A 72,089-nucleotide genomic window follows, 5' to 3' on the forward strand; every position below is an offset into this window, starting at 1 on the left:
TTATAAAATATAAAATATCTGAATTATTTAGTTACGATAAACCGTTTATAAGTCAATAAGGTTAGGGCTCTGTAGGAGTTTTAATATCATAAATATACCGATACTTATTGAATCAATTTATTGGAGGAAACCCTTAAGTTACGCCATTCAAAACTTGGTAATTTAACATTACACGAGAACACATATACATAATATACATTAATAATTACTTTAGAGCATATTAAAATTTAATTTTATCATTTTAAGATGCTGAAAAATAATTATTTTTAAATTGTTATCAACTGTTTCAGAGAAGAAAATGTACATGTTTGATAAGTAATTTTAGTTGTATTCTAGTCCAGTTACCTGTTTGAAAACTTACAAAACATTTAAACTCCATTGTTTTGTTAATATAGCTATCATGTATCAGAGACTCAGGGTTGGTAATAATTTCCAAACCACTAAACTTTTTTTTAGTGAACTTTCCAAATTCCGTTCCAGACTATAAAATCCTATACTCACTTGACCGTCAATTCTTGGAAAATAAACAAAATTTAAACAGTTTTATGGAATAACGTAAATCAATTAAATAACCAAATATATTTTGGAATATTCTGAGAAATGATCAACCACATGGCCACGTGGGTATTAAATAAGAGCTCTAAGTAGGTACATCATATTATATTATACAATATTAGCCAACTTGTTGAAACACAAATAGTTACACAAACTATTATTATGATATGTAATAAATATTCAAATTTTATGAAGATTTTAGCATTTTTAACATACAATTTAGTTGTTGAAGAATCGTTTTAATTGAAAATTTTGCATATGATTACATAATAAGCTTAACCAAGTCATAGTTGATCAAATATATCCAACTATTGAAAAGTTATAGTTGTTATATTTTACAAAAAAAAAATTGCAATATTTTAATTTTAAGTATCCACTGTTCCATGAGTAAATTATTGTCATTTGCAATTTTCGTAACAGGTTTTTTTGCGATAAAACCGTCCTGCATCCATATTTAACTTACCCAAGTGAGAACGTTCGATTTTTCTTATATTTTCGTAGCTACTCAATGACCAACTCTCACTATAAATTGCACAAAACATTTGTAAATTACTTTTAAGTAGAAGTTAGGTATTTGTAAACATTTCAACACCTTAAAACTATATTAAAATAAATTGACTCCGTCAAACCCTTTTAAAATAATTGCACTGACATCATGTATTGTCATAAAAATATAAGTTTTTTATTATTTCACGATTTATGAACTTATTATTTTTAAATACACTAGTGCTTACAAAGTAAAATGTTTAAAGAGCTAATATTATTAAGTATTCGCAATCTATGGACCTCAGAAGATGGCATTCTCTTTTGTTAATATTTACTGTATTTACTTTATAAATATTATCATTTGTGTCTTTTTCAATCCAAGTCAAAAACCATTAAGGACGTCGGGGCTGACTTGTATTTTAGATTTATACATATTTTTTTTCAATTTTAAAGATAAAGACGATTTCATGGAAGTCAGATTGGAGTCCGATTGTAAAAATTACTATGTCAGAAGTAGTAATAAACGTCTATATATCACACCGTTTTGAATATTTCGAAATATTTTCATCAGATATTATTTTAAGTTGATTAAAAAATAAAACTTCAATACGATCTGAGTAAAGTTTTTCTCATCCAAATAATAAAAATAATAAAAATAAAAAAATGAACAAAATCCGATACTTCTACGTGCCATGATCGTTTTTCTAGTAAAGTCATTTTTTTTCGTTGAAATGGTTTGATTTTATTTTTTTCAGTACAGCCGTTGTAACACATACGTAACTAGAAATATTTTTTTCCCATCATAAAAACCTCAGACGTTCGTCATATTTTATTTTGTAACGTGGTTTTAAAATATTCAAAATTCAAATTACAAAAAAAATACTGGAAATACTGGAAACATTTGTTTTGGCTGGGTACAGTTTTATTTTTTAATTTTCACATCAATTGTGATCGATCAAATCGCCTGTAAAAATATTCAAGAGGAATAGGGGCATTTTCAATTCAAAAATTAAATCATAATAATAATTATTATTATTATTAAGGAAACCATTTATTGCTCATTCTTAGTATCACACTTTCCATTCATCAATTGTTGTTTGAATCGTTCATTATAATAGCATTATTTATTTTAATTTTCCTTATAATAACCAAATCGTTATAACACTCTTTATTTGATTCCATATTTTTTCGCCATTCATTGATTCATTGTCATTCATATGTAATATGTACCTACCTATTCTTTTCACCGATATTTTGTTTACTTTTTTTTATTATCCTCCATACGGAAATTGGCATTTCGCATTGTACGTAAAAATTGTAAGGGTTGTATACAAACAAAACTGCTTACCGTAAGTAAAAGTATTTATTTTGTGTTTCAATTCAGTATTTCAATGTTGCCAACAAAGTAAAAACAATTTTTGTTTACGTACGTACTTTAATGAAGATCGTCATATTATTTTCTTGCTTTGAACTTTTTTAAAATTTTAATTATTGTTTTTCTATGTTCATGTACAGCCTCGCTTATTAAGATTTGTTAGATGGAAAATAAAAGTTCCAATATCCATCACTTCAAACCTTTTGATATTTTATTACAAAAAGGTTAAAAAAAAAAAAAAAGAAAGTGATACCTACCTAAATTAAATTATAATATATTAAAATAAATTAAAAGTATAATAAACGTTCTTTGGGAAAAAAATTAATATGGTACTGTAGACTTATTAAACTTCAAATAAACTAATTCGATTATAATCAATACCTTATAGGCCATTTAATTTAAAAAAAATAAAAATTGTTTTAGAATACATGCCAATTTCTTTTAAAATAAACCAGAGATATAGACAGTTTAAGCTTACGAAAGAGCCATCAGATGCGTTCTCCGATATTGAAAAACGTTGCTTAGTATTCCGAATATTTTTTTAATTTTTAAAAAAAAAAAAAAAAATTAAAAATTTTTTTTATCATTTATAAAATAAAAATCTAGAAGATTAAGATTATTTTTTTTATTCGTATACCAACTATTGTATTATTGTATTTTCGTATTTTTTATGATAAATGTTTTATGTATTTGAACTATTATAATATAATATTAAAGACACATTTATTTTATATCTTTATACAGAAAACTATTTCTTGATAAAGAAAATACGTTATTTTAATTTTATTATCCATGGTGCATGGGTTATTGAAACCTCTGACTTACCTAAACTATAAGACTTAGAAAATATAATTAACTATGAATTCTTAACATTTTTTAGCAGTTTTATCAATATTATTAGAACACTGGCTCTACATATTATGCAATTGTGTTTGATATGTTATCCCAAAAAATCCCTTCTTTTCGTTCAGAGATGATCTCAAAAAATTAGTTCAGTGTACGGAAAATTCATTGCAACCACACACATCCAACCATTACGACTACTCTGTTATTGTTACAGTAATTATTACACTTAATAGGTATGTATTTTTATGATAAAAGATAAAACATTGATTTTTTAATACCAGTGGTTGCATTTGAAATATAAATTTGTGTACTGCTTGAACGTGATTAATATACAATTTATATAATTTATTTTAATATTTCAAATGTAATACTAATATTGCAGTTCATACGTCTTATTGATTAAACCTCTATAATATTATAATAATATAGCAAAAATATAAATCAACCATTTGGATATCTAACATTTTTTTTTTTTAAATATGAAAGGGATTGTAGTAGATATTTTTTTTAACATAGTTTCTCAGAAATTTCTAGACCTTCTCATCCGTTAAAATAGCAATACCTAACTTTTTATTTTCAAATGGTAACAATAATATATTGTTATTTGACGTTCACATAATAAATGTTTGAAAAAACTTATTACATCATGTATAAAAGTATATATTTTCGAATGACTTTTATGATAGTTAACGTAACCTTTTTTTACCCAAAGTCACATTGTGCATAGAAAAAACTAGATACATTAGAAATTAATAATCGATCGTTAGTTGAAAATGTATAATAGAAATTTTATTTCCATTCAGGTTAACTAAACCAAGGTCCCATGATATTAGGACGAGCCCAATATAATAAAAATTTAAATCGTTACTACTTGAGTTGTCTTTTTGAACCATTCTTCAGTCTAAACGTGCTCATCATAAAAATAAACTGTTAGTAAAACATGTCATATTTATTATTTAATTAATTTATTGATTATTATTGTAAATAATTTAAAATTACGAATCTTACTTTTATGCATAATGTATGAAGAAAATTAATCACTCTAGGACCGAACTGGACTGTGTTTTATAATATTTCCTGTCCGAATGTCCTGGTGAAAATGTGGGTAAATAAAAGAGTTGAGTAATAAAAAACTTATGTGAAAAATATATAATCAAAATGCAATATTAGTTTGTGGTATTATTATTCGATGGTATGCACTGTGTGTCACATATTATTATAATATGCTTGGATAGAATTGACTATTATTTATCATTATGTTCTTGACTGTTGGACATGCCATACCAGTTGATATCTTTGTAAAAAAAGAAACCATTTCTGGATTCAGAAATCATAAATAACTGCCTTGAATTTGTTGTTTACTTAGTAGGTCATTGTTTATTTTCAATGTACATACTTGGGACTTACTGCGTTTTTTATAACGATAAAGCTTTTGATTTCCTTAAAATAATTTTTTGCTAATAAAAGTAGTACGATTTATATAAAGTAATGTATTGTTTTTAATTATTATAATTTATATTTATAAGTTGGTAAATTATGGCTTGGAATTCAGGACAATGCGCGTTTTACGATCGGTTTAAAATAAAATAAAACATTCACAATAATTTAGTTGATATAACTCTAATCTACTATTTCAAAATCGATAAGTATATTTTTTTTCTTTTTTAAAAATAAATAATGAGTTATTTTATATTTATTATTGTTTAAGAAATATTATATACCAACAATTTTCGCATTTAGTCAAGCGATAAAATATATCTATGAAAACGATAAAGGTTTAAAATGTTTCATAATTTATTACGACTTTCCACCCTATCTCTTAACATTAAAGACTCCTTAAGTCCTTTAATATTTCAGTTTACAGAACACGAATTTTACATACAATTCAACAATTTAATAATAAAAATTGAAATATTTTACATTTTCATTTAAATGTAAGCACTTATAATCCAATTTTAACTCTGTTATTATAAATATTCGTTACTCTTTAAATATCGCATCTAATAATCTCGGATACTAAATAATATATATAATCGAAAACGTAATGCTATTAAATTTGATAGGTACCTATAAACAATTTAAAAAAAAAACATTTAAATATTCTATTGTTGGTACACAATTTTAAATTGTATTACTATCTATTATAAGAACAATTATTAATAAATAATATCGTAGCTGATATATTCACTACATTATCAGGATCAGTTTGGCGCGATAAACAATGGTGATTATTTTCAAATGTTTAGTAGGTACTTATATATATTATAACTAAAACAGAATTATCGGATCTATTTTGTTTATTAGGTACCTAGCTATAATAATGTAATATGTATCACTTTAAATATCACATTAAAACATCAAAGTTTAATATTTCCACTCATTTTGTAGTAAATACACGTAACTCCAACATACGTTATGATAATATCACTAGTCACTACTTTTAAAATGTTATTACCTACTTCTTGCTCGTTACTTGTAAAGTTACATATTATACCTACTTTATGACCTTATATCATTATAAATCATAAATATTACGAAGATTAAAGAGTAATTATTTGTTTTTGTTGTTTTTTTAAATTTTATATAATATTAAACGATGCATAATTATTCCGATTTAACAAAGCCAATTTTACCGAGTACTTTCGATGCATATCGAAAGTACATAAAACAGACGTAAACGGAGAGCTATTTAATTTTATTAGCGACATTATTAGGACATATTGAGTGGTAGCCAAAATGTGAAGGACACCAACATGTCTTCAGTGTTGTCTCCACCTTACACAAACATACAATTTAGCAAATTTGCGTTGAACAGAACGAATTTTATGTTGTTAGATTTATATAAGAATACATACTATATCTTATCAAAATCAAAGGCAAAACAATATTTGTATATGGACGTTGATTAGTTAAAAGATATCAATTATAAGAGAGATACAGACATTTTTGTTTTATAATATTTTACTTAGTCATAGCTCGTTTGATAATATTGATATATCATAAAAATCAAAGTACAGATACAAATAATGTGATAATCACTCTACTTTAATTAATAATACGAGTAATACGATACCAAAATACAGAAACAGAATAATTAATCAAAGGTATTACGAAGAACCCAATATTACGTAAATGTTCACACCAGCTAATCTGTATCCACAACATGAGGTACGATACATAAATTACGCATAATTTATCATACCCAAATCATATGTGCTATTTCTATGAAGCATTTTCATATATTCTGACGACGTATTTAGCGATAGCAGCGCAATGTACGTTCTTTCAAGAAACTAAAGAATATTTTACATAATCCCAAAAAGACTTCCACGCATTATCTGTGGAAAACCAACTAAAATACAACCATCCATGGATACAAATATGAGTTACATAGAAAAAATAGACAGGTAGCGCGTGAACTCCGTGTATTTAAGTGACATGGAGTGACCTTGATCCACTCACAATGTGCCAAACGCCTTTAAGTAGCTTAGTCAAATAACCTATTGGAAACGCTACTAAAACACAAAAGCTAAGGTTAACACGAAGAATCACTAAAAATACAATCACTAGTTCATAGAAACTAGACTACAGGCCTACGACCATATTAAACAATACATCTCTATACCTACTCAGCTATTAGGTGGTGGCTGTCCAGCATGGAAATCATCAGCACAAGCGAAGGAGATTGACGAGCTCTACCGGATAAACGACGGTATCAGAAGTGATTGAAGATAGAAAGAAATGCTATTCCGATTAAAGAAACCCACTATACTCTACTCTATGGGTAAGGTAAGTGTTACACGTAAGCGAAACCTCTTGAAAACTACTTAGGTGGAAAGAGTTGTACGCAGAGTGACTATAAACATTTGTGTATCGTTGTAAATACACATACAATATTAAGAGTTTCCCAATCGTTATTTTATCTATATGGTTATAGGGACATTTGGTCATTCAAATTGAGTAGACATTAAATTATGCCAGAGAGAGTATAAGGACTAAAGAGTTTCCGTAGGTATGATATGTTTTATTACAAATGCACATAATATAATTACACACTTTCTTAATGCAAAAAATATTTTTTACGTCTCTTCCTGTACAAAGTAATACATTACAATCACGTACGAGTGTTTGTTTAAGCTCGGTTTTCATAAATAAAATATGTACCTACCTAATACATTTGTATTATTATACCGTAATGTTATTATATCTTTTTTTATATATACAATCAAGTGAGTTATATCAGCAAGAGTTGCATAATACATTTTTCGTTTTACAAATACATTTATTATTATAGTATTTTTTTGTACACAAACATTTCTTAAAACATTGCTGAATTTAATATTTCTAATGTATTTCTAAGAAATGCTCTAGATATGAGTCTAAGTTGTGCTTTCTGGCCAAAAACCCAGTAAAATGGTTAATCACCATTACCTGAAGATAACTGTTTTTGTTTTAGTGAACTGGTCAATTCGAAGATGTTTACCCAATACATTAATTTATTAACTACTATCTACCATACATACTCTTAAAATATAATATCTTTATTTACTATTTCATCATTTCCTTAGCTAGCTCTAACATTAACAAATTTTTCCATGTAGAATGATTTAAGTTATGACCACACATTTTTTAGTTGATAAAATATTAAACAATATTAACGAACTCAATTGTCCGTTTGAATAATGAAAGGATCTCCAAAAATATAAACTATAAAAATTCGATTTTAATTACTTAAACCACGATTTTTTTCTCTGGAGCACTCAACGTTGACAAAAAGTTAGAATAGAAAAATAATTTTTTTATAGTTAATATAAATATATATTATGTATTTCCGGTGTAATTTCATGACTGGAAATTGAATAAATCGACATATGTATTGTGAACGTGCATTGATTTCATTCAACATCATAGCTAGGTTACACAACTTCACCTTTCTTAGCGATCATTTTTTTCAAACACTTTTCATGATAATTGAAAATGTATTGATAGTAACAAGACGTAATATATTACATAATAATTTTTAAAATTATAAATCATATTATAGCTAAGTGTGTATTAGGTATATTTATTTACGAAAATTGTGTTTTAATAAATACTCGCATCCAAAATGTCTTACCTATCTCAAATTATTCAATTGTTCAGCAGAAAGATTTTAAATTTCAAACGACCTATTGTCTATTGAAATAAATATCAAATTTAAAAATGATAATATTTGTTTTACGTTAAGTCACGAATTCACGATATTTGTTTTTTGTTCTAATCAAAACTATAATAATAACTGTATTATACTACATTTCAGCTACTAACTGTCAACCATTACCTACCATTTTCCTATCAAATTTGTATTCTTTTATCAATATAAAATTGGTTCTGCTTGACACAAGATTGATATGACATAGTTGACATTATTAGCGGATAGGCAGTTTTATTGAAATTCGATACCGATTGTTTTTGATTAGTTCAACGATAGACATTTTATAAGTATACGCTGTTTGAATGAAAAAAAATGGATAATTAGTATATTTCCAAACAAGGACCCAAATATTACCAATCTATGGTCGACAAATAATATTCATCACTAAAAAATGATGTACTGTTTGCAGCCATTGCTGAAAATGTGATGAGAAATCGGAAAAAATAACTAATGCTGGTCGTCAAAGAATTGATCACCTCTCGCACAAAAAATATAACATTGATTTGTAAACAACAAACAATGCGTCGACTTTACAGTGCCAACTATAATGCTTACTGGAACCGTATCTGTATGAACAGTACACTACACAACTCGTTAGATAGATGTCAATTCAAAAATTAAGAAAGGAAAGTAAATGGACCTCGAAAAACCATCAGGAAGAGAGGATGATCAATCTCATGTAAGATTCTTGTGAATTTAAGCATGATATATTCATATTTCTTATCACATTAATAGTCGTGTCTGTGTGATGGACGAAAAGAAGATAAAATACACGTTTTCGTCGAAAAACAAAACCGTCTGCATCCGATACGCATGTCTGGAGTTAAGTCCCCCCCCCCCGACTATAGTAATATTTGCTTGCGGGCACTCACCTCTTTGTCCTGGTTTCTCAGAGTCGTCGCCCGGCGGGAACAGGTAGTCTTCCGGCACCGCAGTCGCGGCTTCATCCGCGGTCACGTTCCGCAGCCCGTTTGGCAGAGAGTCCCACGTCCACTGGCAGTGCGGGTCCAACGTACACGTGTCGTCCACGTAAGACTTGATGCGCTGCATGGTCAACAGGCTCATGTCACCGGTGGCCGGAGACGGCGAGGCCGTGGGCACCGTGACGCAGGCCACCGCGGCCCACAGCGCCACGGCCGCGACCAATGGTGGCCCGCGACACCGACCGCGGCGGTGCAGTTGGTGCTGGTGGCGGTGGTGTCTGCGATGCTGGTCGGGCTTCATGGCAGTCGTCGCTGGTCTGTCACTGATTCGAGATGTCTCGTCGGTTTCAAGCGTCCGACGGTCGAAAGACTGACACCTGAAAAAACCACACGATAAGAGCTATATCCTAGAAAACGATGACGTTTCGTCTCTGGCGTATATTTTTTGCGCCGACGGTTTATTACAGGAGATTTCTGAGACATTTTAAGAAAAATTAAATTTGAATACAATATGAATGTACCAACACGAGTAATCATCACAAAATAAATCTTGCATATTGTTAAGTTTCTTGACTTATTAGAAAATTTTTTATTTCATTTTACGGTATTTTTTTTTCAATTAGCAGCATAATTAAATGGGGACGAGGGAATTAAATGTGAGAGTAGTCTTCAACGCATTTTAGGACGGCAATGTTTATTATTTTCCTAAACAATAAAAGAACAGAGATTTGGATACATTTGCGTGGTATGAAGATTATATCTACAAATGTGAAAAAAATATTAAAAACCTACATTTTCGTTTTTATATTGAGTCGTTTTTACTAATACAACTAAAGTCAATTGATTTTTTTAACGATAAATAGATTCATTGTAATGTTGTGTAAGTATTACGTACATTCGGTTTGCTATAAGTGAAAAAAAAATGTAAGCTGCATAAAAGTTTGTTAAGTCCATTTCAAATATATGCGGAGCTGTTGTTGGTTTACTATGCGTTGCAATACAACTTTTATTATTCGACGTACACCATCGCACATCATATTATAATAATATATTCTGTTAATAATTATTAAGTTCGCAATACGAGTTTATAGGTGGTTATATGTATATTATTATGCTGCCTGCAGATCAGCAGCTATAGCTATATAACAGCGACTATAGCAGCGGCGACAGCTGAAGTGCATCGAACCGTCAAATAAGATCGAACTATCGAAGTAAGGTAGTTTTTAAAAAGTCAGCTATGTGCTCTGTTTGAATTTATTTATTAAATAATACAACTATGTGACCTGAGTATCAACCGTATTTTTCCGAATCGGGTCAAATTATCGGCCACTCGTGTCATAAAATGTGTCGGCACCCCTCACCGAACGATCGATATGCACAATAATATTAGGCACATAAAATTCGATTCTAAAAGTTGAAAAATACCAAACGTATTGTGATTGTTACCTATGACATTTAAAAAGTTTATTTTTAAAGTCTGTCTCCTCGACCGCAAACATGACGACTAATGAAATTAAACGTTTTTCAGATTTATCACTCGAATAGAGCCACTGGCACGATAAGATTAAACTCATGTCGTCTGCTGGGACGGTCGACAGTTGCAACTGCAGTTTTGGCTTAGCGAAAATCACAGCTGTTCGAGCACGGGAGAATCTCACATTATAATATTATCAACGCGTCAGGTACTTTGCCAATCATTGTCGTCCACTGCACTTGATATATTGACAAGATCAAACTAAACACAAACCCGAGTCACACGAGAATGGGCATATTAAGTATGTGCATGACAATATTATTATAATATTGTATTTCTTACTTTTAGAGTGAGTTAAGAAGTTCTTTTATTTATCATCATCCACTTGAATATTAAAAATTCAAAATACTTTTCGTGATTACCTCCATGTATCAATACATCTTAGACTTAACTCATTAGTGGAAAAAAGTGTCACAGCTAACTTGTTGATCTTGAGAAAATTGATAAATGGACACGTTGATGAGCCTTATCTCTCTTATCATAAATTAGACTTTGGAGTTCCCGATCGTTCCACAAAATCTTACCAACTTTTCTTTTTCAATTATTCCTATTCATAACACTATTATTAAGGTATAAATAAGCTGACGCCAATGAGCACCCTGCATTATTGAGATTATAACACATCGTTTTTAAAAATTGTATTTTACAATTGATGTTTGTATTATTATTGTTGTAACTATTTCTTTTTTTCGTCTAGTTTATAAGAAGTTTAATTTCGGTAAACTATAATACTTATTTTTGTCAAATCGTAGTATTTGGCATAATGCCCGTTTAATAGTAATATATAAATAAACCACCGCGCACCAGTCCAACGCATATTCTTACCAGTAATTGTTTGGTAAACACTGATTACCCATTATTATTATTATTATTATAAGTACAATTTCAACTTAAGAAACGGGGAAAAAATGTATTTTATGCAAAGGCGTTAGCTCAGCCTTTGAGCGTTCTAGGCCGACATTTGTTACACAGGTCAGTACACACATTTTTAATGCATGAGTATAGTGAGTACTTTTAAATTTTTAGCACTTTGCTATGTTTTACAAAATATTTGTAAGACAGGATTTTTAAGTAAGTGTTTAAAACTGTACAATGACTATGAAATATGTATACACTTGTAATGGTAATATAATAAGGGTAACACCATTAAATTTTGAACTCGGACTACAAATTTGTCAACAAGACACTAAAACAATGTACATGCGTAGTTACAATGGTATATCTATTAATTTGTGTACCTATATGCGCATTCAATTTATTTCACTCTATCAACCATGTATTGACGACCTGTTGTTGTAGTGTATTTCTGGTATGCACTTATCACAAAATACACAACATATTATATTATTACACTTATAGCGACTAAAGTGCAACTATAATATTATATACCATAGTGGGTAGTAAACAATGTTTCATTGATATTTCGTAATATCGTTAATGTTCCTCCGCATCAGTGGCGTCAACAGGCCGATGTGGTCGATGAGCCTTGGAGCCATGGGAAAGCATCGGAAAATGATTTTTTTTCAGCGGAAACTCTACTTTTTTATGAAAACTCTACGTACTTTATAATCTGAGGAAATATTAATATCATTGACAGACACAGCAACTTTCCGAGGAAAAAAAAACATAAATATTGAAAACCATTTACTCGTTGATTTTAGGATCAGCTATCAGATCATAAGTTGCTCTTCGGCATAACTCACATAAAATGAACAAATTAAATATTGAAAGAAAATAAAGCATCCCTGTTCGATATTTGTACCAATTACGATATAAATTGCATTATCTCAACAGCCATGATAATCATACGATCGCGATGGGTAGAAGTTTTCCAGAAGAATGTTTCTCACTTATTATTTGTTTGGTAATTCAGATAACAGTGGCTTACCGCCACTTTCCAAATTGAAAATTAATAATTATCATAATAATATGAAACATTTTACAATAAGATGAGTGACATAATAACGAATTAATGTAACGTAGAAGCGGACGCATTGCCACCAATGAATGTCACGTAATTTGTTCTGTGATGACTTAAACTACTTGAAAGCTCGATGAATTAATCATCGTAACTTTTATGTAATTGTCTTAACAAGCCTATTAACCGAACGTTACAAGAAGTGCTTATTGTTAATATACTGAAACGTAAACCTTGGTTTATCGACAAAAAATCGTATTACCTATTTTATTTTATTCAGAATTCAGATTTTAAGAATAAAAATGAACAGTTCAAATTTTGCCAGTGTTTAAATTTTCCATTGAGGCCAAAATAATTGTAAGTGTCACCACATAATACTATGCTACTTTTACTGATAAATAAAAAGCATTACATAAAATACTTGAATAGTGTAATCGGATATTTTATACATTGATAAGTGAGAGGAAGATAGTGGTTTTATAGAAAGTTATTTTTAACACTTTTAGCAGTACAATGTATAGGTACTTTTAAGCTTTAATATTTATAAACGTGAAAATTGAAGATCAGAAAATATAATAAATAATATCATAAAAATGTTCAAGTAGGTTTAAGTTTGTTTTTAATTATTATAAAAACCGAAATGGATAATATGTTTTCGGTATTCAAATTTCAAAGTAATTGTAAATAACGAAAATAAGTGAATACCCAAATTGAAATGCTAACAGAACCGCATTACAATAATTAACAATAATTATTATTACTTTTGAAAAGTCATATTATTGTTATTAAATAATAATTTTATCAACTCGTTAAATCTGTTAACTTTTTTAATTATCTTAATATTTCATCATATTATAATATTATGAAAACAAATTTTAGAACTAAGAATTTAACTAATTTTATAAGCAAGTCGTATTTTCTTCGCGTAATCTAACAAGAAGATGTTTCTTTTTTTTTAATACATTTTTCAAAATGATTCATATCTTTTTCATTACACATGTTTCTGTATAGTGTTCCTACTCCCCTACCGGTATTCTGGTCGCAATATTATACCGCAGTATATTATCGTTGAATCGTTAACCTGATATTATACTGGAATCTACGAAATAGGGTCAAACGCTGACATGATACACATAGGGATGAGTGCTTTGTATGTTTAACCATTACTTTAGTAGTGCACTGATCCAATTGATATACATAGCTATTTTTTTCTATATCCTATTGAATGTACAAATATCTTAACAATAAAACCGTTCGATTACATAGACATGTATATAGTAACACTAATATTGAACGTATTAACTGTTAGTATGCCTTGTATTATACTAATATCATAACAAACAGAATAAATATGTTTGTCCTGAATCACCTCTCATCATAAATAATATTGTGCATGCACAATCCACCATCTCCCAAACACAACTTCAATCTCGAATTAAGAATTTAATCGTTACAGGAAATCCACAATAAACATAAACCTAACCACGTCGCAGTTAGTTGTTATTTCTGTTAACACCCTTTTTTTTCATATTATGAGTTAGAGACAGTTAAGAATTTAACTAGTTTTTAAGCAAGTTGTATTTTCATAGCAACAAGAAAATATTTTTTTTTTTTTAGATATAATTTTCAAATTTATTCATATCTTTTTCATTACTTATACATGTTTCTATGACGTCCTTACTCCTTACTGGTCTCAATATCATACCAGTATACTATCGTTAACTTAGGATTATATTGGTGCATACAAAATAGGGTCAAACACTGACACATAATGTAGGGTTATATGTTTTGTACGTTTACTGAAGTAACCTTTAGTAGTGCACCGATCCAATTTATATACATATAATGTGGTGTTGAATTTACAAATATCATAACAATATTACAGTTTGATTGCATATTTATGCACATTTTAATATAACTATTGAAGGTATTAGACATTAGTAAGGGTGTATTATACGAATATTATAACAAATAGAATGAATATGTTTATTCTGAATCACCTCTCCCCTACGTTACACGAAAATGCATAAGCACTCCTAAGCAACTCCCAAACACTTTTTTAATATCGAATTAATAACTACATCTTTACAGAAAATCTACAATTCACTAAAAACATAAACCAAATCGTTATTACTACCTATTTCTGTCATCATCTTTTTTTTTAAGGTTTAGTAAAATTAGAGAGATAGAGAGAACTCTTTTTTTATATATACTTATAATAAATTTACCAAACATATAAGACATACTATACATTATGATACACAAAGTATATTAGTAGGTATATTATAAATATATTTTTGATTTTTGTGCCAATAAATGCCTGATTTCTTGTTCAAATCGTCAACATAAAGTTGAAAATCTTCAACTAGATAATATGTTCATTTAATATAGTTGTTGGACGGAATGATTAAATGAAAAATACAACTTTCCATATGAATGACGAATGTGTTAATATTAATTTAACTAACCTAACATAAGCAGATCTATTGTAATGTATGGCTAGGTTACAAATAATAAATTACCCCTAACAACAAAAAAAAAAAAAAACAATATACATACAATAGAAACTTACAATAACGATTATTCGATTAACCATAATATAAATCAACAGTTTCATAATGTCAGTGTACATGGGTGTTTATTCTATCAAGTTGTATAATTACATGCTTGTCATATAGTCTACTGAAACTCAATTTATTCGATTTCATCGTTTATAAATATCGGGGATGGGCAACTCAAAGTTACTAGAGGGCCAATTTTTAGGAAATTAAAATCTAGCTGGCCAGAGCATAGAAAGCAAAAAAAAATGGCCATTCAAAATACACATTTTAAATAGTGTTCAATAAATTATAGAGTATATAGACGATAAACTTTAAAATTGTGTGATGTAATTTGAAAATGTAGATCTGGGAGGATAAAAAACGCTCGGATGCTATGATCAAATTGTATAACTACACGCTTGTCATATAGTCTACTGAAACTCAATTTATTATGTTTCGTCGTTCTTGTATATCGTGGTTGCATGATCTGATAGAGATATTTAAAAAACATTTAGAATATTATGTTGTATGTTATCGTCACTGTTCGCACAACCTCGCATTGCGGCCTGCAAGCGATAGTTTTAATCTTGAATATCTGAAAGTATATAAATATATTTTTTTTTTCAATTCAATAAAGCAATTATTTTTTAAGATTCTTTGAGCACTAATTAAATATACAATCGTAAAAAAAATAATAAAATTTAAAGTGTTCATCAAATATAGGCTAAAAAATATAATCGAATAAATGCAATTCTAAAAGTTTGAATTATAATATTTTTTTATTATCATTGTTTACATTGATATTTTAATTAATCAGTGCCGCTCAACAGCTTAATGCCGTCCTCTCCAAAATACAGCTATCGCTAATTTTCGAGGGGAGTGTATTTTATAAAAGTAATTTTTAAAGCTGATTAGTTGAACTCTGTTTAACTCAGCAGTTTTATTGCTGGTCGGCATTACACGTCAAAGTATCAAAAGAGGACAGGTCCTCCCTCATTCGCTTGCTCTCTGCTATAATATTTTCCAACAATTTTGATGTCTGAGAAAAATCGAGTCTCCAAAAATAATGAGCACTGCGATAAACGTTGATTTCCCTTGATTTTAGCTGTAAAACCAAGACATAACGTGGTCATACTGTAAACTATTTATTGTGTATTGAACTACCTACCTAATCTACACCATGGACGCCGCCCGGAATTGGACGTCATATTAGGGATTTAATAGAAATAATTACGAATTTATAAAGTCCACCATAAATGTGTAGACAAACTAACTGCTGATTTGATTCCAAAAACAATTGTACAGACCAATACGCAACGATTATATTCTGCAAGGAGAGCAAGAAAGTCTACCTTTTTTAGCAGATGATGTTTAAATAGGTCAAGTTGATCATTACGGTCCAAATACTTCGTCAACATAATATCACGAAGTCGATCATAAATCAAATGTAGTCACGTTAAATACATAATAAAAACATGAAACTTTTGCTGAAAGCTATATTATGTTTTCATTTTTTCATTTTTTTTTTTATAAAATGATAAAAATATAATGCTTAAAATTTTTAAATTATAACAAACTTAGCATATAATATGTTAAAAATAGAAACTAAAAATTTAAAAAGCATTATTGATCTATACACATAGATACCTAACTACCGAAAAAAATGTGGATATTTATTTGACAAATCACAAACAGAATGATAATGAGTTCACCAAGTATACAATAAAGACAATAAATAAAATACGATAAAACAAAACAACGATAAATTATTATAAGATGACTCCATTGAAGTATTACAATAACTTGGAAACTAAATAAATAACTAAGAACCACATAATATTTGGGCATAATAATATGCCTAATTAGTAAATACGTATTTTGTTGATGACAAAAAGCCTAATCTAAATGATGTATAATACGGAACTTATACTTCTATCAAGTACACAATTTTAAAATCCAATAAATTAAAACAAATTTTAAATGCAGCTGAGAAAACATGAATTCATACCCACAAAACTCAAAAAATAAACAACACTTGTCTACTTATGAAATTCGTTCTAAGCCCAATCATACAAATCATAATGACATATCATGTGGAAATAATACTTATTTTTACTAGGGCTCTAAATCTATGTAACTTATACAAGTTTAACAAAGTCGATGTAAACTAACTAGAAATTAGAATACAATTTATCAAAAATACTGATTTTAAAATAAGTCGCGTGTCCTTAATGTGTTGTTTTACTATCTGCGTTTAAATGATACATAAATAAATAATTTAGGTACACATTTACTTAACGTCTATTAATATGAACTGACTTTCATAAGACTACGTTTGATTTACTTTTTTGTTGCAAGTTGTGCTGAACTTAGTTTTTACTAGTAATAAAATCCAATATGTATATATTTTCTTAATCAATTGTGAAACTAATAAAGTAGTATTTAAGTAGTTTCAATTTCAGTTTGGTTAATGTAGATAACTATACTAGCGTTCCGATGTTTGTCTTTTTCTTTTTTTACAAACTTGAAGCCAAAATATATCAAATTTGTTTTTACAAAAATTTAGTTTCATTGTATCTATTAAAATACAAAATTATTTTATTATCTAAATTATCTCATAATATTTTAATTATATCAGCAAATTAATATTGGCCGAGAAACTTATTATTATTTTTATTGAATTGTTTTTACATACAGAAAATAAATTCTTAAAAACAATATTTGAACGGCATATTTCGTATTTACAAAACTTTTTTTTGCAGCATTAAGTGTTGAGAATATATGCTCAAAATAGTCTAAATTTATTAGATTAGGTTAGGTCAACGTGTTTTTCATTAATTTCTTAGATGGTTTAGTTTAAGGAGCACAGCATACGAATAAATTGCTATTGCTCATTAATAGAAAAATAACGTTGGCATAAGGTATAAGTCTGAATAATGATTTCCACGTCTATACGAGTATACGGCATTACTACTATACTCTATTGAGTCACTGTAGTAAATTTAAGTGCAGTTTTTGTTCATAATTTTTATTGGTTTTTGAGTTCAAAATAATAAATTTCAACGATTTTTAGCTTTCCATATTTTAAGTTGCATACATTGTAAGTAATATTATGTAAATTCAAATGCATGGTCGTCACTTAAAAAGTTTTACTATCAATTTTTTGTCACTGTGATATCTTGAGAAGTCTGAGGTGACTTTGTTGCCTCGAGAGTCGGGACCGTACAAACAATCCTTTTCAAATAAATAACTTACCAAAATATACAGTCTATCGAATGACATACGTGAGGAGATATACCAATTGAGGTATATACTTAAACAACAAAATTAAATTCAATAAGTTGGTACATACTTGTACAATATTATAATATTGTGTTTTATTGTAGAAAATCGTACCACAGAGTAGGTACTCAGAGCAGTAGTTATAAAATATGTACGTTAATGGAGTGTATAGTTACACTTCCCATTTACTTATATAATATATGTGTCAGTATGTCACATTCTCGTAATATTTTTTTCCTCTTATGGCTTTTCGTAATGAACACCGCTACTCGTCAACAATAGTCAGGTGATTATATTTTTATAATAGGTGCAATGCAAAGAGCATGAAATATTACAAGACAGCGAATAATAAATGAATTGATTAAATCTAAAACAGATCCATCGTAATTTAGTTTCCCTAAATGTTTAAGTTTAATGCTGTACTGGTTAATCTATAGTTTACAGGTGAGTCATTAATAACAATGTACAAATAATCCTTGCTAATGGTTGTTGTAATTAAAAAACAGTATATAATATTTTAAGCGTTAAAATAAAATCAGAAAGAAATCCAAGATCAGTCATAAATGGGATATTACCTGAACAGAATATTCATGAACAATAAATAACATTAATGTCTAGTACTTATATAATTTTGTAACAATACTTTTTTTAACACAATAAACTTGGGTGCATTGAACGTGACTGGCGCACTGTCTTTATTGGACTTTTTAATAAATCTATTATTTATTTAATTCGGAAGTGCGCACGTTATGTACACAGTGTACATAGACAAGGTCACTACATACATTATTTAATGTATTATTTTTTTATTGTTTTATGAATTACACTTAAACTATCAATATTTAACAACTAACCACTTAGTAGAACCACCCTCGTAAAAGGGGGAATACTAAAATGGAATAGTGTTGACAACGAGATAAATCAAAATGTGTGTATAACTTATGAATTATTCGAAATTATTATCGTACACCAGTGGGCCTATGTAGTTCAGTATTAGCAAAAGTGAAAATATGAAATGTAACGCCAATGAATACAGTAATTTTAGCTAATAGGCATAGGTAGGTAATAAATTATGTAAACAAGGCTGGGCAAGTTGACTCATTTTTCCGCGGTTAGTTAAGTAATTATCGAAAAATGTACATCGGTTTAACTTGCGACTTTCACAAGTATTAAATATAAAAAAAAAATAGTTAAAATATATTTTTAACGGGATTTATGTTAGGAAAAAAATGATCTTAACGTGACTATACTCGTACAATTAATTAACTGATTATATGGTAACTACATATCATTGAAAACAATTTAAGTCGTTAAGTTATAGAAGTTACTTTAGAAAAAAAAAGTAATCCGTTATGTAACTTAGTTAAATGTTACTTGAATTAAACTTTTTAACTCTCTAATTCCCAGCCTTGAATATCTACGTACCTATGGTTTTATAGACATTATCTAAAAATCAAGACTAAAAATATCATCTCATGGCTGTACACTTTTAGGATGAAAACGTCGGTGACTAGAAGTCGTTGGGTAGCCGAAGAATAATATTGTGTAGGTACTATTTTTTGATATTATACGATTATATCACGGGACATAACTAATATATTATATAAGCTCGATTTGCGAATTCAAATTTATTTTTGCGTAATAATTTATACGGGGAGAAAAATGAAATATTCATTGTCAAATATTGGTGGTTGTGAATAAAATATCGAAAATCTGGCTTCTATATGTAATATATATTACGTATCACAATAAACATCTCTCCAAATTCGGATAATGGATATTTCTACTCTAAACCGATCTGCAGTGAGCTGCATTATTACTATTGTCGGAACAACTTTGCACGTTTTCGGTAAAAATGATTGGAAATATTACCCTGTGTGTGTGTGTGTGTGTGTGTTTGTGTGTATGTGTGTGTGTGTGCTGGCCCTGAGGCCCCAATGGTTCGACATACGGGCGCCCCCCCCCCCCCCTCCCCGTAAAACTGCAACGGTCGTCACACCTACACCAATTTATCAAAGTGACTGATTTATTTGTACTTTGGTTATTATGGTCTAAGCCCTAGGGTTCCGATTTTAATGTCCAAAAATAAATAAAATTGGTCGACCATATATAATATTGACATCCGCATTATGCAAGTATTTTACCTGTGGTAGTCAGATGGTGCAGACGACCAGGTCGTTAAGATAAATCCAAGACTCATGTCGTTTTCAAACCGGCAGTAAGAAAACGAATACGTATTTGTGTATTTAAACTCATGAGGATATTGTTCAGTTATACTCCCAGAAATGTGTCGAAAATTACTAGGAAAATAAATAAAAAAATTCCACAAAAACGTAAAAACATTATCTTTAATTTTAAAAACCACAAAATATGCAAAAAAAAATTACTTACAATAATCGTTGTAAATATATAGTTGCAACATATAGTTTGTAGCTTAACAAAGCCCAGTATTAGAGCAATAGTCAAAAATATGAAAATGTATTGAAGTCCTAGTACCCCACTCTTAGTTATTACTAGAGGTCGGATTTATATTCTCTTAAAATCCTTAAAATATGATGTTTTTATGTCACATAAAATAGGCAATATATTTTCTTAATATTCCTTTAAAATACCAGATATATGATGTTTTACGTCCTTAAATATACAAAATATTCTGTTTTAAGTATATTTAATTGATTAATTTTACAATAACAATTAATAACTATATATTGTTCTATGGATAGTCGTGCCAGCTAACGAAATAACCGATGTGTTGTCGCAATCGATAAAGAATACCTGGAGATTAATTTTTATTTAAACGAGAAATATGTTCATTATATGCTGGATATTACAAAAATATTCTCAAACATTCTCTAACGTGTTAAATATTCTCTAACACCTAAAATATGCTTTTTTATGTAAAATACATTTTTTCCTGTGAATTCTGTGTTTAACGATTTGTAAAGATTTCTCACTCCCACTTAACTGCATGGATTAGAAACAAATATGTAAAATCATAAAAATCCGACCTCTAGTTATTACATACTGTGCATAAGCAGGATAATTATGACTTAAAGTCTAAACATTAAAATATGACAAAAATATCAAAACATGGCCTTAAAAAAAAATTAATTAATTAAGTATGACATTTCGTTCATTAAAATTACAATAAAAATGATTAAATATGAACTCCGATAAATATAGATTATAGTATAGATTATTATTGATAGAAATTTTATGTTTCAGCGACTACTATTTATACGAATTCATGCGTTGAAAAAAAGCATATTATATGACACGTCCGTGTACGCATTGAATCTAATAATACAGGTTTTTTTTAATACCCTTATTTGAAGGTTAAAATTTGAGACAAACAGTAAATTAATAAAATGATTATTATTGTATAGGTACATACAATTTCGTTAAAAATTTCAAATGCGTATAGCAAAAACTGCATACAAATAAAAAAAAAATTTAATTTAATAAATTGCTTAATGCTTTTACATCATACCAAACGGGTTTATGATTTTTTTCCAGTAATTATTTACAAGAGCATGGCCAAAATACTAATAAGCCTAAGTCATAAGTGTCCTATTACTGCCTTTAATATGTGATTATATTTTAATCGATACATGTTAATATATTCAAATGGTTTAAGCGTTTGCCGTACTCGTCGTTATGCTGTCAAAAGTTAATCTTCAACAATATTGTCTAAAGTTTACGGCAATGGACTACGTGGTGTATAGGTACTACTACTTACATTTCGGGACGAAGTGGCCGAGTGGACTAGTATGGCCTCTGCCAGGCAACTGTCAGAAGAAAGACATCACCTTCCCTCAACTGTGTTAGCAGAATAAGTAGGTATTTTACGTCCGAATAAAAAGTCTTCTTCAAACGAAAAAAAAATTACACGCGATGTCATCGCTAGCACTAATGTTGGATATTTTACCTATAGCTTAATCTTAATTGACAACATTTATAAACAAAAAGACACTCTAATGTGAAATATAAGTTACTGATTGTAAAAACGGAATTATTATGTTTCTATTTTTTGTAATAATATAAATAGATTTTGGAATATTAAAAATTAATATTTATAGGCAAATTTAATATTTATAAGTAATAGATACACAACAATAGTATACTATTAACACGCAGGAAAACCTTGTAACATATTTTATTTAATACTGGAGTGCATGAAGTACCTAGTTACATTTTAAACAGTTTTAACTTCTAAGATAAATAGTAAGTCAGAGTGACCGCATCTATTGTTACAATCGATGAATTACACTAAGCACATTATTACAAAAAAAATAAACAAATATTTGGAATAAATTTCAATATTTCTAGCATTGTGACATGTTTTAAGTATTTCAAATCCGTAATTGATAATCCTATTTGTGACTGGTCATATTATGCCCTACATAATACACATATATTATACAACGCCTATTAAATAGTCGATTGCTTTTAGTAGGTCCGAGTTACACGACCACGCACTGATACTGTTTAAATCACTCGCCTTAATTCGAAAACTATGTTATAATGTAGTAACGATGTTAATCAAATGCGGTTGAAAATGCAGCACAATGCGTGTCGTTAATACAGGTATAGGAACACAAACATTTATTCGTCACAGCCCGCAGGGGATACCCTATCCTCTGGTTGATTTTAAGTACTATACCTATATGTGAGGACGGTCCTGGCTCGGAATTCCAGTGCTTCCATTGCAGAATAGCTCAATCAGCCCTGATTATACACTTTTCGTTTATTTAAAACCGTTTGATTAGAACACGCACATTTATTAAGGATCAGACATATTTGAACGAAAAAAAAAAAATAACAAATAATTTCGAGTAAACTGCGAAACGTCAAGGCCATGTTGCTTTAGCGAAAGCACACCGCACGCACCCTCTTCACCAATTCCGGTATTCATATTATTTAAATGTCATCTCTTCCTCGCCCATCCGAAACGGGGTGAAGCCCCAAACGGCGGATCGATCTTCAGCCTTTCAATTTGTATAAATGGTTTAAGCTCCGAAAAAAAATTGATAATACTTTAAATAAATACTGTAATAGTCATCATTGTGAAATTGGCAGAATGCTAAAAAATTATTTGCCGTAATATTTTTTAAATCGTTTCTGCGATGGAATTGCATGTATTTTTGTTTGCGGATTACGGCGTTTTCAATTGTATGACTTTAAACAGCCATTTTAACGGTTAATAACGTAGAAATGGAAACCAAATAAATGTCTGTTAGATGAAATATTCTGAAATTCATCTATGGATTAATATAATTAATATAAAATTCATTTACAGTTTAATTCTATGAGTTTGCTGAACAGAGCTGGTACCTAAATGTTACATGAGTTATTAAATAATTAGTAATAACAATATATTTTTGACACATTTTAAATTATAGGTCTGTTGTTTTTTAATATTTGGGTTTTTAGAAACAGACTTTTTAACCAATTCAAGCATTATCTACTTGTGATTAATGATTTCGTATAACGTTGTTTGACCTATATACTTGATCAATGCTAGTGTGCAGCAAGTGGCGACAGTTATATTTCGTGTACATATATATTATGTAGGTACGTAGTAAAAATTATGATGCATCCCCCCAATATACATTACCAAATTAAAATCATAAATCATAAGAATTTAATATATTATTGCGAATAACGCATTTGAAATTTAAATTCAACCACAATGAAAAATAATTTGAATTGACTGCGAAACGAAAAAAAATTTTAAAAAACTTTCCATTCTGTTTATTCATTTGTTATTTTATTAAATAATAAAATATGAAGCTGTCTATTCACTTTCATAGAGTCAGGTTAGATAATTTTAAAAGTATAAACATTAAATGTTCGTTCGTGGTTTATTTATAATTTACCGGGGGTCACTAAATGCATTAAGCCATAGTAGCCTGTGGACACATTTTATCTTGCCACAGACTAGAAATTTATTTTTTGGTAACACTAGTTCACAATACAATGTCTTAACCGAGTTCTTTGGGGTGAATTCTTTAATTATTCCAACGAGAAACCCAAACTTTTATAGCTGTACAGCATTTAATATCAATATGAGGGTTGGGTTCCGAAGAACTGCCGAGCTTAAGACAAAGATCAATGACTTAATCATATGCGCTCGGAAATCCAGAACCCACCAGGTGATACGTATTTATTGGTGGTTGGATTCGATTGAACGTCATAACTATACGCTTAGAAGCGTCATCAGTAGCCAAACTGAAATATTGAAATATCCACTCAACAAAACTATAATCAATTCATAATGGAGTTTTTGACAATCATTTAAATTATTTACACTCGTATAGAATTTCATGACATCACCAAAACACAACGAATAAGAGTATGCGACAATGGTGCAAAATACGACAACATTGTTGACAAATAGCTAAAACAGAAGTGGAGACAAGTGACTCCCCCGGGGACTCTCCGGATGATGCTTAGGTATACACGCGTTAGATTGAAAACCGTAGACATTTACTATTTATGCTTATTCTTAAATTTATTTTTGAAAATACAGTAATAATCAAAATAGGTAGGTATTATTAGTTAAAACCGATTAAATGGCTTTGCACAATAAAACTAAGATTTAAATTAGGAAAGGTAAATATGATGATTATAATTTATCAAATCGAATCTTAATGGCTAAACGGCTCTCTTTTCTAAAGACAAATTAATCAATATTTGTTTCAATGCACCTATATGAATATAAGAAGTTCAGAAGTGCCAAACCGTTAAATAATCGATTTTCACTTCTCAAATATATTTTGATACACTTCGGACGAGAAATGTTTCTTTCAGTTGAAGCTATTGTCATAGGTAAAATGTAGTACATTTTTAATAATTATATGTGACATTAAGAAATATATCTCCAGGGTAACAGACTATTGCAACCGGTGTTTTTTTATTTGTATATGTATCTCATTTAATTTTCCATAACTCAAATTCGCATTTTAATATGACTTTATATGCAATTGCATTTAAATCGTCTTTATAAAAATCATAAGCTTTTTTAATATCATAAAACGCACTACCTAAATACTACATAATTTAGAATATAAGTATAATATAGATGATAATAATTCTTGTCGTTTTCGTTTTCATTTCATAAATAGTTAATAAAACAAATACGCATGCTGAAGAGCCCAGTTGGTATAATAACCATCCGTCTTGCACAGACGTAATATATAGTTAAAACCTCTCTTCTTTTTTCACTAAATATGATCTGTTATTAAATTGTTAAAATAATGAATGTATTATAAATGTATACTTAAAACAATAACTATCATAACTATCATAAATATCATATAGAAAAAAAATTACCAATTTTTTTATTCTCAAATAAAAAAGATCACTATATATACGTTGCACTGCCTTAAATGAACAAAAAAAGTTTTCCGAAAAGTCAAACTAATTTATTTTTGAACGCTTGAAGCTTAAATTTTTTTGACATAGGATTTTCAGCAGTAAATTAACGAACTATCATAGAAAGATTTTATTATTTTTTACAGAGAATACAACGAGTAATACCAACTTGATACAAAATATATAATATATATGCTATCATTAATTTATACAGGTACGATACACAATTTTCAAAATATTTTATGATTTAGACATTTTCAATTCTAATTTTTTTTAGTATTTTTCTACGAATGCCAATAAAAATTTCTTTTGGTCAAAAAACTTAGAAATTCGATAAAAGGTTAATCATAAGTTATCATAATAACAGTTAAAAATATTAAAGATAAATGAGCACTATTTTTTTTATTCTAAACACTTAAAGAAATTAAAAATGCATTAATACCGTTTTTTTATTACTATTTTAAGTTCAAATCGGGACAAAATTAGATATTTAAACAAAAAATAACGATTTAAGTTATTTTGTCGTGATTTAAAAATATTATTAAAATATAGATTGACTGACAAACCAACTCCGCTCAGAATCGTTTTTCATGCTTTTTTTGTCATCGAATTCAAATTTAACACCGTCCATTACAGTGCTCCACTTCTAAACTTACTAGAGAGCGGATTCCACGTTTTTTTCTTATCAAACTGTAAAAATCAAAATAAGTTAAATTTGATTTTTACCTGCCTACATATGTAGTTAGGCAAATAAATATTAAACTATAAAAGAACCATAAATAACCACTAAATATTGTGTTATATTGGATAAAATTAAAGTATGCATAATGTTTTCATATCTACTGCCAACCATTATTGCTTAGGGTGTGGCGTGGTACGGTAGAGAGTTTTTTTTATATATTTTTAGTAGGTAAGTATGTCGGTATGGTTGTAACACTTGTTTACTTATGTGTAGCAAGGAATAAGGATATTATGTTGCTAAAAATATCCCGAGTGGTCACCCATCCAGGAGCTAGTAACACCGAACGGTACACCCAGAGCGTTTCCGCAGACAGAGCGTACGACCGCGCCTCATCAAGCCACATATTTATAAATCTATCTACGCAGAGAAGCTACTTTTACTACTTTTAGTGTCGCCACAAATTCGTGTGGACCATGTACCAGGGTCTCACTCACTAGTCGTTTCTATTTTTCGGTTTCGGAGGCGGCGGCGGTAATAGTCGTGGTTACGATGAGCGGCAGAAACCACAATCACAGCATAGGCTCCTGTTACATGTATTCTGATCGGTCGTCGTCGATTTCTACATCACTGAGTAAAAAAAAACAAAAAACAAACGCGTCGATATTTTCCTCGTAAATCAGCGATTTCTCGTCCAACGATTTTCTGTTGTTGAAAAACGACTGACTGTAGATACTCGAAATTTCCACCAAACGCCTATAATAATAGCATTTCCTAAAGAGTGATATAGATTAATTAAAAAAAAAATCTTCACTCAAAACAAAAACTTGAAAACGTAATACCGAGATTCCTCATAATTTTTTATTATATTTTAGAAATTACAAAATATTAAAGTTCCGTACAAAAGATTTTTATTATTGATACTCTAATTTTGGTAATGTAACCACCGCAATTAAAGTGGAATATATATTTTACTATATTATTTTACGTGAGTTAGTTGGAGATGTATTGGGATAGTTTTTTTTATTTACTTCAAAACGTAAAACGTGAAACACAATTGTTTGTGGTACCAATCTATGTGATAACACAATAGTCAGTAAGTAACCCAACAGCCAAAAGGCAATACCCTCCGTGAAAATTGTATCAACTAATAGTCATCGAAATAATTATAATATAATATAACATATTTTTACCTGATAATATAATATTGTCTTCATTTCATTGGGTTATTACTTATTATAAACTAAATAACCAATACCTAGTTAGCTAATGAGTTGTATGAATAAAATTAAGTCCAAACAAAAAAATTCAAAAAAATGATCAATATTTAGCATATATAGCAATATTTCAGCATCCATGACATTTTATTGTAAATCTTTATAAGTCATGTTTGATTTTATGTGAAATTACAATATAGTTGTCATCACAATAGAAGTGACATTTTATACAATTATTACCTATACGTACTATACTAAAATATTACTTATTGAAATCAGACATTGTATAAAAGTGTCGATTGTACATGAAATTGGTTTTTTCATAAAAATAATATAATTTGCTCTATTTTTTAGCAACTCAAGCAGTATTATATCTGTTATTAAATTACTGAAAGATGAAAGGACATAGGTATATGTTTTTTTGGACCTATTGCATTTATCAAGACGTCTACGAGAAATAAAAAATAATATTTTATGTTTAAATTCATTCTTTTCACTTATAGCTCCTAAAGACACTTATAAAGTGCGTGTATTTCTTTTGTAGACTTTGACTAGAACAGCCGCATATAGGTATTATTCAAACTTTTACAACTAGTATAAGCTGCAATTCAAATTTCAAATTTCAAGGGATCAACCAGTCAGTAACCACTGTATTTTACTTTTAATAATATTTAACAGTCTATTTTTTGTTAAATATTATAAGTTCAAATTTACCAATCACATTTCTCACTTATCTCATCAACGCAATGTGGTTGACACGCATACAATCAATGTCCTGCAATTATTCAATTTTTATCAATACGTTTTTTTTCATTTTTAGATAGATACCCACCACCCAGTGGATCGGCTGTTATGATAAGATTCTATACCGATCGCCCCTGGACTAGAATGCCCATTGCAGTGGTGTATTTTGAGTTATTTTCCCGTCAATACTGAAATTCGAGCACAGAAATATGTGTAAAGCGTTATCGTTAGATACTAGTATCCGATTTGTATACGTCTATTTACACGGTAGTACTAAGCAAATACCAATTATAATATTGTTTTGAATTCATTACGCTTAAGTGTAGGTATAGTCACGGATTGTATGCTCTTTAAATATATTAATCTCAAGTATATTATGGTTTAACACCATTATTATTATTATTATTATTATTATTGTTATCGTGTACACTAATGCACGACTACTCCTCCATAGAGTATATTATAATACCATAATATTGTTAATGGACTGACAGTCTTGATATCTTCGTTTGATTCAATCAATATTTTGATTATAAGTGCACCAAATAATAATAATAACTATATATTATACAGTAGATGCACCTACCAAGATGTGTTCGGTAAGAATTAAGTTTTTTTTTTTTTAACAAAAATTGTAAACGCACTAGATTTGTGGAATATACTAGAGTGAACAATGATAATACTGGATTTAGAGCTATAATAAATCGAAAAACTTACTCGTTAACACTAATGGAAGCGAAATCTATGAAATGATTTCAACGTCCATGAACTTAGCGCACACCACACACATGTAACAGAGTTCATTTGAATCCGTTCAAAAATCGTGCTAACAATTTTGATGGACATTATTGGAGTGTTTTTACAATTTTTCGGACTTCCTTAAAAAATTTATGAGCAACTACCCAAAAGCGCTGCAAAGTTCACACCAAGTCTCAACATAATTGATGGATAGGTTTAATTTAATTCTGTGAAATGGGTGCTATTAATAGTTCACGGGCGTATAATAATAATTTTACCCCCGTAGTTAATAAATATCAGTGTCATACTTACACTTAACTTTTTAATATTTTGGGGGAGAAGGGTTTAAATATAGAAGAACTTCAAAAATAAAAAGTTCCAAATCCAAAAAAAAGTTTGGTCATTGGGAATATTTCAATTATTTGGGAAATAAAAATTATTGATTTAGAACAGTGTTTCCCAAAGGGTGTGCCGTGAAATTTGAAAGGTGTGCCGCGACTACTTGAACTTTTTTTTATAAAAAAAACATAAAATGATTTTTTTCAAAATATTAAAATATATAATACAAATAAAAATAATTAATACAAAAATTAACTTTAAAATTACAAAAAAAAAGATATATTATAAATTTTAGTGTGAAACGTGTTCTTGATGTTGTCTGCATAATGGTTCAGTTCTAGTTCTGTGATATATATATAAAACGACCATAATAACAATAATAATACCCGACATCATTATATACCTATTATTCGATAAGTATATAATATTTATCCAAAGTGTGCCGTGACTTATAAAAACTAATAATAATGTGCCACGATAAAAAAAAGTTTGGAAACCACTGATTTAGAGCAATACAATTTTGAAAAAAACTGTCAATGGAAACTTGGTAAATATAAAATGTAACAACAATAGTTGATTACTTAATGTTATTTTTAAATGAAATTGTTTTGACTTTGGTATCTGTTTTATAATTTAAAATTCTTTATGTGTTTTCAATTTTCGATTTTAGAATACTTACCTGATGGTTATCACATCAAACGCAAAATCTAAAAAAATTAATTAAAATATTTCTTTACGTAGTTGTTCAGTTTGGCACTGTTCCCAAATACCCGTTGGCCATGGTCATGGGTGTTCTCCACTTGCCGATAGAAGACATGCCAAAACGTTGACTTCAAATATTTATGAATACACGCACATGAAGATTCCTAGGTCATCCGAGTCTAATCTTTTTCCAATGCTTTCCGTTGGAAACATTTTAAAAATAGAATTAAAATTATTGTTAATTCTATGAAACAGAGATAAAAAAAACGGACACGGAAATATATTAAGTGTTAAACGTGACTTATATACTCGTATTTCTTAGAACAAGGTGCACATATTTCGTGGTATTTTGAAACCTACAGAATCGTTATGACATTGTTTCGTTTCAACTGTTTACACTAGCTGTGCTAATTAACATTTTAAATCCTGAACGAACCGAGGAAGTTCTTTAATTATAGTGTGTCTGTACTTTGCTATAACACTTTTTACGGTTGAAGGATTATATATGATATATCTAACCAAAAGTTGTACGCGGCCCGCGTATTATACAACTCTTATTGAATTTAAATTGGACACGAATTGTGAGTTTATATATTATACCTTTGAAAATTCAACTAATTCTTATCTTTTACCCGTAACATGTACCGTTTAGTTTTAGTTTTTTTTTTGAATTGGTCAAAAAATATATACATTTTATATTTCTCAGTGAAAACAATATTAATATGATATATTAAACTGAAAATATATTATAAATCGTTTTGCCATTGTTTCACAATGTTTAATATAATAAATTATAATAAAATGTTACTATATGATAAATTCCTTCTGAACTTTTAAAAATAATTTGTGATTGCTTTCGAATATACACCCCAACATAACATAATATATAATATCTATGTAATAGCGTATATACAAACCATACATAATACACCCAATTTAAAGGCTTATAGCATTATATAAAAAAATTATTTAAATTATTTAAAGAACATATTATCATGTAAAAAACAAGCCAATGGCCACGCTTCGAGGCTTTTTCTTAAATAAAAAAAAAAAAGAATTATTTCGTGTTGAATAAATATTTAAGAAACAATAAAATTGTATTCATATCAAACATTTTTTCTCACATAGGCATATCGGGAAAATATTCTGGTGTAGGAATGTTGAGTACCTGTACTAATTCATACTGTAATTTCAAACTATTTCACAGAAATTTAAACAAATACAGTTAATTTACACTGTTAATATTAAAGTTTTGTCAAATGTTGAACATCCTATTTTCAATAAATTTTAAAATCTTTCAAAATAAATAAATATTACAATATTTTTATCAAAATCGTTTTAATCAGATTCTCCACTGTTTTTGAGTAAACTAGTATCTATTCAGAATGCCTACACCCTTGACAAATGGCAATACTAAATTCTGACTAAAATAAAGAAAATAGTCAGAAATTATGATTTTTCTGTTCTTGTGAATTATATTAAACAAATTAAATAAATAAACTATTTTTATGCAATTAATAATTTATTAATTATAACTTTAATGTTGTTTTAATATTATCATACTTATGTGAGGAATAAGAAGTATTTTTTTATTAATGTAGAGTTGTACTCAATAGTTCTACTTTTAAATTCACCATATTAAATCATATTCACCATGCATGCTTAATCCATTTTGTCTTCAATAATGCAGTTATTTACAATCTGATTTTTGAAACGTTTAAAGATCCTAAAATAGCATATTTTAAAATATGTGTCCTACACTCCTGTTTATAAACAAATTTCTGTTCTTCAAATGAAAACCTCTCTTTTCAACTGTAAATTATTCAGTGGATAATTTATCTGCTATGCACCTGATTCATAAGAGCAGTTTTTGGGTTATTTTCACTTATTTAACTTTGAGTCCTAAGGATAAACTTTTCAATGGAATTATAAAATATGGGTCCTTTGATTATTTTAACATTTTAGTCATCAGTATTAATCTAACAGCGTGCCTAATGTGTAAAAATGGTCCAAGTATAATAAATACTAGTCTTAAAATTTATTCAAATTTCGAGTTAGGTGGCTACCTACATCAACATTTTCAAAACAATTATCTACAAATATTTGCAATATAGAGTATATTTTCTCTTAAGTCTTTGATTTCGAGTTATTCCTACGCCTACCTAATTGGGTGCCAATATTATACAACTTTAAAAGCACACCCATGTCCATAAACTGTTATTTGTTAAAAATCACTTCATTTAAGGTAGAATCAACACTTAAGCAATTATAATAGTTCAAAACCCAAATAAACCAAATTATCAATATCAAGCAAAGAACTTTCAAATTTAACTAGTAAATGTAATTTCAACTTTTTAATATTACTAATACAAAAAAGGTATTCAAGTAAAAATATGTAAAGTAAACGAATATTCGTATAACGTAAATCAAATTTTTCTTTTGCCATTACCCATTCAACGATTTCTTTTGAAATTTGATTTCTTACCTAAAACTATAGCTTTGACGATCCTTTCACACGTAAAACCATTTTTTTTAATAAAATGTTGTTATCCAACATCAGTACTGATGTGAGAGAACTTGCAGGATAGCTTGTATTATGAATCAAACAAATTAAAATTTTTAAATGTCATTGAAAACCACATAAAATTTTTAACACCAACTATTTGAAAGTTATTAATTATTCTATTCGATTGTAAATTATTCTTATTCTATTTTCTTATCTAAAAGGTATCTATATAGTCAATTTAATCTATGATTACTTATGTGGTTTATAATTTATTTTACACTAAATTAAAAATTATTCTTTAGTACGAAATATATTTCTCGCACGTCAGTTAAAAACAATTTATTGCGTTGGCATACGTTACTTTAGAGATGTGATTTTATATTATACAGTGGTATAAAAGTGTATTATTCAGATAGCATAAAATTAATTTTTACACATTAAATGAAATAAAATATCGGTTAATAATTAATATTGCTGTAAAATTAATTTAATATTTGGGAACACAATTTACAATTAATTGTATTTACAATATTTTAAATTAAAATTAGTCTTATTTATTGATTATAAAATCACTGGATTGGTAGCACAACTTTAGATATTAATTTGCTCTAGAATAATTCTTGCATTATTATGGTTGTAAAATATTTTTTGAAATTATTAAATCATTAAAAATTATCAAAATATAGCATAGTTTCTTAAACTATGTTAAATTTCCGATAGTTAAAGGTACTACAATGTTTAGTTTATTTAATAAAATTACTTTGGAATAATAATTTTGTAGTTAGTACTAAACATCTATTTTTTCTTTATTTGAATTTGGATTACCTACGAAAGAGTTTTTTTTAATGCTTATTATAATACATCTACATATCATATACATTACAAGTTAGCAACTAGGTATGTATACTATATTACTGTGTTTAATATATATATATACAATATTTTTAATCAAAAACATGCTTATAGAATTTATAAGCTATCGTGTTTTAATTAATGAGGAATCCAAATAAACTAATTAAAATAGTAAAGTATCAAAAAAATAATGCATTTACTGTATTTTATAATACCTAATAGTATATCAAACTGCATAATGATAAATAATTAAAATATTATAATAACTTAAGTTAATATTTCTTATAATCATAGCAGGAATTGGGAGATACGCTGTCAAAAATCGTAAACTCGTTTTTTATTTTAATTTTTGAACAAAAAATTGACATCTGTTGATAACATTAGGCTTATTGAGTATAATAACGAATAGCGATGTGAATTAGTGCGAAGGCTTATGGCAATATTTGCGATCTAGCAGCCTGAGCCAGACAAACCCTCTGCAGTATAAAGCCGAAAATAAGTAGGTCATCACTAGGTATATGTTTTTAATAATTTTGACAGTTTGCCAAATATTTTATACTTAAAAATATAACTATTATATTCATTTGAACAATTAATATTTATCTACCTGGATATTGCTCGCATCCATAAATTTAAGATTAACTTCACATTAAATATGATTTTATCGTCCATGAAAAAATGCATTGTTATTGTTAGACTGTATTCCTATTGTGTAAAAAACCTGATCAAAATAAAGAAACAGGGCTCTGAAATTTGTCTCGTTTTGATCACTTTGACGCAGGATAGTTGTGTGTTGTTAAAAAAATACAATATAATATATCGGTACCATATTTCAAAACTATGATAGCCATCACGTTAAAAAAAAACCTTCCAAATCGAATTTCGGTTCAAGTCAGGCACGATGACAAGTTACATTCCAAATTCTTCAAAACAGTGATTGCTATCTTTCTTCAACATTTGTTGAACAGTTTAGTTGGTAGTTTTCCCCTGCGCTCAAAATAACTAATGGGTAATTTCAAAGATGGCTTCTTTAAAATACCTACAGATTTCATTTCAATAATGACGAAACACGAAACTTCTTAGCACTTCTTGTGCGAAAAAACATGTTCCCTCTGCTTGCTAGGGTGACGGATTTACAAGGCATTTAACCCAACCATTCTCTCGGACAGGAACATTTTCGTGAAAACGAAATAAAATTACTTCGTAATATTCTGTTGGTTTTATTATTATTTTTTTTTTTTACTATTTCAGTATTCAGGCAGCGTTTACCTCGAATTAGTAAGACGGCCATTATTCAGGAGACTACCTCTATAGGCTGTCTGTTTGGATGAATCGCATGGGCTCGAATATTGGTTAAACTAACTCAATTGCAGTTATCAGATATTTTTTTTTTAAACATGGGAATTTAATACATTTATGTATATATCCTCAAATCTCCGTATAAGTTAAATTTAGAAGTCTCTATTTTTTTTTTTTTTTAATAATAACTAATAATTAAACTTTGAATGTTAAGATGTATTATATTTGGCCATAGAAACTGAACTTTTTTGTCCATGATTAAATATTTCATACAACCTTAGACCTGCTATTACCAAAAATGTAAAAATAAATACCGTAGAGACGGTGTCAATTTACTCTATACAATAACATAATTTCTTTCAGAAATTATTTAGTTTTCCAGGAATTCTGTAAATTATTTCTACACGTCGTCTTATATGTCTCAACTGGTATCGACTGCTAAAAATAAATGTTTCTTTTTCTTTCTTAAACTCCTAAAAACATACCCAGATTGACAATGACCGACGAACAATTTAGTGGTTTATTAATAAATAATGCTGTCGATAGTGATGAAGCAATTGATTTACAGAGAGTGGTATTGGTATCAAAAAAATATCTGAAATTCTTTAATATATTTTATAAGGAGAAGTTAATGTATTTTTTAGTTCAACAAGATTATTTATTTTTTTATTCACATGTTAGCATTTAAATATTTTATTGTCACAATTTTACATGAAAATGAATACTTATTTTTAACAGATCATTGCGGCGCACACTAGTATTGTTTATTTGTTTCATTAATGCAGTAAACCCAATACATTAAATGTATAAATATTATACTTGTATTTTTACATTATATTGACCATTGGGTACTGAATAAGTATTATGATAAAAATAATTTTGCAAGGTACCTACTTATGGTTATTTTTGAATTTCTAGTCCAATAACGCAATATTAAGAGTCACGGCTTGGACTAGTTAGAAAATGTAATTATTAAGGATTAACCATATACAAATCTATCGATATTTAAACAAATATAATAATACAATCAATGCATAATACTCATGTATAATTATGACGGCATTGATTTTTTGTGTGCACTGCAGTTAGCCAAGTAGACACACACTGGTATTTTAAACATTATATTATTCTAGGAATAACTGAAGTGAATCCGTCGTACTATCATGTACGGTCATTGGATTTGTTTATAACGCATTGAAGTTGAAAATTTTTTTTTTTTGAACAGTAACCTTATAAAAAAATCATTAACTGATTTTTATTCAATCAATTTTTAATGATAACGTCACTCAAAAAAACATTAAATTTCAACAGTAGTATATGTTGTATAGTTGTTTATGTGCTGGACTTCCGATTTTTAAATGTAATACAATATAAATATGTATTAAATACTTATAACAGTCACAAAAGTAAATGGTTTATTAAGTGAATAACTAATCAAATATACATATATTAAATCATTGCCTAGTTCAGAATAAGTCTTGTAATATTAAATACCGGTTTAAGTTAATGTCGATTGCCATTATAGAAATATAATTTTAGGTTAGACATATCATCAATAAAATTATATTTAAAAAAAATATATGTTTATATTTATTTATAAATAATTAAACATTTATCTATATTTATGAATTTATTATCAGGCACATCTATCACTAATTGAATCTGATTTGACACAAATAGTATCATACATTCATACACATGATCCCGTAATTTTATTTCCAAAAGTTTATAGTCGTATCCTGTTTTATACTTGGAGTATAGTAACTTCTTTTTCAAGTGCATACTATTGTGTATGTAAGTACATTATGTGTATTTTAAAGAGTACCTAAAGAAAAAAATTCAAATATTTTTTTTTTTTACGACAACATATTTTAATTTCAAATTTACGAAATGAGAAGCTAATTTCTTTTTAACAATTTGTATTATTTTTTAGTTAATATTTGTAAATCCTGCATTCGTATTTGATTATGTAATATTAATTGTATTTAATAATACTACATAAAAAATATTTTCATTTTAAAAATTTATAATTTTGCATGTTTAGTTAAGAAATAACGCACGTTAGCCTGTATACGTAGCATATTTAATATTTTTGTAGCATAATTAGGTATATTTTACAAAGTTTTCAAACCAAATTTATTCACATATTTAACATTGTTATAAAGTGCATAAAATCCAAAGCTCTAGACTAATAATATCTAGTAAGTAGATAATATGAGTTTTTAGAAAAAACAAGATTTTCAACATTTTGTTACCCAAGTTATTTTCTAGCTACCAAGAATATTTTGCTTATTAACTCATGATTTAAAAAAATATCTACTATAATACTATTTTGTAATTTTTCTTATAAAATAAACCCTATTGAAAGTACCTAGCTGATAAATATAAGTTATATTATGTAACAAATAAGTTATCTTCATTTTTATTACAATCAATTTTTTATAATTTTTACCCCCCTCAATAAAACAATCCAACCCGTTGTTGAATGAAACACCATATACAGTATACATTAAGTTGTAGCTAAAATATTTGCGGTTGAAAACAAAAATACTGTTTCAATAATAATTTTACAACAATAAAACATCAATTTAACAGTTAAAAATAAAATTGAAAATAAAATAAAATTATGTATTTTGAATTTATTATTAACCTCATATTATAAACTAATTGTACAGAGGATATTATATTGTAGATAAATCGATGTATAAAAATCAAGAAAAAAATAGGTATAAAATGTGTTACAAGATAGTTGGTAAAATATTTTATCATCGAACAACATTAGGTACAACTATTTATTATGTTCGAGAGGAGAATTCATTTCATTTGGATTATATAAAAATATATACATATACCTCATGCTGTATTATGGCGTATTATGTAGTTTTGTGTTCACAAGATAAACAAACATAATGCGGATTAATAAAAATTAATCCAATAAAATTATTTAGTTCAAATTATTTTTATTTTAAATCATAGTATGAATCTGCGTAGGATTTTTCATTTTCATATTATGTATCTTCTTGCGGTAACCAGTAACCACCACACCATATTTGATGCACAATATTTCGCTAAAAATCAAAATGTATTATCTACCTAGGTTTATAGTAAAATTACACTGTTTTCGACCATTTAAACAATTAGTACTCATACAGAGATATAAACTGTACAGAACATGTTGTACAACAATATTTTGATTATCTCAACCTCATTTTTAAAAAAAATCTGAAATCATTTTTCAAGTTATATTGAGACACAATAAAGGGAGATAAAAAAAACTATTTCAATTTATACATAATGTGTATAGTAAAAAAACGATTTTAAAAATACCAAATCTTTTTAGACCTAGTGAATAATATTTTTGAGCGATACAAATATGGTCAGACTGTGTGATTACCCTGGAATATTAAACAGTACATTTTTATTTTTTGTTGTCAACAATGGTGTGATTACCATGTTGAGAAATCAAAATGGAGGCAGTATACACTATACATACATATTATACTGCTATAAAATAAATAAAAACAAAAACATTACCTATAACAATATTTTGGAATTTAAATTCAATTATTCGATATCAAAGGTTAGATGTTCAGAAAAAATGAGATTATTGTTTGTTATTATGTTTAATAATATTTATATTATATTATGTTACATTATACGAACAACAAACTAATATTACATGTACTGAAGTAAATTTGAAAGGCGTTCGGAAGTGCAGAAAGGACAAAAAATATACCTGATGCATATACACATTGCACAGATCGATTTGATAAAGGATAAAAAGAATAAAAATACGAATAGCGTCGGACTGAAGGCACATGCTTTTGGCAAAGTCAAATTAGTAATACGGTTATTTGAGATTCAATTTCAGCTCAGATATACTACCTACGGATGATGTAACTGCAAAACAGGAATGTGCTTACTCTGTAGGTCAACTGACTTAATCGGTTAATATCACAGCCGTATATTATTGCGCAAGTTGTTTTTTTTTTTAGTCATTATGGTAAAAATAATAAAAATAATAATTATTATAATTAATAACAAAATAATGAACTAAAATGTTGTTGGAATTACTTCAGAAAAAATTATCATCATTAAAAACGTCACGCGGACACCCATGCTCTAAAGGAATCTGGGACATTCTCCTCCGGAAGAAAAATGTGAGCAACGAGCAGCAAAACAAAAATGCATCTCGTGTAAGTAAGTACTTAGAGTGGTTGGCACTCGTAACCCCGTTACTCAGCGCCACCACCCTTACGCTCCGCAAATATAAAATATTCTCCAATTCGCAATGAAAACCCACGACGGGTAAGCAACGAAAAATATAAAAATACATTTCTGATAAGTAAGTACTTTGAATGATTATCGCTTCAATCTGGATATAAGTGGTGGGGTGAGGGGCGGTACTCAAATACCTGATTATTTAAATTTCCGTGGGCAAGGGGGATAGCGTCCGTTTATCCTTGTTGAAGACAATTGAAAATCTCTAAATAATTACAATATTTTACTGTAAAGTTCCGCTAAATAACCGAATCATAAACTAAACAAAATATTATTAAATGTATATATTGTTCTTAATATTACAAACTGCCTATTGTTCAAACTATTATAGCATTATAAATGTAATGAATTGAATTTGAAGTTTGTTATGTATATATCAAACAAAATACCTGCCAACATATTGTACAATTTTGTTAATCATAATTTTGTCTCTTATGAAAGTTGTGGTCTATTGTACAAGAGGTGCAATTACAGCAATCCGTTTTTTTAAATCGATTTTATGGTTTTATTTGGATAATTAAAAGTATTTAGTAAAAAATATTAATCATAGGCACTTGACACATTGATGAATAATTTTATTTAACAATACACAGACGTGAAATTATCTCCTAAAAAATGATAAAAATACTTGGACAAAGTATAGAATTTTTGATTTTGCTTTTATAATAAAATATAAAAATTGTATTACCAATAGGTACCGGAAATTCAAGACTCACAATAGGGATAAATCTTTATGTTAGACATTTTTAATAAAATATTATTTCTACGTTTGACAATTGTTTAGTTTATTTTATGATGATTAACTAATTTTTTTTTTAAGTAAACTAAATTTTAAAGCTATATGAACAATACACTATTAGTACTAAACTGACCAACTCATTATTTTCGAACGTGACGTTGTACCAATTATAATTATAATACAATTACAAGATTTGTGAAGCCTTACTAGTGACCGATACGTTTTGATCTCTCTACCATATCCGTTTTTTATGCAAATGTAAAAATACATTATTAACGTTTTAATCTAATTTTCCACCCTAATATAATAACCATGGATATTATTGTACTTAAGTCAATTTTTTTTTTGCATATAGCAGTATTCGCAAATAAGTTGGTTGAGAAAGTGTTATAACTTTCTCAACCAACTCACTTCAGCTTTGGATTATGCTCGATTCGCCGGACACCATCAAAAAAGTAATTTTTACAATTCTCGAGATGGATTTTGGTAATATTAAATAATATGTAATTAACGTGAATTTACATTAACCTCATTAGAATTTGTACGATATATCTTATCCCTTACAATAACTTTTCTTGGGTTGCTATAGGAACACTTTAAATAATTCATATAAACACTTTCGGAGAGAGTAAATAATACAAAATCAAAAGCCGGATTTTCATCTGCCGAAAGATAAAGAATAAATTACAAAAGAATTAAACAATTTATCTTTCTATTTTCAAAAAAAAAAAAAAAATGTATTTAATTTAAAATATAAATGAAATATGGTTTTTATGAGCTTAGTTTAAATATTTCACATTTTTTCGTACAATTCTACAAATTAATTTATTTTAAAAGAGAAAACGGACTGGCAATAAATTACGTAGCCCGAAATCAAAAAGGCAGGTAACTTAAGATGATTAAAAAAAATACATTAACTTCTTTGGAATTGTAGTAATAAAAACCTTACGAGTTTTCATTGATTCTATAAAATAAGTGATAATATAATATAATATTCTAGTTACTCTGTTGTATGGAACCTCAATTAGTTAATAATATTATCATTTTAGCAAAACAAAATATGACATAATATGTTTGTATTATTATTGTTATTGAAACACTGTAGCGTTCAAGTATACCGACTGATCATCATCGTAATAATAATATCAAACATCAGTTGTCCCGAAATGCAACGATAAAATATAGTTTGATACAAAACGGTCCACTGCAGGCCACACCCAATATTTACATTTGAATGCCAATGGATAAGTAAAACGATTAACATAATCGAAAACTGTATTTTACAGAAATGGTTTTCCTCGTCCGTTGTTGTTAAGATTTTGCTAAAAACCTTTGCACTGGGTTGTGACGTTTCTGTAATGTTTTTGGCCGCAACGTTCTTAAAAACAATTGGGAAATTCTGTCTACGTTAAATTCCTAATCTAGAGAAATGCTGCATGAGCTATTTTATTGCATACGAATAAAACGTTTCAGAAAATAAAAATAAAAACAATAAAAGCTCACATTGCTGTAACAGCAAAACTTTGTCGGTCTGCTCGCAATCTAATAACTATACGTATATAAGACAAAATATTATGCATCAACTTTATCTTACGACTTATAGTATATAATATTAACATTTTGTTTTATTGTTCATAACTCAACATTTTTGGCTTTGTTATTTTAACCAACAATAATAATATAATAAGACTTTAAATACTTATTATGTGAACCCTTTTAATTTGTAAATACGCACACATTATATTGTATTAAACCAGCTTAAGCATAATTCAAAATTATCAAACTAATTGATTAATAATTGAGAATTGTAATTATTTATTAATTAAAATGTTTGACATATATTTAAGGTTCTAAGTAAATAGCTGATTGCGAGAAGAAGGTTTTGAACATTTCATAATCTCAATAATACAGAAATGTGAATTTGGACATAGTTAAGAACTTAAAATAGTAAACTTTAAAGCAATTTAAAGAAAACTGCATTTATTACATTAGTTATATACATTATATTAGCTATATATCTACGTAAATAGTTACACCACAGTCCAATTTAAATAAGCCAACTAACCTACTAACTTCAATTTATTGAATTATTTTATCACATGATTGAAGTATTTTGGATATGGTTGGCGCACAGTTGTTCCTCCAGTTGTTTTCATTATAACAATAGTTAAAGCACTTCGTTTTCTTACTTTATTTGATTTATCTAATAACCATCGAATAAATTATTCTTAGATACATTCCCAAAACTAATATTAACTATTTTTTTAACCTTTTTTCTTAAGATGTTAATACTCAAATGGATGCCACATCAAGGTAAATTATACAATAATGTACTCTCGCGTGGAAAACTTAACTACATGTTGATAGATAACGGCTCAGTCTCAAATATATTTCCAAGTGATTTTAAGGTTAAATCAAGGACGAAAAAATTAAGAATACATTGTTTTTTAGCGATCTCACAAATAATATATTTTACTTTCCTATACTAATTTTATCAATCTCTTGTACACGAGGTGTATGTATGTCATTTCAGTAGAGCTTATCATTTTTTTAAATGTACAATACTGGCTCATTTGATAATAGAACAAAGTCTAATGTAATGTGATCTTGAATAGAATATTGCAAATAATGAATTGCTAAAATAACTGTTTTCACTCTAAAATCATAATGACATAATATCTATCTAACCTTGTTTCTGATATAATATTTATGTACACAAATGCATTAGAGACATCGACTAGTAAAAGCTCTGTGAATCGTGTTCATACCTTCTACTTTTCTGTGCTTGCATTGCTCAAAAATTTCCGATAATTTAACTATCTATCAACCAATCGACTATTTAAAAACAAAAATTAGGAATCAATATAATATAAAATATATACCATCTATATAATTATGCGACTGACTACCAATGGTCGACGACCATTATAGACCTAGTCATGGGAGAAGCTTAAGCTATTAGCACAGGAACTCAAAATCGAGTACACCTTTTTTTTTAAAATTTATTTGATTATTTATTTGATGTTTTTTTTAAAAATATTATCCTAAATTTTTGTAATAGGGCTATAATTTACAATTAATGAAGCTTTGTTTATCTGTTTCTAAGAATTTTGGTTCACTTCTTTTACCATTGTATCCATATAAAACATTCTCTTTGATTATTTCTATTCACATCAACTCGAGTTCATAGAAAATAGTATATTTTCAATAAAGTTTTAGGTACTGTTAAAATTTTTTAGTTGAATATACTGTTAACATACTATTTAACATACATATTTAAGGTGCTATTATTTATACAATTACTTATTATATTACTGTTTAAATGTATTTTGAACCTGTAAACTTCTAAACGCATTACTGTGTACACCGTTTTGTTTGACGTAAACATAATTAAATCTCTTAATATTTTAAACATACCTAATGTATTTTATATGCTTATTAAATTAAAAATTTATTTTATTTATGATTTGTTTGTTGAATGTTAAGTCAAATAACTTAATAATCAATTTGATTAGGCATTTATTTGCTATATTTTACTTTAAACTCATAAATTACATATAGAAACCAACGACTTACTCGGGGAGTGCGCTTTTCATTACTCCTTGTTTGTGTTTCAACTAACTTTCACTTTATACCTAACACCATTTTGTTTATAGTATAATTTGTATTCAAAGTTTTCGTTTTAAACCTACGTCGTATTTATAACTATGTTTTGTTTACACAACCATTTATCCATTTTTTTTATTAATTTAACTCGGTAGAAGTCGAGTATTTAAAAACTAAAAGTGCAGTTTTATTTTATGTACCTACATATATATATATATATAATTTATATTATAGGTATTATTAGTAAATTACTTTAGTTTATAGGTAAATTTATATCTTCGAGGTAGCACAATATTGTTACCTGTATATTTTTTAATTGAAAGTATCCAGTAAATGTACAGATATGTACAAAAATTGGGTCAAAGAATTCTTAGAACTAACTCCCCGATTCTTCATATTACTAAATTGATGTTTCATAAAAAGTTTAGTCCGTAAATAAATCGTTGAAAAATAAAATGAATGACTACTCGCTACAAATTTCTTTAATTTTACCGTCATTACACTTCTATGGTTTAATTTACTAATTTATTTAAGTTACTGACAAAATCAATGCAAAAGTTTATCGACATTATGAAATAAGTACTTTCATGATAATTAACGATATTATTTACAATAATATACATTTATGTTTATTTATTATACATTTTCTTTTTTTTTTATCATCACATAGTTACGTGTCTGTCCAAATCTGACTTAATGACTACTATTACTTTTTTTATTATTATTAGATTGAAGATCGCCGTAACTTATTGTAAAAAAAAGATATATTTTTTGAGCTAATAATACGTGAAGAAAAGAAGTCTAAAAACAACATATTCCTTATGTTAGAATATAATACGATGCGCTTATGCCCATATTAAATATTATTATGTGAAATATGAAACCGTCTAAACTGACGAGCCATTGATAAACAAATATAAGAAGAAGCAATTCCAAATTTTCATTTATCAGCTTGTACCTATATGCGTTATAAAGAATATCTGTAGTTTAACGTATACAGAATATGCGATTTATGATGGAGGATTAGTTGACCCTGTGCACGATTAGATTAATGCACGAACAGTTTCAACGAGAAATTAAGGAAAAATACGCATTAATTCTATATTGCCGAATGAACAGTAATTGTCGACAAATACAGCAGGCAGGCAGCAGCAGCAGCAGTGTTGATCCTGGCGACTGGCGGCAAGTTTTAACCAAAAGATAATTGCGATTAATGAACGGTAGTTTTTCGTGGTCCTTTGGGGTCATCAAATGTTTCATTACATTAAATGGCGTTTTGCAGTTTAAATGGCCCTCGACGTTGCTGAAAACCGAAATCACTCACCGAGTCCTACCATCATAGATTTCGAACACATCAAAATGTGCATTATATACCATTATTATTCTATTAACAGAGTTGCATATAATAATACAATAATGTATGGTGGTACCTAAAACATTTCCATTAGGTACCTGATGCATCAGTATTATATTTTAATTTAATAATTAAATTATATGATTAGAATTCGATAATAACAATATCAGACTGCAGTTATGACCTGGAGAGGGTTTGTAACCTCCTCCCCCCTCCCCTACTCTTTCGTACGGGCCCCCACTAACTCATTGAGTTGAAGTCTAATATGCATGTTATATGTATCGAAAATTGTGGGTGAAGCGTACTCTTAAAATATGAAGTATTGGCCTGGTATTAAAAATACATTTTATAGTTATTGCGGCAGTAGGTAACCTAAACAGATTTTAAAATTGATTTTCCAAGCCGTAGGGGCGTTTGAAAAATATTGAAAACGATCGTAAAAGTGCATATAGGTGTATAACAAAATAATCGGTAGAGGTACAATGGTACATGCTAAATTATTAAGGCATGAAGAAAATGTTAAATACACAAATTTCACCTATACGGGAAGCGGCCAAGGGCTAATATAAAGCTATTTCAGCTCCACCCACGTGTGATTATTTTTTTTAGCCATACCGAGAAAACCATGTACTTATGCGAATAATTGTGTAATTAGTCGTAGGAGTTCATGTCGAGAATTACGATAATTACATACTTGAAATTTCAATTCAGACATTTTTAGAAAAATTCCTAACGGGCGTGGTCGGGATAATGACGCTTATAAATTACTTTTTGCCCTTGATTCGAAAAAAAACCCACGTTTGTCAGGGGTATACGTGTTAGTTATACTTCTGAAGAATTTTTTTTTTACCACACATGGATTTCATTCGACATAATCAATTTAATTTTTCCGGTGAAATTTGAAGGGAGGAAATATTATAGTAAAATGTATACCATTCAAACTGTTATTTTGTAGATCCTTAAAATCCTAGAAAATAATATGATTCTGTACGAACAACTCAAATAATAATATTGACCGAGTGACTTTTCAGTAAAATATTAAAGAAACGACGAATTGTGTAGGTATGCTAGTCGTTCAAACGTACAATAGTCTCATACAATACTAGTACCAATAATAATATATTGGGTAGAAATAGACTGCTATTTTTCTATATTATATTTTGCACCGTTTGATTTCATTCTACAATTTTTCAATTAAAAACCAAAAAAAAGAGAAAAGTAGGTAACCGTGGTTCCAATGCGTTGATTTACGGTAGGCGTAGTTATACGTAGTATAAATGGGCTTACAATTAATAAAAATATTTTTTTAAATGTCATTCCGTATAGTAAAATATATAAATATACGTAAAAGTTTCAAGTTCCCGCGAATAATATTTTAGAAGTACAACAAAATAACTAAAATCTTTATTCTTCATTAAATAACCTGATTTCATCCAAATTTGAACTATAAATGTCTATAAAAAAATTTCGCCAATAAGTTTCAAAATAAATTAATGATGAGGAACCTATAGTATTCAATTTTCAACAGCTTCAAAAATTGAACATTTTAAAAATGTTTTATAACAAAATAATTATTACATTTTAGTGATTTTGATGAATACTGTCATCATTTCAACTTTAAATGCTGGAGAAAACATTACAGGTGTTCCTTTAATATTTTTAAATTGGTAGTTATATGTTGTCAGTTTAAACAGGAAAAAATGATAGAAAATTATTAAAACTTTATATTTAATTTGTCAAATCTTTTGACAGAGTGAACAATTTTAATCAACTTTTATAGAAAATGAACTAACATAAAAATCAAAAATCAAAAATCAAAAATGTCTATAAATAGCTCAAAAGCAGTCACAATATCGTTGAAAACATACCATAATTGCTAATTAAAAATGTTTGTTTGAATTTCAAGTACCTATTTAGTTATTCATTTTTGAATTGCATCAAAATTCTCGTTTTCCATATTTTCATTTATCACAATATTACTAGGAAAATTTCATTCTGTTAATTTTTACTTTTGCCCGGAAAAACATAAATATTTTGTACATGACCAGTAGATCAATTCGTATTTGTGTGAATATAATATAATGAACTGCTCGATAAACAATATTTTAGGGCTCTCGGCCAACATTCGATATTATCATTTCAATTTTTTTCCAAAACTATTGTTTCGGTGTTGGATGTGTATTTGACGTCAATACATGTATGACGCGTGTCAGTGTGACAATAATAGACCCGATTGAAACATGTTGCTGTACCTACCTGTGTGGTCGTGAGTATTAAAATATGCGTCATTAGGCATCTATAATACGTACATTATATAATATTTGTAATACAAACATAGTTGCTAAAATTAAATTTGCTTTCACGTTTTTCAAACGTAACTCGGGAAATATAACGATTTAAATTTGTCGCGAGTGCTCAGAAAGTTCGTGTAATCGTGTTGCTTAGTACTTTTCGATCGAGAATAGTTTTATAAGTCTGAATATTATACTTTGGACAGAGGACCTGTGCACGAGTTTATTTAAGCGTTAAGTGAAACTAACGACAACCCCCGAACATTTCTGGGGAAATACAACCGACTGTGACTTTAAATATTATTTTTAATTCTCCCCCCCCCCCCCCAAAAAAAAAAAGTGTTCACGTGTTTTTAAAAATTCAATTTATGTAAAAATATTACGTGTTTATCGCCATATTAATAAAATTTACTTTATTTACTTACGACCAAATTTCACTTCCAAATAGCCTAATGAATGCGGTAATAGTCGCTATCGAATTTAATATAATATACACACCACCCCCCACCTCTTTTACTCACCAAACACGACCACCGACTCGACATGCGAAGGACGTCCGATTTTCTGTACCTTTTTTTATCGCATTATTTAGTTTGTCGGAAACAAATTGAATAAAAATGTTTTGTAAACTTATTGCGAGGGTTCTAGGGAACCATCCATTATGGACCTTTTACTTAATCTAAAAATATTGATTTCTCGGAATCTTAAGATTTTTATCCACGCGTATGATGTTTTCCAGTGAATTTATTGTACTCTACGTAAATCTTTATGATTTATAATAACATTATATATACCGTTACAGCCCCAGCGACGAAATAATGCGTTTGCAGGAGTGTTCCTCCATTCAACCTAGGTATACGTACCTGTACCATCAAATAGTAGTAAAAAATATTCAGTGAACAAAAATGAAACGTAAACCAAACGTCAATAGCTGAGTATAGTTGGTAGGTATCTACCTACATTATTATCTACGGAATGTATGGAAAATAAAAATGTGTTCATTTGCCGGTGCATATAACGCTCTCTGGCCGTAGGTCGAATCGCAAACAAGTCTTTTTTTTCATTTGTTCCTCGTTTATGCGATATTGCATAATACTGTGATCGGGTTTAGGGTGTAGTTGCTTTCGCTTGGGCAATAATTGAGGAAGAAATTATCACATTTTAAGGATGAAAGAATCGAATCTTGCCTACGCCTAAAATATCACTTGTGTGTTTGTATGATTTCTACACTCTTCGAACGCGGAGACACATAATATAGGACGTATAATAAAATAATATGTCAACCACCGTTGAATGACTTGGGGACGGACTTGATTTTTGAACAAAATGCCACACGTGTCCGAGTACGATCTATAGCAATGTTCTGGTGCTTCGCTATAATATTGTATGGTTTCCGAATTAGACATGACAGAGTAATTGAATTCGTCAGACGGAGCACATATTTAATTGTTGCATCTTATTACTTTACTGTTCATTCTATTTAACTTTCTCAGATTGCCAAGATATCAAACCAATGTTACTTGCTTAAAAAAAGTAGTTGGGTAAAAACTTAGTGGATTTGTAAGTAGCATTGAAAAAATGCTTTGAATATCTCGGCAATATTTTCAGTGTAAGACAATTTACGAAAAACTTTTAGTATTTATATAATAAGCTAGTCGAGTATTAAAATATTATATTAAAACGTTTGTTTTTTTATTTATTTTAACCCAAATTACATGGTAATACAGTTCAAATAACAAAATATGTACCAACAGCTTAGGTATCTATTTTTCGTATTCTATTGTGAGTGTAACTGAAAATTAGTGCCTCCATTAGTTTAAATTGTGTATATTAATTTTCCTATATTAAATTTGTGTATGATATGTTTTTATTTTCTTTAAGTTATTTGTAAGTGCATTTTGCAGTTCGTCATACAATAATTATTGTTTTCCACTAATATTTCTGATTAGCGGTTAAATATATCTAAAAAAGTGAATCAAAATCTTCTAGAAAAATATGATTTGTGTGTAATAATTGCCTTAATTTTAATTTTTTAGCATTAAAGTGAATATTGAAAAAAATGGTTATTTTTAATCATATTTTAATAGCTAAATTAATTATTAATTTTAGTTTGATAGTCTTGCTGACTCAGGTGGTAATGGTTTTCTTAAAAAAAAATCATTTTTATAAATGATATTCGTTTTATTATTTCAAGTTAAGTTAATATCTGCCTCCATCTTAATACAAATGGTTAACTTTATTTCTTATATATTTTTGAAAGTTCAACACAATTAAGTGAATCTGTTTATTTTAATTTAATTATGTTCAATATCACCACAGACCACATGGTTATCCAAGTCCCTACTATGTCTTTCGAGTTTCGACTCACACACATCGTGCACAAATAACTGAAATAACCAACGGCGTGCCAAGAAATATTTTTGCACTAGCAAGACTCTATTTTGACAAATACTAAAAACAAATTAACAACTGTACACCGCCTCGAATGTCCAATTATAATGTTTAAAATCTAGCTTAAACAATTAATTAAAAACATTCTATTTTCTCTCTCTCTCTTTCCCTTTTTATCTATCTATGTATTTGTCTCTCTCTTATTATTAAGTACTAACTACAAGTCCAATTTTAACAATAGAAAAAATGTAATTTTAATTATTCTATGTTCATAGTAGTTATAATATTACAATTAATTATGTGGACCATAATTTTTACATAAGTGTTCGATAAATGAATATCATTATTTATTACTATTCACTTGAAAACTATTGTCTAGTAATAAAAGTCGTCTATACTATTTCCTCAAACTATGTAGGTTAAATGTACTGATAATTAACATTGCTTAACTTCAATTTTTTGAATCTATCTAAAAACACATAATATTTTAAACCTAATTCTTTCACAACAAATTAATTTACTATTGCTAGTTCTGACTTTTAATACCTAATACCTATTAGTTTGAATTTAAAATATCATAGAATTCTGTGAGAAAATACGAATTATATTCCATTATTTAAATTTGATAACAGATTACGCTTATATTTAAACTTATAAAAAGAAATTTGTATCTTCAGAATAATTTTGTGATTTCAACGTCTCTGGTTTTTAATATTAATTTAGCATAGTACTGCAGAGAAACATATTTTTCAAAAAATGTATAATTAAAATAATTGACAAAGGTATTTGTACAATCGCAGATGGTCTAAAATATCCTTTGGCCTTTTCACTAAATTATTTGAACCGTTACACTGAATAAAGTAATATAATTTACAGATGAAAACAATCATTTAAAATATTTGTTACAAATGGCAGAGATCTTTGAACTGTTTAAGAAATGTTGTTTGTTTATAGAAATATTTAAGAAGAGAAAAATATTAAAAACAACACTCAGTAAATTGAAATTTGTAGTACAGTTTGTTGAACATTTTGATAAGTAAAAATCAATAAGTTAAAGGGTTGTTGAAAATAAAATTTTCTGAAATTACATGAAAATAAACAATATGTGGGTACTTTTAAAAAAATAGGAAAAAAAGTTAGGCAGGATACAGGGATCAGGTGTTAAAAACTCGTCTCGCTTTGCCAACATCAAAGCACGATAGTGGGGTTATATTTTGATACAAAATTTGAGATCAGTAATAAACAACACATTCAGAAACCGATTCTGAGCGGGTTTTCGTTCCGAATTACCTTGCCTGCATTTCTTTGACCGATTCACTCAGTTGACGGAGTATAGTCTTACCTTTAACGTTTATAACGAAACTCAGATTAAAAATGAAAATTTCGGCACTCACACTTGGACTCATTTTACAACTTGTACGGTTGACGTTTGGTCCATCGTGGACGAAAAATTTTCACCGTTCACATAAGTCGTCTTACAAAAAAATTGAATTAATATGAAAAATAATGTTCCCGTTGCACGTTTTATTACATTACGTTGCAGTATTTACTTTTATGTTTGACCCATTGATGTTATTATAATTAGATAGGTAGGTACTATTTGAACATTTTGAACACAAGTAAATATTTCGAAGAACTACCTACGCGATGTTAAGAACTGTGAACGAAAATAAACTAGCCGTACGCAAAGTAACCGAAGGCTATATCCTCCTACATGAGCCTATATAATGTCTCGAGTAACACGCTGGGCACGTCACACATTAAGCACTTATCTATCAATAGTTTTTCGTAAGACAACGCCTGGAGGACATTCACATTACCCTGAAAACTGTAAACAGACTTACTAGGGTTTAATAGTTACAGAGGCTAGAATCCAAGAGAGTAGAGACCCAAAGTTCAGAATAAACCGCAGCCCACCACATCACCCATCAAGAGAGTCACTAGACTTTAAAGTAGTCACAGAGAGTCCTGTAAAACCAAAATTTAAAATAGGCCGTAGAGAGAGACATAGATTTTATTCTCTTCCAGTGTTTCTTATGACCAGATCACTGGATCTGTTTTAGGTTAAAGTCAACACTCGGCCTGATTTACTGACTTCTATTACGATTCTCCTCATAGTCGTCATATTATATCAACTCGTATATGGCACATTCACAATATTAGTAAATAGTATAACCTAATAATAATCTAATAATATAATACACATGACATATATATTTTCCCATGTATGTGCATATTTTGTTATGTTCGTATTTTAGGTGTATATTTCACATATTGCTTACAATATTTAAAATACGAATTTTCCAGAAATAAAAAAAAAAATATTTAAATATTATTTTACAAAAACTAATTGATGAACAATCGTCGCTCATTTACATTCGGAAATAATCTTAACATTTTAATCACACAATGCAATTATTCATTTGGGTAAGAGTTGAATAATTATTTAATCATGAACACAATATGAATTCATAATTGGAAATTTTGTTTTAACTGAAGGAAAGCTTTAAAAAGAAGAAGGATTAAGAAAAATAAATAAATATAAAAATTAATTTTTTAATTTTTGGTTCTGTAATAACAAAATAAAATATTTTTAAGAGCATATTTGCATTTCACCAGTGCATACTGATTACTGGGTATACTTTTAGTTCATAAATGCGTGCATTTCTTAAGGTTTTTTAAGTGCATGAAGTCTTTAGATGTTATTAGCACATACCGACTGTCCTACCAGTGCAGTATCTGTTGTAAACGAACTTATATCATTTTAGATGTTATAAGGCTAAGCGAGTAGATACGATAAATTTAGACGACTGTCCGTCGTCTTCGGCGGCGTCAAGTTGGTCACTGCTAGTATTAATAGACATAATTCAATGATAGTCGAAAGTGATAAAAATACAAATAAAGCAGTGGATGATGATTATAATAATAAATAATAATAAATATCGACCATGGCTACTCCGATGACGTAGACGCCTCACGTTTGACAATAACATCACGAATGGCGAATAGTCGATAAACACGTGACACGTGACTTGAACATTTTTCTATCAGAGGTGTCAGAATTTTCAGAGAAAAAAACTGATAGATGTATGATTGTCTATGTACGGCACTACGGTATAATATGACGGATCATATGAGATGCTAAAAAATAATCTCTCTGCCCACCGTTTACCACCACAAAGTTGATATAAATAATACTCATCGATGTGAAGTCTTTGTCCAAGACCTTCATAAAGTCTGGGATTGACGTACTTATCCTAGACACCAATTTAATATAGTTCAATTATGGTAAATAAGTGTTTATTTTCGACAAATTTTATTTTTCACCTATACATTTTGTTTATTATCAATCGAGCAATCATCCAACAACGGTAAGAAGTTGACAAATAATTTTAAATTTAAATAATTTTTACTTTTCTAAATGATAACAAATATTTTTTTACATTTTTAAGCTATTCATTTGATAAATATTTTATTATTTTTAACATTATGAAACGTTGCATTGACGCAATACGTTTCGGAATAAATATCAAATCGAAAATCACTGTGTATTACGTTATCGTATTTCATGCAACTGTTTTGTTTTATGTGAGTTTGTAGGTAGGTACCAATTTACATTTAATTATTAAAATTGCGAAAATAAAATAAGTTAGATTTGTTTATTATTATAATAAATTATTTACAATGTTGTTCATGGAATGTTTCAAGACAATCTAAATATATAATATGTAATGTATAGTATATATATATATATTATTACATTTATTGCATAAATAAATTGTTTGTGATTTACAAACCTTTGTTAAAATAAAATAACTTTAGAGAAGTATAAAATGTGTTAAAATATAGGTGCCACAGAAAATAAATAATCAAAATGTCTTCGTAAAAATATTTCCACTATAATTTATTCAAACAAAAAAATTTCATAAAAACGCATTTGAGCTTTGGAAAAGTAATTTTGATATTTTTAGATTCAGAGTGGAGCTATGAATGTATTGGTTTTACAATGTGTTATTTTATTTTGTTATGTATATAAATATATTTTGTTGTATGTGTCAGAAGAAACGTCCTTTTCAGGTTTAAAAAAATGCTACAACAATCAACTTCAAGGGTGCTTTCTAGTAGTAAATTTGTTATAGTTTGTACTTTGGGTAGTCAAAAGTATGCACATTTTATTTTTATGTCTAAGGTTTGAAGATTTAACAAGGTTTCTCATACATTCTCATTACAATAATTAAAATAAATTTAAGCTTAAAGCCACATCCATTTTTTATAACGATTTAAATTTAAGTTGTTGACGAAACTCGTCAAAATCATAAACTATTCTGTAGAAATATAACTGTACGTCTGTAACATATACAGACATTTAACGGCTGACAGACAGTCGCGAGAGAATCGTTTTTCATCGTGATCAATGATTTATCTTTGAATCAAATTTAACACATCCATTACAGTGACGTATTCAATGACGAGATGCACTTAACATCTACTATACAGCAGAGCAGTTAGGTTATATACTGGTCCACTTTTTATAATTTAGTCTCAATCAAATTTTTTTAACAAAAATATGCATTCAAATATTAAAACTATAAAACTTGTTATGACATATTGGTTTGTATTTCATTATTTAGAAAACAATACGTTTTAAAAAAGACAATCTATGATTTTATTTAAACAGTTTAATATATAACTGTATATTACACTGTAATATGTGAGGTCGAATATCGTATGTTTTTGAATATTGTTATTAACATTTTGGAGCATATTTTTAGTTTACTGAACTTGAAGTCAAACTGCGCAAATAACTTATAACGTTTTTCCATTGTTTTTTGCTAGGTATATATTTTGTTCGAAAACTTGCAAATAAATAAACAACTTACAATAAACATTAATTTTGTTGTCGAATGAGTGTGACAACTAATAGTGAATCAGTCAAGAGGATAATAATTTGATGTGAGTTACACAATGGCTACATTTAATGGTCGTATAAATAAATAATGTTCACATATTTTTTTATTTTTAAACACGAAATGTTCATCAATTACTCTTAAAAAAACTTAAATACCTACTTAATTCTCTGAGTATATTATGTATTCTATCTTGAATATTGCATTAATCTTAATAATTTCTTTTCTAAAGTATTTTTACGATAATATTTTTATACAATTTGTAGTACCCAAGTCTTGAAATATATGTACAACGTTGTTTGTACCATAATGTTCATAACAGAATGAAATAAATTAAAAAATACATCATTGCACATGCTTAACAACATTGTTTAAAATAATTTAAATTTAGTATTTATAACAGTAAACCGATTTCTGCTCATATTATCCATTTTACAAGACAGTGTGAGAATTTCTCTTTGATAACAATACACCATAATAATAATAATTTGTAATTAATAATATACCAACGCTGTAATTTTATTTTTCAATTAATACTGTAAACGAAGGCAAAGAACTGTATTACACGATATTTTTTTTATTCTTAATAATTATATTTTTTTATCTTTTGAAAATAAAAATGTATAAACTTGCTCACTACCACTGTGCATGATTTAGATTAAGGACAGTTTATAAAAATAATGTAGAACATTGGCCTTATTCCGTTTATGGGTGATTAGATTGTAAAATGGTCGAAACCTATTTTATTTTTATAAATCGAAATTCTTTTATGCTTTTATTTTATGCTTAAACAATGCAATCATCAATTAGTACAACTAATTTATTCTTATTCATTTGTCTGTGGATTTCCACTTTTGTAGTAACTGGTTAGTACTTATCGGTTAAAGGCATATGCCAATGAATAAAAACTAATCCTCCCATCAATATTTTCTTATTGTGCAAGCAAAGTATTTTCGTGGAAATTATCTTAAATTGAAAAAATAAGTATACTCTTCACATCACAAAATAATTATCGTAGTTAATTTATGAAATATGATAGATCTTTTTATTGATTTTACAATACGCAGTTGTGATTTTAATTTCTTCTATGAATAATTTCTATTTTAAACGTCATGTTAAAGTTTACTTACATAAATCGATTGTTAAGTTAATGTTGTGTATAATATATTTTTTAGATATTTGCGAAATTTGTCATATTTTATGAACTACTAATGAAAAAAATTAATTTAAAATTTAAGGATCGCTGAAACTATAATCATTCAATGATTTTTATAAAAAAAAAACATTTAAAATTTAAAACTGTAGAAATAGATAGAACACCGTGTAGGTACATATAATTATATTAGACCTCACAAATTTGACTACATTCGTTTTAGAATCTAATGAGATCAGTACACAAATTAGTTGTCTCATAAAATGTATACGTCACTAATAATGTCTTATTAGTTATTATTGTGAATTTAAACTGTAATGTTTGAATATTTCCACTGCAATAACCTGTTTTTACCTATTTATCGAAGTATTTATAAAAAATAATAATAATGTCTACATCAGAATCCATTCGATTGCGAAGCCGTAAGTATTATCTACGTAAGTATGGACTTAACTAATACTTATATGAATGAAGTTCAATTTATATATAAAACATTGCTATTAATGAGTTTTAAGAAAAAGCATTCATATCTAAAGTTACACAATGGCATTGAGAAAAATAATACATGACATTTTTGTTTTCGTAAGATCAAACTGTATAGCGTAATTTTTTTTAGTTCGCTATGTCTGACATTTTAAGCAAGTATAACTGAACATTATTTAATCGGAATCCGATGAGAAATCAAATTATTTTAATCAGGTTGGTTATAAATTATTACAGTACATACAGACAGTTAAAGTAACTTTTATTTACTTATCAAAATAACCCCAAAGTAAACTATGATGCATTTTCATATTTGCATTAAAAATTTGGAGATTAATTAATAAAACATATTTTTATTTTTATATTAATATTATACATTGCATAAGAATTTGAAATGCATTTTATAAGAAAAATGTACCAAACTAAGTTCAGTTAGTTGAAGTAAAAATGCATTTATCTTAAAAAATTTTAAATACCTACCTAGTACCTATGTACAGTGAAAATATTTTTTTTATTTACGTCACAATTTATTTTAAGTCTTCCAAATTAAAAATATTTTGAGACAAATTAATATTTAGAAACTTATGATATTTTAACAAAATTATACTATGATAAATCTTCAGAAAGCCAACTTTTGAGTAGTTATGAAATACCTTTCAAATGCTAATATCTATCTTACATAAATTCAGTGAACATTTGAAAACTCATTCTTGGATTGTAATAAAACAAAATAACCAAAATAGATAAAGTAAAATACGATTCTGTCGTAAATCGTATACACTGCCAATACTTTAGTCAACTCTTCGAATACCTACTACGACCACTGATAAATTCCAAAAATGATTTACCTAAAATAACATCTGTGTTCAATTTTCAATTGGAAAAGTGGCTATATAAAACTTGTGGACAACTACTCCGAAAAAAAAAAATACCACCAAGGACAAAAATAAATAAAACACTTCGTATGCACGTACAAAACTCGTAACATAATAGATTCCTCACTCCATCCGTTCGAAATATTATTAAAAAAATATTTAATTCTATAGAATATAAATAGTTTATTTATTCCTAAGATTATCTTATTTTGAGTGCTATTATCCATGGTACATTTGTATTTTAAATATTGTTTGTAAATAATGTATTTCCCATTAAATAATTTTAATTGTTATTTTGTTTGTTAAAAATCGAACAGCCAAATTATTATTTTTTTAATTACAACAATATTATATCAAAATAACAATATTTTTTTATTTTATAGTGTTACTGGTTCCTAGTAGGTATACAAATTTAATGGACAAATATTTAGACTCAAATATCTATCAGTCATTACAATGAATCATGATAGAGTAGAGTTTTTTAAATTTTTAAATATTATTTACTACTCATTGATTTGAAAATTGCATTATATTTCACGATATACATACTATGCGTCTATACCTAACTCATGCAAATTAATTTGTTCCAAATTTATACCTACCGTGTTCACCACGAACAGCTATTATAATTGTATTAAACGTATTTGAATTTGAAAATACCTGAAACACTGCAGCCATTAGATATAGGGAAAATTATTGTTTAGACTGTGCGTATCGATGTATAGCTGCAAATTGCAATTTAAGTGATAACTTACTAATAAATCACCATTCAATGATAATTTATGGGTATGATTCCGCATAGAGCAAAGGTACATTGAAGTTACGAAAAAATACGACCCCGAAAACTCTCCTCTAATAAATTTAAAATGTAGAAATTTTTTTTCGGAACTCACTAATATAATTAAAGACAACATTAAATAGAAATAATTGTTAGTATATGTACAAAGTAATATGAAAAATTGGTTTCTTTTTAGTTTTAATACTCACACTCCGAGACTGAAATTTACTGAAAAATCATTTGTTATTATGACGAATTCGATATGACGATTTTATTTCACTAAATATTGTTATAATTCACCTTTCTTTGTATCAATCAAACAAATTTCAATTTGTCGTAATTTAAAAAAATGATGTGAGTACCTACTTATGCAGGTTATAAACTATAATATTATTCTATTCTCGTGATATGTTATACGTTCGGAGGAAATTTATGTGCTACTTTTCAACTTAGTAATATCAATAATGGGTAATAAAATATATTCTCAATAGGTGCATAACAATATTGTAAGTACATATACTTTTTTTTTGTTTTGTTTTGCCAACATAATAAAATTATTATGATGAAAAAAAATACATTTTAAGCCCCATGAGGTTGTCGTATACTTAAGTTTTATCGGCATTATAAAGTATAGGTTACTTTTGTCCGGACAGAGTTAATTGCCGAGCAATTCTTCAAAAACTAACTGTTCTCAGACGTGCGATAGGTAGTAAAATTATCGCACAACGGCGCGAGGCGGTTTGAGGATAATTTATTGTACCAGTCCGGTATAGTTTCAAGCACCTATATCATACACATCTATACCGACTCACTTTAAATGGCTTTTGAACGTAATCAGCTGATAAGTAAAAGGGGTTGACCGGTATGGGAGATGTACCACCGTGTGGTGGTATGCGGTAAGTATAGCTTTTTAGTTTTATCCCCATAAATCGTTTGTTTGAAATTCTATTTTTTTGCCCCGAAAATCGATGACGTGGTGACATTTTTGCTACTCAGCATTAGGCGATCGCCTACACCACTCCCTTCAGAGAGCTTTTTGTTTTTCGTATTTCTTACTTTTTTTCATTTAAGTTGATCATTTTATTTTATCAATTTTTCTTTTAATCTACTATAATTTTGACAAAATTTAGTGTTTATTTTTAAAATATGAATTTTATGTGATTTGTGTGGAAAGTCTTGTTCTAAGATATCTACTCCTATGTATGTGATCTTATATGGAATGACAGACACATGATAAAAATATGTATGGATCTCGTTTTGTTAAAGTGTATTTTTTTTTTTTGTTATTCTGAACTCATGAACTTCAAAACTCAAATACACCACAGTCCGATATCTAACCAGTCTTCAGACCATTAATATGTATAACAAGGGGTCACAAGTGGCAAATACTCCCCCCCCCCTCCAGAACCCACATACATACACATTGATAATCTAACCTTAAAACTATATAAAATATTATACTATAAAAAAAAAATAAAAAAACAATAAGCGCTAGTGGATTTGATACTTATAATAAATTAATAATATTTAATAATGTACAAGATATATCTGTGTGACGTACATTTAAATGATTGCGAGTTACTGAAATCTATATTCACTGTAGATCCGTGACGGATTAAAACTTATAAATAATTGCATAATGCCGCGAGATGTTTATTGACGCAAATAGGGTAGGGCTTTAGGGGCTCAAGCCCTCTCCAAAAATGTTTAAAGCCCAATCAACAAAAGAGAAAAAGAAAATATGTATAAAAAGTAGTTCAAAAAATCATAGTGGATCGATAGGTATAAAATATATGTATAGAAAAATAAAACACGTTTGAATGTAATATATCATAAATATTTTTCATGCGACAAATATTTCTACCAACAATATTACGTTTATCTACCATAAATCATAATTTAGATATCGGTCATAATTCTTATAATTCGATTAAAAACATTGTTACGATTTTTGAATAAGTCTTTAAATAACACTTTGTTGGTTATTTTCATTGTAAATGATGATGTTATTTTGTTAGGTCATATTATATTTTGTTGTTAATATTTTAACATAGTTGAATTATTTGCAGTAGATACCTATAGTATAAGGATTAAATGACCAATGGGACTTATTTGTCCCACTCCTTAAAAATATATATTGAAAAACCTCCAATTTTAAATTTCTTAACTTATAAATTCGTCAAAAAAATAATAATTTATAAAGGTGCAAAAAAAAAATCAAATTTCTATCACCATTTATTGTTGGTCTACAAAGGGTTAAAGAAGGTAAGTAGTATATTATTATTTAATTTTTAGTCTAAACGATGTATATTTATATAAGTTAGTGATTCTCGTCCACACCGATCGGATGGAACTTTTTTTCAAGTCTTTGAAGACGTGAGTCTTCGGCAACCCTCCCCTCTTTCAGAAAAATAAAATAAAATTTTCTGTGCTCATAATGTTTTAAAGACGATATAAAACACACTACAATAGAATGCAGGTATAATATGTGCGTACTGACCACGATCGTGGTGGTAAATCGGCGTCTGAATCTGGCCGTTACGATGAGTCCGCTGCGGGTTGGGCCATCGGACGGACGGTGAATTACGCGACCACAGTGACTGGACCAAAAAAATTGAAAAATATATTTTCTCGACAATTGGAGAACAAGTGTGGCGACTCGACGACGTCGACGGTACTTAGGCGATTTTCGAACGTGCCAGCAGCGGCGTCAGATGCATTACCGGTGCAACGTGTTCGGCGGGCGCGGTGCACGTGTCGACGTGTACGGCCGAAACGACGGCGGCGGCGGCGGCGTCGATCATCCGCGGGTTCATCTCTCCGCAGTCGAATCGGCGGCGGCCACGCGGACTCTCGGACTTCCGTCGAAGGCACACCACGGAAGTGTGATTTTAGGGGTGTAGGTGTGCCAAAAAATAATCACCTCGTTCGATTCGCGACCGTGACTGCGCCGAAGACGATTACGATTGTTTTGATGACACGACAGAATAATTGTTTTATCGTTCTACAATCAACTGGAAAATTATTAATAACCGACGACGACGACGACGACGACCGAATTAATCGGAGGCTGTATTGACACGGGTGGACGAAACATTAATGTGTTGTTGGTCCGGGAGCGCTAGGCGAATATCCGTAATAATTATAATAAATTATACGTCGCCGAAACGATAGTATTATTACACGCGATTTCGTCGGCGTTCGGGCGGGCTCGCGAAACTCGAAAATCGGACCGTCGCGCGTCGCGTACCGGGAGCGTTCAGCTACTGCCCGCGATTTTCGCAGGCTCCGTATCCGATAGCATATTTTATCCCGTCCCGCGGGCGCGCGCGCGCACTCGCACCGTTCGCACACACACACGCACACACATACACACACACACACACACATCCGCGCGCGAAGTTTTGGCAGGCGCGAAAAAAAAAAAAATAATATATAATCGCGTACACACACGCACGGACATAATGATATTAATACGAATGCACATACACGCCCGAGTCTGTGTGACTATTATAATATGCTATGGTCATAATGTACGTAGGCTATTATATAGGTGTATTACAATAATAATAATAACAATAACAATAATAAAACGGTAATAATAATATGACACAATTACCCATATTATAATCGTTATTATTGTTGTTTGAACAACACGCGGAGCTGGTAAGTCTCTGTGCGTGCGTGTGAGAGTACGGCACAGTATGTGTACGCGGATGCGATTGCAACGGGCGACGAAATACGCCGAGGGGCGGTGACCGCGGGCGTTGTTTAAACGGATGCGCCGCGGACAGTGGCGAACCAAAGTACAATTTATTGTAATATATTATAAGACGTAGGTACATAGGTTGTACTCGCGCGTATCCAAAAACGACGTGCCCGTGAGAGCTGATTTACGAAAAATAATGTAAAATAGCATAGTAGGGGGGGCGCGTAAAAAAAAGAATTTGAAAATCGAAAAATATGTAGAAATATATTAGACAACACGCGTGTTTTTGCGTGGGTGTTAGGTTTCTCGATGTGCTTAATAGCTTTTGCAGACATTAAATGCGATTTGACTGGATTTCAGACGATTGAGTTTTTATGAAAATAAATCGCTACCTACTACGGTTTTCCCATATTCCGCGATGTAAATACTAGATGGGTTGATATTGTTATTGCTATTTTTAGCTGCAGGTACCTATTGTAAAAGTTCTAAAGACTTGTTCGAAATTCGTTTGATTTTAAAAACACTTGTTCGGGTACCCAGTACAAGCAGTACAAGACGTCTTGTGCATTTTTATTTCATGATTATTATGATAAATACCACATACCTAGAAGCTAGAAAATAATTTCAAATATAAATTGATGGATTGACTAGAATTCGTCAACAACAATAATGAATTGATTAAATGCAGCAATGTAAAATGGCAGATGATCCAAGTGTTGATGGCATGCACGTATAACAAAAATAATCAAATTTTCAAATTCTTTAGTTGTTTAAATTGTTGAAACTATTTTCAAGAAAATGCGGCTGAAGATAGCATGCTACTACTAGACGTTAAAGTGTGATTGGAGAAGCTAAATTAGAGAAATAAAAATATGCGTATGGCCTGCAGGATTAGACTAGATGTTGATCGACACAGAAAATACGTGTTCAAAATATTTATAGTGTAACGTCAGTCTAGATATGAAAATTATGCGATGCACTCATTCCGTGCATCGATCAACCCGTGAGACCTTCAGCCCTTCACCCCAAATCGAAAATTTTAACTTCTAGTCACGCCATCCCAAGAGATAAATTCATACTCCTGGTATGAAAATTTATTTTTTTCGTCATGCCTATAATAGGTATAGTTCTTATTTTCTTAACGAGAATAACGTTAGCCATTGGCCGCATGGTCCGACGCGAAGGGACGAAGAGTCATATACCTAAAAGCTTTTTGGAAAATTTGAACGAACTTTTTAAATTCATATACACCGCACCTTATACCAGCGGCTGTGGTGGACAGCATGAAGAATGGCGATATTCTGCTGAACCGTACGAATTTCGATAGATCACATACACGAGATGTCAACTTTTGAACCGCTAGTAGCCGACGTATCCAGTCCGCCCATAAACACCGTAGGTATTTTACTATAGCGGTAGGGTGATGAGTAGATAAAGCCCCTACCCTCGAAAGTTAAACTGTGTGTTTTTTTTCTACATACACATAAAATGTCAAATTAGCATAAAATAAAATTTTTAAAAACGAATATCGCAGTTAAAAGATAAATACGAATTATTATAGAGACAATTTGGTATTACTGTGGAGATGCAAGGAGGGCTTCAAGAGTTGTATTGAGACATTTAATTCGCCTCCCCCACCTTCCCACATCCTTTTAGTAGAGCTTCAGATATCCTACTGCGGGTACCTTAACGTACAATTATTTTATGTATCGCATTGTTGTGCAGTTTATAGATCGTTTAGTTCACACAGACGGCACTGCCAGTGTAATATTATATATATACTACGCATTATCGTATTCTTGTACCGAACTACCGAAGGTACCCGCGTTAAGACAAAAAAAAAGAAAAAATACGAACGATCGATGTTTAAAAACTCGTCTTTGCGCGTGTATTGCTCGGCAACTCGAAAGTTATTTGGCTCGACTTCAAGTATATTATATAGTTTCTATTCTTCCGGGACACAATAAATGTGCGGACTGCGCGTGCATTATACGGAACTCGTGGAATAAAATCGGCAACGTCTACAGAGTCGGTTCGCGGAAAGTAATTTTTATTACTAGTAGGTATACCCACCTACCTATATTATCATTATTATTATTAAAAGGTACTCGTGCAATGTGTGTTCATGTACGACATGTATAGGTATATAGCGACATACCACTGGAAAGTTTGAAAATCCTCGATTCGTATAAGAAGGCGGAGTTCATAATACAATACCTTAGCATGAAACCAACCTAAATACGTGTCTATTATTTAATCTACGGTTCCTTATACACAGTTGAAATCAAATTTAAATATGTCATAGGTACCTTTCATAGTATTCGCACCCTGCGTACTGTATCACGTGTGATTTTCAATCGCTTCGACTTATCAACATAACAGCTCAATAGTACATAATTTAGGCCCTATTAAGAGGGGCTCTAAATACTGTCTGTACATAATATTATTAAAAACAATGTACACACGTTACATGATTAAAATATATTATCCGCAGAAACTACAAAATATTTACTGCAGGAAGGTTATGTGCGATATTTTTCTGCACCGTGCTTGGTCATCAAATCAGCTAGTCTAAAATCATTGGTCAATGCGGGACTTCAGAATGTGACATTTATTGATTATAATATTGCTAGGTAGATAATATAAGAAGAGCCGCAATAAATTACATTTTGTGGCATGTAAAATAAAAAAAATGCACACTAATAATATAAGTAGCCACGTCTTATGTGTTTTTTATAAGTCTAAGAATCAGCTTAAAGTAATAATATAATATAATCAATTATAGTGACATTCGACGGTGCAAGGTCATCGCCCACGGTCATTTTTTGTTGGGAGCTATCACACCATTAAACGTGCTTGCACAGTAAACAAGACCTGCAGGATGTTGATTGTAGATATAAAATGTTGTATCTACTTTGTGGTGTACTCCAAGGCGTATTATACAGTCGATGTCAGATAGATTGGCACGATAGCGGTATCGTTTATCAGTAAGTTTAGTGCAAACTAGTCGTAGGGTTGTTTATTACCTACCTGTATACATTTACATTTACAAAAATGCGGCCGACGATGATACTATCAATACATTACTTCGATTTACAAAGTTTAGAGTATACATAGACTTAACAGTTGAAAATGTTAAATTACCTCACAGTGACGTGTTTGAGGGTGGTTAGTGTGAACTTGAAAGTTGAAAGTAATAAACTCTATCTTCAAAACTTATTGAAATTTTAATATGGTCATTGTAACCAAACACAAGTTATTAAAAAATAAAATACGAAAAACTAAGCAGTGATCGTATGTAGTAGTACTTTAAACTAGATACCTATTTAAATTTCAAAAACTTGAGTCTCATATGCAATTATTTTCTTACACACCTATTTTTATTTAAGTACCTAGCAAGTAATGGTTACGTTTTACACCTAAACAAGGCCTGGGTAGTTAGTACATTCGTGATAATAGCTTATGGTTTTTTTCCGCAGATCAGAACCCCTTCCCTCCCTCATACAAAAGTCACGTTTTCACCACCGATGTAAAGAGTTTTTATGAAGGGAAGGAATTAAGCCGTTTTTAAAGAAAATTAATACAAAGACGAAATAAGTGAGTAAAAAAGGAAAGAATGGACGGATTTCAATTCCCCGTAGTTTCTCTCCACTTTGTCAACTAAACTTTCATCGATAAATAAACTCGAATTGAAGGGCAAGAGTAAAACAATTAAATATTTTGTTGTTTAACTATTTCAAATATCCACAATATACGTAATTTTATTAATTCCTTACACATTTATAGAGTCCACAGAAACTAAAATAATCTAATAATAGTTTTTAAAAACATTAAATTTGATTTGAACTTTAGGAGAACTGAAAAAGTCACTATTTATCCAACAACTTGTATATTTATTAATAATTATATTTTGTCATTTTTTCGGACCTACTCACTTTTTTGGACCAAAGGAGATGAAGTAGTGTGCCAAAAGTTTAATTTGTCCTTCATACAGATTTAAAATATGAGAAGTATGGAATTTTGAGGATTTACCTATTTTCAGAATTTTTTGTTAAATATTAGTGCAGAGAATTATGAAAACTTTAAAAATACTCATAAATAACTCGATATCATGAATATAACATAATACTAGTAGCTTCGATCTAGTTTTTGTTGGAGATACCTCGCTTTATATTTTTTGTTTTTTTGATACTAAAGCTATGGAGAAGTGCACCGCAATTAACTATTCAGTATTAAGTGTATATGTTCCTATATTATTGAATACTTAATTAATATGAGACGTAATATTATGGAATTTAATTAATTACTAACTGTTTAGTTATGACGACGACATACTATACAATAAGCTGTAATGCTCATAAAATTATTACAGTTTAAGCATATTAGTCTACATTGAGTACCTACATATTTAGGTATGATTTATAAATTAGTCTCATAATAATATTATACCGCCATCGCAGACTGTTCGAACAGTTCAAATCAAAATCTTTACAGATCCTTTGCGACGACGGGTTAGCTCATGTAGTTGTATTGGTTTCCGTATCATTACAACAGACTGTTGGTTTTTATGTTGCTGGACAGAGACACTTTGACGTTTAAAAATAACAGAAAACCTGTGTTATTCACAACAGAATTTCGTTACCCGACCGGCCCTCGTAATTTTAATGTTACATTTAAATAAATTTCTTTTGCTAAGCATTAGTATGCTGATTTCTGTGACTCGCCCAAAAATGTGTGGGCCACTAGTCAATTATTTTTTTTATGGCGCATGTTTTTCTAACAAAATTGGAAATTTCCCCTCTCGAAACCTTTACGTAAACTATGATTATTGTGTGCCAAGTAAGTTCTAGCGATATTGAAGAAATAGCATAAGAAAATATAATATTTTGTCCAAATTCAAACATAAAGAGGAAATACAACCATATTTTATTTTTTCTAGAACTATTAGAACAAAATTTGAAATAGAATAAAATGATATTGAAATCAAATTGTAACAAATAGAGGTAATATTTTATTACTATAATAAGTAATAACCCCGTACTATTGTACCAAGAAGCATTATTATAATACAAATAATATTTCAGCTGTTTTAGTAGTGTCATAGTTGTAACCTCATTATTAGAAAATGTTATTATTATAATATAATATGTACATTGTACAGTAAATAAATAGGTATCGGAGGGAGGCTGTTGATTTCACATCAATGACAATACAAATTTCCCTTAAGAGTTAAGGCATATTAAAAAAATTCATTCTATATGAAATAATATTATTATTTTGAAAAAAAAAACCAATATGTACCCATAATTAGTTTAAATTTAAAAGCTACTCATTATCGGAATGTTTTTTTTTTAATAATAATATCATCTTAATGACAAAAGTGTGTTACGGTAAATACAATTTAAATTGATACTGATTGTGGCGTTGTTTTTTTTTTACAATATTATGCTTGTAATGTTTGTAATACTATCTTTTCAATTCTAAAATAAAGGCGCTAGTCGGTATAATAATAATATTATTTATCCAAAATTGCACTGAATTATATAAAATAAATGATTTGTAGTTTATTTTTTTTTAAGTTTATATCCAGTGGTATGATTTCGAATGTGTTGCGTTGCTGATTTATTCACCTCCTGGTTTATTAATTATTAACCGTTTCACACTCTACAGACGCTTTTTCAGGACTTTTCTTTCGTCGTTTAAGTTTAAACTCGTTTTGGGTCGTTGTGAGAACGATGCCCGCGTGATTGTCGATAAGTTCATAAATAATGGAATTATCATCGTAAGTAGTATAAATCTCCGACTTAACTCGATAACGAAGTACATATTATATTGGTACCTATATAGGTAGAAAACGCCTTTTTCCGTCTTATTACGGCGTCCATATATCGCTCACGGCTACCAACAAATAGCTTTCCGTTTAACGTCAGACAGGTTCCATCTTATCAAGTGTTTCTATACCTACAAGATAAACTATAGAAATTGGTCGGCACGAATGGAGTATTCTGCTTACGACAGGATAACGCCGTATTACCCGCCTAACCCAGACTTCGCTTTGTACGTCACAGAACATATCTTCATCCCATGGTCGCAATCAGTATTGATCTACAATAGGTACTTTGTTTATCCGGAACTGTGTTTAGTTAATTGTGACTGTCACTACTGTCTGGTGAGCCTAGAGTGAATATTTTAGCAGGACAATTTTCGGCTGCTCTCCTTCAAGGGTCGAAATGTTGTTACCTAAATACCTGCTGTTTTCAAATATTTATATAGTTTTTCATGATATAAAATATTTATTATTACATCACAATAAAATATAAATATTATTTAATAAAGAAAATAATTTATTATATTTTATGTTTGAATACGAGTATGTGTTTGAGTATTTTCCATGTAGTTTATAATATTATACATTGATGTTTAAATTTAGTTTTCTCATTGATTATTATAAAAGCGTACCAGTGAAATGTCACCATACGACGCAGCCGGACTAAAAGTTATTGCGATTAACAGTGAAACAATAAAAAAAGCTCATTACTGTGTTATCGTTACTGAGTGACTCAAAAATGTAAACATTTTATAAAATAGGTAGTACCTACACTAAAAAATTTGGGAACCTCCGCTATAAAACATTTATAGACTACGCGTGAACTGTGTATGTAAGTGATCAACGCAAGTAAAAAATAATAATTATAGAAAAGTGCACATTTCATAAAATTTTTAAAAATACAAATACATAACACATTGGAAACTTCGAAAGCCAAAACTTGCCTAAAATATTACAAGCACGCATATTAACTGTGTTTGTTTTCTTTTTTTTGAAGTTATCTGTCTTAAAAATGACGACTGAATGTGTAATAACGTATCAGTATAGTATTTAAAATGTACATGAACTTAATGCATTATGTATTAACAACTAAACAGTTTCCAATGTTTAATAAATTTAAAAAAATGTATATTTACAAATTGGAACCGATTAATACCACCACACTACGATTGGTATTAACTGAAACCTGAAACTTCACCCATATTTTTTTTGTTTAATCAGAACTCGAGCTAGACGCTTTTGAAATAATAATCCAGTACGTACTGGGACCAGAAATACAAACGAAAATCATAATTTCAGTGAAATACTCTAAATATTTGCTTTGGAAAATCTAATCGGTCTCCCAGAGAGAGTTAACCTTTATAAAATTAACCATAGTTTTTGGTAGAATCACCCACAATACAATATAATTACAAAAATCAGGCCGTATCGAAAACCAGCCAAGTACCTACCACCGACTGCGGCAATCTATACCACACATTATAGGCGATAGGTAATAAAATAGGGGTGGTTTCGACAGCGACGATTCGGGAAATGCGAAAAGCCTATTATACGCGTATAGGTACGTCGTCGGACGCGGTAACAGTGAATCACGAAAAACAGAAAATAAAAGAATGAAAAAAAAAAGAGATCCACTCACCCCAATATAATATATACGGCGGGACAAGCGGAAACAGGATAGTACAACACGGAACTACGGAAGTAATACTGGCACTTGAACTTGGGACTTATTTTCAATAGGTCTTGAATCACTGCCGTCTGCAGCGACGTCTTCACCGTTGTCATTCTGGTTAGGCAAATAAAATTAAAAGTTAACCGAACCCCTTTGTGTATGGAGACATTGCGCGTCTATAAAACGTTGTGATAAATATGCTATGCTTCTTTGAGTTTTAAGTTGACAACGGGATACCTACCTCTCGAAACTTTTTTTTTCATTTTTTTTTTTATGTCACTTACAATGACCACACCGAATCGATGCGAAATATTCAACATTTACCCTGGAAATATAATTGTGTGATAGAACGTATCTGCTCCTACATAACTTACTTTGTATTATTATACTGTCCTGATTTTAGCATACAATTATGTTTACTTATCGTATTTATTGTAAATAAATTATGTACCTACGATACAAAATGTGGCTATAAAAATATTTACGCACAAAATACGACGAGATGAAAATCGCAAGTGAAAATTAACATATTTACAACCTATATGAAAATGAAATTTTCATTTTCGGAAACATATCTACCTTATATATAGGTACCTACTTTCATAATCAAAACGAGGGTTTATATTAAATAGATAATTTCACAAAGCTGATTATGTAATTTCCCAAAGATCCCCAAACCGGAACTATTTATATATGACGGATTTATCCCACACTGCAGGTTTTTTACCTTAACCCCAAAATATGTTCTCATTATTGCAGTATATATAATTACAGCATGTACAATATGAAATAAACCATAATTAGTGAGTTATCATAATCAGGCGATTTGTTTTCTTTTTTTTCTTTTAGCTCAAAAATTTTCAACATTTAATATATCCTTTATAAATTGTATTCGTAGTAATTTAAAAACATCGAAATATAAGAAACATAAAAAAGCAGTTTTTTTATAGACTTTCTACATTCAAATTTAGACAAAATTCAATATTTAAAGTTTCAACGTAGAATAACAATTAATTACAGTTTTTATTTATACAGGCATCGGATATTTAAAAGAAAAACATAGCGGTAATAACTAATGTGTTGTTGTTATTCAAAATATATTTAGGAACTTGGATATTTGTCTTCACCTAACGTGTATATATTTGGTTTCTGTTTATAGAATATATATAAATTTAATATATATTTTAAGCTATTTAATAAATAGTATAGTTATATTCAAATTATAATACTACATAGGTACCTTTTCACACCATTTTACCATTTTACGGTACGCAGTATTGACTTATAATTTTTTAAGTTAAACTAGCTGTTTATCCAGACTTCACTCGAGAAAAATTTAACAAAAATAAAATAATATGATGCTATATTAGTGTATATTTGTTTTAGTGCACCTTACTACTTAACTACCTCATTCCAACTGCACATATGGGTCAGTGTACTTCACTATGTGAACTATTTCGTCCGAGATGATGATCCAACTGTGTCGGATTGGATAGAACACTCAGTTTATTTTTAAACGTATTTCATACTATAATCTAAACTATTCCTGAAATCTCTGAGAACAATCTCTAAGATTTTTCTTAAAATCGGTCGATCAGTTTTTGAATATAAGATAAGCTATAAATATACGAAACATCCGGCTATCCGGACATAATTTTCCAAAATATAACCCAATACCTGTAAAAATCCGGTCATCCTATTCAAAGCCTTATCTGGTCAAAAAGGCGAATTGACAGACCGACACCCAAAACAATAGGCATTCGTGCGTGTTTCATGCAATATTTTACTATATTAAATAATGCCCGTTTAAAAATTGAACACAAGATGGATCAAATAGTCAATATTTTTTTAAATTTTTTTTTTTGTTACCGAAGGCAACCATATGAATAAACGAAAAAAAATAAAGGACTAGACAGATTGCATCACCGTCACTCAGCTTAGTACAAGCAAGAGTTATGTAGGTCGTATTGTAATCTATGTTTTTCATTGTAAAATTACCTGCAATCTACAGAAAACCTCATATAAATCGAGCCAGTAGTGAGTAGTATCTGAGATAGTTATCCAGGACATAAAAAGGCAATTTGTTTTTTATACAAGGTGTTCAACAAATTTGTAACTTTAATTACTGTTTGCATATTTTTATTTATGTATATATACATATGTATAATAAATAGTACCTTATAACAGATAATACTGCTGCACATATATTAAGTAAAATATTTAATCATCCCATTAATTATAATATCATGTTATCGTGTATCAGTCCTAATTAGTCTAATCAACGTTTGCGAACTTTTTGAACATCCTATTTATATGAATAATATAAAAATACAAATAATATGTTATGGGTACCCGATAATTTGAATATCGAAAGAAATGTCAAAAAAAAAAAAAATGAAAAACAGAATTTTTTCGTTTTTATATGGTTGTCATTGGTTACAGAAAATAAATTGTTTATTATAATTAGGTATAATTTTAGACCTATATTTCATATTTGGTCTAAACCACCCAAATTAATGTGTAGTTTACAGTTAATGAAGTTTAAGACGGGTAAATCCACTGACATTATTTAATTAATAATTTGTCGAGGGAAACGCCATGTAGGATCAGCTATAATTAATAAATATATCTACTATATACAATCAAAGGCCTAAAACTGGTGACCCTTATTCACAGTTTTCGAATGATTTTCATAAAGCTCTCGTCGACAGATTCAACAAGATCCATAGTGTCATAGACTACTTTTCATTAGGTCATGTTGAATATAGCTGACAAATAAAGTATAGAACTACCATCAACTTTGTATTTATATATTTCTACCATCGGTTGAAGACAATAAAACAGATAATTAACTATGATTGGATATAATTTTAGACCAGTACCTATTATACTATATTTGGTCAAAATAACTAAATAA

The 72,089-nt window shown here is 29.0% G+C and overlaps 1 protein-coding gene across 1 annotated transcript; it reads right to left on the reverse strand.

Moving 5' to 3' along the window:
* Window positions 1–9,328: 9,328 nt before the first annotated feature.
* LOC111029878 lies at window positions 9,329–60,545 on the reverse strand (the record flags this gene model as incomplete). The annotated part of the gene is made up of 2 exons (XM_022309108.1): window positions 60,465–60,545; window positions 9,329–9,756 (listed from the first exon to the last, which is right to left on the reverse strand). A coding segment is annotated over exon 2 (352 nt), but the record flags the coding sequence as incomplete, so codon positions are not given.
* Between the last annotated feature and the right edge of the window lie 11,544 nt (window positions 60,546–72,089).

This window comes from Myzus persicae, unplaced genomic scaffold (genome assembly GCF_001856785.1).
Source record: "Myzus persicae strain clone G006 unplaced genomic scaffold, MPER_G0061.0, whole genome shotgun sequence".
NCBI classification, from domain to species: Eukaryota; Metazoa; Arthropoda; class Insecta; order Hemiptera; family Aphididae; genus Myzus; species Myzus persicae.